The 72,089-nt window shown below is 40.9% G+C and overlaps 1 protein-coding gene and 1 pseudogene across 2 annotated transcripts; one reads left to right on the forward strand and one right to left on the reverse strand.

Moving 5' to 3' along the window:
- The first annotated feature begins 13,720 nt into the window (after window positions 1-13,720).
- On the forward strand, window positions 13,721-52,403 carry LOC130683838 (neurotrypsin-like). 2 transcript variants are annotated; one of them, XR_008997845.1, is made up of 4 exons: window positions 13,721-14,346; window positions 43,825-44,083; window positions 45,153-45,841; window positions 49,487-52,403. XR_008997845.1 is itself a non-coding variant. In XM_057502590.1 (3 exons), the coding sequence occupies exons 1-3, from the start codon at window positions 13,845-13,847 to the stop codon at window positions 45,166-45,168; spliced, it is 777 nt and encodes a 258-aa protein (XP_057358573.1). In that variant the 5' UTR covers window positions 13,721-13,844; the 3' UTR covers window positions 45,169-48,573. The 2 variants fall into 2 exon arrangements, 1 of the variants encoding a protein (XP_057358573.1); XM_057502590.1 differs by lacking the exon at window positions 49,487-52,403 and having other exon boundaries at window positions 45,153-48,573.
- Window positions 31,726-32,769, reverse strand: LOC118913824 (nuclear distribution protein nudE-like 1; annotated as a pseudogene).
- Window positions 52,404-72,089: the final 19,686 nt, after the last annotated feature.

Consider the following 72,089-nt stretch of genomic DNA (forward strand, 5'->3'; position numbering starts at 1 on the left):
GTTTAGAGAAAAGCAACAGAAATAAATGTATATAGCTTAATTTTTTTTAAATTTTATTTTGTTTTCATTAATCCTCAATTACATGAAGAACATTATGTTTACTAGGCTCTCCCCTACCCCAAGTCCCCCGACAAACCCCATTACAGTCACTGTCCATCAGCATAGTAAGATGTTGTAGAATCACTACTTGTCTTCTCTGTGTTGCAAAGCCCTCCCGTTTCCCCCACCCCCCACATTATACATGCTAATCATAATACCCCCTTTCCTCTTCCCCACCCTTATCCCTCTCTACCCTCCCATTCTCCCCAGTCTCTTTCCCTTTGGTAACTGTTAGTCCATTCTTGGGTTCTGTGATTCTGCTGCTGTTTTGTTCCTTCAGTTTTTTCTTTTGTTCTTATACTCCACAGATAAGTGAAATCATTTGGTATTTGTCTTTCTCTGCTTGGCTTATTTCACTGAGCATAATACCCTCTAGCTCCATCCATGTTGTTGCAAATGGTAGGATTTGTTTTCTTCTTATGGCTGAATAATATTCCATTGTGTATATGTACCACATCTTCTTTATCCATTCATCTACTGATGGACACTTAGGTTGCTTCCATTTCTTGGCTTTTGTAAACAGTGCTGCGATAAACATAGGGGTGCATCTGTCTTTTTCAAACTGGAGTGCTGCATCCTTAGGGTAAATTCCTAGAAGTGGAATTCCTGGGTCAAGTGGTAAGTCTATTTTGAGCATTTTGAGGAACCTCCATATTGCTTTCCACAATGGTTGAACTAATTTACATTCCCTCCAGCAGTGTAGGAGGGTTCCCCTTTCTCCACAACCTCGCCAACATTTGTTGTTTGTCTTTTGGATGGTAGCCATCCTTACTGGTGTGTATAGCTTAATTTTTTTGAACAAGAAACTGTTGCATTACAAAATGCTGGGAGTTATTTTTTTATAGGTGGTAAATACAACTTAACCAAAAAAGTTGGTAATCTTATCAAATTAAAGTTCAGCTATTTTGTTTTGTTTTGTGTTTCATTGTCTTTAGCAATATTCTTATTTGGGCAGCTTTACACGTATTGCAATTTCAGGAGGCATCTTCTTATCCTAATACCTGCTTCCATGGGACTCAGTTCAGGGAATGCCTGAAATCACATAATTCCTTTGTCTATTCCATGCATTCTTTTGTCCATGTTAAAATGTTAATAACTCCAGACTAGTTGACACATTAAGCCTTATGAGTTAGCTGGTCCACTTGGGAGTCTTCTACTAGAAGTCTGGATATCTGAATTCATGGACAAAATACTTTGTTTTCTTGCAAGCAAAGAACAAGAGTGGGTCTGCTAATAAAGTAGGAGATGCAATTTCAGGGAAATCTAGACACTTTTGTTTAGAGCTGACTGTATGTTTTATGTAAAATGATTGCTGAATTGACAGTATCCCCCAGATATTTAGTATTTGTTGATTGTATAAAAGACATGTTACATGGCTGTGTAGAAGTTAATGCAATTATAGTGTGATATTTGAAATGAGGGTGACATTTTTTCCCCACTGAAATCTGCAACGGGCCAATAATATCAGGTATTGTTTTTAATTCTATGAGGTAAACAGTTGAATGAGGATACTGCCACACTTGGGTTTATCCGGAGAAGGGTTCGAGCCTACTTGAAAATAAGAAATTGTAGGAGGAATAGTGCCATATTTAGTCTAGAAAAAGTATAAAGTCTTGATTCTAGTCTTTACATATTTAACTAATAGTCATTTGCTCATTGTCCAGCACTTAACATACTGCTTCTAATTCTTAGAGCTTTGTAAAGCTCTTGTTTTGAATTTTTACCTCCATATTTTGAACAAACTACATCTAGGAGGCTGGCAGTGATTGATGGATGACTGGGGAGCCAGGATCCCCATATCCTATCTCTACTCCTACACGTAGGGCACCTTCAGTAAGTGAGTTCCCCAGCTGACACTGATGTGTAGAGGATAGGCCCAGGCACATGCAGCTTTTACAGTTAGCTGGGGCTTTGAGCCCAAGCCCCGAAACTAGTCGTTTCCTAGTAGCTAGGCCAAACAGCTAACCAGCTTCTCTTCCTCCCCTTCAACCTCAATCCATACAAAAATCTCAGCTTTATGGTTCTTAAGATTCCAAGATCAAGTGAGGAAAAACAGTAAGCAAATGGGGATGGGGTATGAGTGGGGGGGTGGAAAAATAGGGTGCCAATTACCTTATACAGACTTATTTACATCTCATAATAATACTACTAGGGACTCTAGTTCTGCAGACTCATTACTGTTCTTGGATCTGCCTCCTCCGAATCATTGCATCTCATTCTTGAAGGTGAGTAACAAGGACTGTGGGAGAGTTTTTAGTGTCCTCCAGAGGCCAAGAAGCTGGTAATTTCTTTTCTTTTTTTTTGTCTCCTATAAACTCTTTTTTTAAAAAAATTTTTATTAAGGTATTATTGATACAAACTCTTAGGAAGATTTCACATGAAAAAACAATGTGGCTACTACATTTACCCATATTATCAAGTCCCCACCCATACCCCAATGCAGTCACTGTCCATCAGTGCAGCAAGAGGCCACAGATTCACTATGTGTCTTCTCTGTGCTACACTGTTTCCCCGTGATGCAACACACCATGTGTACTAAACATAATACCCCTCAATCCCCTTCTCTCTCCCTTCCCACATGCCGTCCCCCATCCCTCCCCTTTGGTAACCACTTGTCCCTTCTTGGAGTCTCTGAGTGTGCTGCTATTTTGTTCCTTCAGTTTTGCTTTGTTGTTATACTCCACAAATGAGGGAAATCATTTGACACTAGTCGTTCTCCGCCTGGCTTATTTCACTGAGCATAATGTCCTCCAGCTCTATCCATGTTGTTGCAAATGGTAGGATTTGTTTTCTTCTTATGGCTGAACAGTATTCCATTGTGTATATGTACCACCTCTTCTTTATCCATTCATCTACTGATGGACACTTAGGTTGCTTCCATATCTTGGCTATTGTAAGAAGTACTGTTATAAATATAGGGGTACATATGTCTTTTTGAATCTGAGAAGTTGTATTCTTTGGGTAAATTCCAAGAAGTGAGGTTCCTGGGTCAAATGGTATTTCTATTTTTAGTTTTCTGAGGAACCTCCATATTGCTTTCCACAATGGTTGAACTAGCTTACATTCCCACTAGCAGTGTAGGAGGGTTCCCCTTTCTCCACATCCTCACCAGCATTTGTTGTTCTTAGTCTTTTCGATGCTGGCCATCCTCACTGTGCTTTTAATTTGCATTTCCCTGATGATTAGTGATGTGGAATATCTTTTCATGTGTCTCTTGGCCATCTGAGCTTCTTCTTTGGAGAACTGTCTCTTCATATCCTCTGCCCATTTGTTAATTCGGGTTATTTGCTTTTTGGGTGTTGAGGCACATAATTCTTTATATATTTTGGATGTTAACTCCTTGTCAGATATGTCATTTACAAATATATTCTCCCATACTGTAGGATGCCTTTTTGTTCTTTTGATGGTGTCCTTTGCCACACCGAAAATTTTTAGTTAGATGTAGTCCTATGAGTTCATTTTTGCTTTTGTTTCTCTTGCTCAAGGAAATGTGTTCAGGAAGAAGTTGCTCATGTTTATATTCAGAAGATGTTTGCTTGTGTTGTCTTCTAAGAGTTTTGTGGTTTCATGACTTACATTCAAGTCTTTGATCCATTTTGAGTTTACTTTTGTGTATGGGGTTAAACAATAATCCAGTTTCGTTCTCTTGCATGTAGCTGTCCAGTTTGGCCAACACCAGTGGTTGAAGAGACTGTCATTTCCCTACTGTATGTCCATGGCTCCTTTATCATATATTAATTGACCATATATGGTTGGGTTTATATCAGGGCTCTCTAATCTGTTCCACTGGTCTATGGTTCTGTTCTTGTGCCAGTACCGAATTGTCTTGACAACTGTGGCTTTGTAGTAGAGCTTGATGTTGGGGAGCATAAATCCCCCCATCTTTAATCTTCCCTCTCAGGATTGCTTTGGCTATTCGAGGTCTTTTGTGGTTCCATATGAATTTTAGAATGGTTTTCTCTAGTTCATTGAAGAATGCTGTTGGTATTTTGATAGGAATTGCATTGAATCTATAGATTGCTTTAGACAGGATGGCCATTTTTACAATATTAATTCTTGCTATCCATGAGAACGGGATGTGTTTCCTTTTATTGGTATCTAGTTTAATTTCTCTCATGAGTGTCTTGTAGTTTTCAGAGTATAGGTCTTTCACTTCCTTGGTTAGGTTTATTCTGAGGTATTTTATTCTTTTTGGTGCAATTGTGAATGGAATTGTTTTCCTGATTTCTCTTTCTGTTAGTTCATTGTTAGTATTTAGGAATGCAACAGATTTCTGTGTGTTAATTTTCCATCCTGCAACTTTGCTGAATTCAGATATTAGATCTAGTAGTTTTGGAGTGGATTCTTTAGGGTTTTTTATGTACAGTATCATGTCATCTGCAAACAGGGACAGTTTGACTTCTTCCTTGCCAATCTGGATGCCTTTTATTTCTTAGTGTTGTCTGATTGCCATGGCTAGGACCTCCAGTACTATGTTGAATAGAAATGGGGAAAGTGGGCATCCTTATTTTGTTCCTAGTCTTAAAGGAAAAGCTTTCAGCTTCTCGCTGTTAAGTATGATGTTGGCTATGGGTTTGTCATATATGGCCTATATTTTGTTGAGGTACTTGCCCTCTATACCCATTTTGTTGAGAGTTTTTATCATGAATGGATGTTGAATTTTGTCAAATGCTTTTTCAGCATCTATGGAGATGATCATGTGGTTTTTGTCCTTTTTGTTGATGTGGTGGATGGTGATGATGGATTTTCGAATGTTGTACCATCCTTGCATCCCTGGAATAAAACCTACTTAATCATGATGGATGATCTTTTTGATGTATTTTTGAATTTGGTTTGCTAATATTTTGTTGAGTATTTTTGTATCTATGTTCATCAGGCATATTGGTCTGTAATTTTCCTTTTTGTGGTATGTTTGCCTAGTTTTGGTATTAGAGTGGTGCTGGCCTCATAGAATGAGTTTGGAAGTATTCCCTCTTCTTCTACTCTTTGGAAAACTTTAAGGAGGATGGGGATTAGGTCTTTACTAAGTGTTTGATAGAATTCAGCAGTGAAGCCATCTGCTCCAGGGTGTGGATAAAATGAGAGTTCCTGTGGCCAGGATTCTTACCTGGCCCTGGTTAACTTGCTCACTGCACACCTGTGGGCAATACATGGCTGTTAACTCTATGTAAAGAGCTCTGCCCAGTGCTCTGGGCACAACACACATGGTGGCACGGCTGCAAGGCTGCAGGAGAGAAGAGCAGAGGTTGGAGTGGTGACAGTGTCGAGGACAGAGGCCCAGAGGATGGCTGTGTGGGATGGCTGTGTGGACAGAGGGGCGCAGAAGCAGAGACTGGCTTGTTGTATACAGACTCACTCTGAGTGAAGGGGATTTTAGTGGCTGACCTGCCACCTGGAAATAAAGTTGGGTATGACCCTTTCACCCCGAGAACATTTTGCTTTCATTTTCTTTGGTTACATTGAATCCATAGTGAACTTGCCCAGGGCTGAAACCCATTGGCAAGACAATTGGCGAAAGTTGGCAGGTTCACTGTTGATCAAGGAAAAAGACAGGCTTCCCCTATGGGAGGGGTGCTTCAGCAGGCTGCCCCTGTGAATGGGGAGACAGTGGATCGTCTTCCAATGGGTATGTGGTCTTAGGTGGCTTGCCTCCTAGAGGACTGGGCCCCACCCCAGGACTGGAGCAAGTGAGGGTGACACCTGATGTAGTAGGGATGCCTCTTGGCATAGTAAGCAGATCCTTTGAGAAGCAGAGTGCCCAGGAGGCAGTGGAGACTGTGGATTGGCTGCTTCTCACAGTCTTAAAAAGGTCTACAGAGGAAACCCAAGAAATGGCATGAGAACGCAAACTGCAAACTTCAGTAGATTCCCTGAGGAGGGAAATGGCCTTGATGCGGAAGGAGGCAGCACGAGAGCTCCAGCAGCAAGGTGCCATTGGAGTTGAGATGGCAGCGCTGCCAGGTCTTCTGAAGGAGGAAGAGGCCATGAAGGAAAAGGACAAACTCCTGAGGGAGGCACAGGCGGAGGTGGCATGAGAACGTCAGCTGCGAAGCATTGAGCTGAAGGTAAGAGAGCTTCTGAAGACTGAGCTGGCATTGTTGCAAGGCAGTCCAACAGAGGAAGCACTTGGGGGAGTGGAGAAAAAGGTGCCATCAGCCCCAGAAATGGAGGAGCTGGGGAAAGATGAAGGGGTGGTGCTGGAGGCGCTGGCCCGTCCTGTACTGAAAGCACACCCAGTGGTTTTAAAGAAAATAAAGACCCAGCAGCTGCAAGTTCCCCAAGGAGAGGAGCAGCCCCGTCCACAGGTTGTGGAGCACTCTATGGTCCACCCCTATACACCAGAGCACCGGTGGCTGTGGGACTTGGGGGTGGATGGAATTGTTCTGTCAGGATCAGAGATGGGAAAGCTGTCTTCCCTGACAGTGCAGCCCACCTTGAGGCAGCGATTACAAAATGCGAGGTGACATGTACAGTAGCTGAAGCAATGAGAACCCGGAAAGAAATAAGACCTGTTACTCACAGGAGGAATTTGAGGGGCCCCGTGAGGGTTACAAGGACCCAGATGTGGGTTGATTTGATACAGGCAGGGTAGATGGAAGGAAATTAGACGGGAAGGCAAATAGGACCTTACTGGAGCTATGACAACAACCGAAATCAGTGCAGCAGTTCCAGCCATTAAGACTAAAGAGGCAGAGGTCAGAGACAGAGCCACGAGTCCAGCCTGCGTGTATGCAAGACTTTTTGCGGAAGAGGCTGGAGAACAATGTTCAAGCTTCCTTGCACAGGGACCATTGCAGTGGACTAAGGGTACATAGATTGAGAGGAGAGAATCCTGTAGGGGTGGAGTGTGGATAAAATGAAAGTTCCTGTGGCCAGGATTCTCACCTGACTGTGGTTGACTAGCTCACTGCACACCTGTGGGCAATACATGGCTGATAACTCTATATAAAGAGCTCCGCCTAGTGCTCTGGGCACGACACACATGGTGGCATGGCTGCAAGGCTGCAGGAGAGCAGAGCAGAGGCTGGAGTGGTGACAGCACCAAGGACAGAGGCCCAGAGGATGGCTGTGTGGGATGGCTGTGTGGACAGAGGGGCCCAGAAGCAGAGACTGGCTTGCTGCATACAGATTTACTCTGCGTGAATGGGATTTTACTGACTGAGTTGCCACCTGGAAACAAAGTTGGGTATGACCCTTTCATCCCGAGAACATTTTGCTGTCATTTTCTTTGGTCAAATTGAATCTATAGTGAACTTTCCCAGGGCTGAAACCCACTGGGAAGACACAGGGGTTTTGTTCTTAGGTAGGATTTTGATTACCAGTTCAATTTTATTGCTGGTAATTGGTCTGTTCAGATTTTCTGTTTCTTCTTGGTCAGCCTTAGAAGGTTGTATTTGTCTAGAAAGTTGTCCATTTCTTCTAGGTTGTCCAGTTTGTTAGCATATAATTTTTCGTAGTATTCTCTAGTAATTCTTTGTGATTTTTCCTTTCTCATTTCTGATTTTGTTTATGTGAGTAGACTCTCTTTTTTCTTGATAAGTCTGGCTAGGGGTTTATCTATTTTGTTTATTTTCTCGAAGAACCAGCTCTTGCTTTCATTGATTCTTTCTATTGTTTTATTCTTCTCCATTTTATTTATTTCTGCTCCAATCTTTATTATGTCCCTCCTTCTATTGCTTTGGTCTTATTTGTTCTTCTTTTTCTAGTTTCATTAATCGTGAGTTTAGACTGCTTATATGATGTTGTTTTTCTTTCCTGAGGTAGGCCTGTATTGCAATGTACTTTCCTCTTAGTACGGCCTTGGCTGCGTCCGACAGGTTTTGCGGTGTTGAATTGTTGTTGTCATTTTTCTCAAGAAGCTCGTAATTTAACACAGATTTGAACCCAGGTCTGCTGGTTTCTAAAATGATACCAAATCAGTAGTGGATAGAACCAGAATCACAGCATGAGAAGGTAGGTTTCTACCTGGTGACTTCTTGCTCAGTAAAAGCAATGATTTTCCAGCAATTTGGACTCTGTAGAGATGGAGTAGGCTGGCTCCCAAGTATGAAATTTCACCAATTGAGAGTTTTCAAGAAATAGCTGAAAATGTACTTAGGTAATTCTGGAAAAGATTCCTGCATTTGACAGAAAGTTGCTCTAAGTCATTTTCAACACTAAGATCCTGTGATTCCTAGATCACTAGCAAGCAGTTCTAGTGCTGTTTTTCTTTCAATCTGTTTACTCTTTTTATCTGTGGCCACAGCCCACTTGCAAGTGAGGAATTTGAAAAGTACTCATTATACTTAGGTGCACTCCTCAACAAAAGCTTTTTAACTCAAAATAGTATTTTATTGGCTTTCAGGGACCAAACTTGCTGGGAGGAACAGAGAGAAAGCATCATAGAGGACAGGCATTCAAGTGAGCAGAGCTAGGGCAACCTCATGATTGTCCTTGATCATGGAAGAAAATTACTCAGGTGCTACAAGAGAGAGAAACATAATGGGGAAGTACATCTGGAGAAATTTCCTGCTTTGTTGAGGTAGTTTTCATAGGGTGACTTAGTATGAAGGGTTAACAATTCAAAGGCAATTACTGAGACATTCTACCATATGGTTGGCACTGAGTGCTGTGTTCTGCAGTTTACGTGCATTATCTGGGTTACCCCTCAGAGATCTACCACATAAGTACCTTTACTGTCCCTTTTCCACAGATGTCAAGCCTTTGACTCAGAGAAGTAAGGAACTTGTCTAAGATCCCACAGTGAGTAAAGCTAGAGCCAGACTGAACATTAGAGAATGAATATATTGTCTTGCCAGTGGGTTTCAGCCCTGGGCAAGTTCACTACGGATTCAGTGTGACCAAAGAAATGACGGCAGAACATTCTTGGTGTAAAAGGGTTATACCCAAGTTTATTTCCACCATGGCAGGTCAATCACTAAAATCTCGTTCACTCAGAGCGAGTCTGCATGCAGCAAGCCGGTCGCTGCCTCTGGGCCTCTCTGCCTGCACAGTTATCCCACACAGCCATCCTCTGGGCCTCTGTCCTCAGCTCCGCCACCACTCCAGCTTCTGCTCTGCTCTCTTGCAGCCTTGCAGCCCTGCCACCGTGTCACCCAGAGCACTGGGCGGAGCTCTTTATATAGAGTCAGTAGCAATGCACGTGTGTAGTGAGCTAGCCAACCAGGGCCAGGTGAGGTTCCTGGCCACAGGAACTTTCATTTTATCCACATATATATATTCCTCATCTATTAGTATGTGTGATTTGATTAAACCTGAAAATGAATCTGTGGGATATAGTTTCCATACAGGGATTATAACAAGGTTAGATGAATTTTTAAAAATAAATAAAATATTTGAAGAGTATTTGTGTCTATTTATAAAATTCAATTTTAAACAATGAGACAAAATAGAGATCACATGACTCTTATGAGTATTATGGACACGAGTCAAGCAGAACTTCTTTTGCTCTTAAGCACCATTAGAAGGTCAACACCCCTCAAATATGGTTGTATTTTGGTTAAATGTGGGGCTTGGGCCCTACATTGCAATCTTGTGTCCTCAGATGTCTTCAGACATGGCCAAGGGACTGCAGAGAAGAGTGGGAACAATACAAAGCAGAGGTATAAACCTTACTTTCACTGCCAGAGACCTGCATACAGGACTTCTGCCTCTTAACCACTGCATCGTTCATTTAGTAATTCATCACTTACTTCCTGGATCTTTTATTTTCTTGAACTTTTAACTATTTTATATTCTTATTTCATAAAGATCATATGCAAATGCTTGATAATGTCTTAAGGGTATGAACACCCTCCCATCCCCACCCCCCAACCAACAGCAAAGGCCAGATAATATCTTATAATTTCAAATCTCTCATAGTCCCTACACAGGTCCACATATTTGATGTGAAAGAGCAGTGCTCAGTGTTCTTTTAACTCATTTTCACACTTGGAATTATACAAGTAAATACTGCTTTTATGCCATATGTTCAGAAAGCTTGCAGCTGTCCCCAGTACAGACAGTAGCCAAATTGCAAATGAAACTTTTCTAAGAGTTATCTTGTTTATTGGTTTTTGGAACTCAGTGAAAATAATAAGCATATTGATTGTATTTCCAAGTCAAACTACACTGATGCAGTGAAGTAAAATCATCCTGTAAACCATGGTAAACGCAAAAGTTCACATACGACATAGTTGCCATGAGGAAGGGCAGATATGTAGATGTATGTGTCCCCCATCCTTACCCCAACATTGTCCACCTCCCTGCTGTAATATGAGCAGAGATTCCCCTCTTCACTAGCCTAGGTTTTAGGTTTTGAAGTTGAAGGGAGTTTAGTTCTTGGGCCCTAAATCACCAACTTTGCTTGAGGGAATCAGGTGGTGGAGCTGACGTGGGGAATTATAGGGACCTCCTGGTGCTTCTAAGCATTGTGGTGTGGAAAGTCAGCAAGGTGCCTTTCTCATTTCTTTATGTTCCCTTTCCTTGCTTCTTTGTTGCTGCTGATGGCTTGGGAAGCAGGGAATCAGCGGTGAGGTTTTTATAGTTGTAACAAGACAGAGTTGCGTCCCCCTGTTCTTTGGTTCTGATACTGTGCTGAGAGGGTGATGAGACTCTGAGGTAGGAGCCGGGGCTAAGCAGTGCCTCATCAAGGCAGAGGAGAGGATTTCTCCATGAAAACGGCCATGCCAGCACGCATACTGTAATGTACAGAGGTGGGAGAAATACATGCATTTCATGCACTGGGCTGGGAATTGGAAATCGTAAACATCTGCATGTTGGCAGCAGCAAGGAGGAATGCAAGAAGAGAGGGAAGGAAAATAATTAGCAGAGGAGTGAAGTCATATGTAAGGAACAAGTCTGTTTAAGTCATATTTTGCCTGTAAGATAGAGGGCCAAACCTAAATCAAGGCCCCTAAATTCATAGTCCAATTACATAAATGCCATTTTATTTTCTAAGAAAGGTATGTTTTAAAATGTGAATGATTAAATTCAGATGTGGAACTGATGCCCGGGTTCTTGTTCATGAAATTGAAGAATGAGCTTCACAAACTCTCAAGGTAGGAGAGCAAGGTACAGGCTTTTATTTAGAGATAAAGTGAAAGGACAGAGCTCCCGGCTCACTCCAGGAGGGGACAAGAGACTCCACGGTTGTGTGTTGTCTAGGGGTTTTATAGGCAGTTGAGGATTTGGGGAACATGAAAAAAAGCTTCGGTGTCTGGACTTATTAAGTGGTCCCTGAACATTTAGAATTAACTTAACACAAGCAACTTCCTGCTCTGATGATTTCTCCCTGAGACACCAGCATGTTGGTCAGGGAGCATATCAAACAATGCCACCTGCCCAGCCTCCAAGGTGGGCTGAGGTATTGTTTGCTAAAGAGTAAGTTAAGAATTTCTAACTTTTTAACTTCTTGGGTATTAAAATGAAATCTTATCTTTAAGGTGGAATCCTTTTTGCCTTTTACTATGTTGTTTTTGTCTGGGCTTACTTGCTAAATTAGTTGCCCAGTTTGCAAAATCACCTTATCAGATCGGAAGGAGGAAAGACAGCACATAGGCCTGGGCCTTTTAGCATGTTAACGTGAATCTTTCACATGATTAGCATAATAAAAACATGTGTTACTCTTCTTTATCTGGAGAATATTAACTGATCTCACTGAAGAATGACTCTAGAGCTTAATGTTTAACAGAGAGTTTTGGTAGCAGGTTTCCTTGCATGTAGTTACATTGTTCTGACTGCAGATATCCTGCCTTGCTTTTTCCAGAGGCCCTCACCCTACTCTGACTGTACCCCTGGTCCCTGTCCAGAACTTGCTGTAGGTAACTCCACTTTGTATGTGTCAGCTTTATAATGTTAAGTTAATGTAAGTAGGCCTTGGAAACTCTTCAACTCCTCTTAGGTAGTACAGGGAGCTGGAGGAAAGGTCAGCCTGCCCCAGGGTCCCTCCTCTCTGGAGCCTAGTTCCAACAATCATCTCTTTCACTCTATCTCATTTCCTTATCTTCAAAGTACATACATGTGTGAGCATTGGGTGTGCCTACAGAACTTCCGGGAAGTGTGAAAGCAATTGGTGCAGAAGCCATGCAGGAAAGGTTGGTCAGTAGGATCTAAGCCAGCCAGCCAGAAGCCCAAGATGAGCCTTCCCTGGGCTATCAAGTGAGTGGCAGAAGGTAGAGACACAGCTGGAAAGGAAAAGGATGACTATTACTAGAATTGCCACCTATTATATCAAGAATCTGATTGGTGATCTCTGTTGACCCTACTAAAATAATGTAAATCTTCCCCAATATGTATTTTATTTTCAGTCTCTTTTACCCAATTCTCTTTTACTCACTTCATTTACTCTTTTATTCAATTCATTCCTCTTACCCAATTCTGTCTGAAATAAAAAAAAATGTTTTATTAATAGGGGTGGGGAGACAAACCCAATAAGATTATTTAGAAGGTTAAACTAAAATGGCTTATTAGAATTAGGCATAGGGAATAGTTCTTAACTGAAACTTGGGTTTTAACAATAAATATTTAAGTTACACTTAAGTTTTCTTAGGGTATATTGTGGGACAGTAGTCCTCCGCCACAGTGAAAAACGATCACCAGAAAGTAAAATATTACCACCTTTATGGCATTCCTTTTCCTTGTTTAACTTCAGTGCCATAGTCAGCAACAACTGAAAGGGGAAATCCTAAACCATCCAGCTTCAGTGAGTTTTTTAAATTCTAAGGCTACTTTCCTTCTGGAGGGGGAGTGGGGCTGTTGAAAGGGCTGTACCAAACTAAGGTAAAGGCAGCAGTGCAGCTACTAAACTGCTGGCAGGCAGAGTCCCCTTTGGAGAGACAAACGAGGAGGCTTAACTCAAGTCTCCTGACCAGCAAAAAGCAGGCAGGTGTTAGAGGGACCGCCTTTTTGGGTAGGATGGAGACCCGGACGGATGAAGCCTTCTCTGGTTAGAAAGGAAATTTGGTATTAAGAAGGCCTCACCGAATCCCAATAATAACCAAACAACTGGTGGTGTCCAGGGCACTGGGTAGAAAGTGGGAGGCAGGAAGTAGAAAGGCTCAAGCTGTTTTCCCTGGGTCAGTTCAGGAATTTAATTTCAGCAAATGTTTGTTGGAGCCTCGTAAGTGTTGGGCACGGTGTTAAGCACTGGGATAATAAAGCCGAATGAAACGTGGTCTTGTCCTTGAGGACCCCAGAGTACAGCAGAATGACTTCAACATTCCTCATGGGCTTTGATAACTTTTATCCTGGGACTTGTCAGGGAGAGTTGCAACTAAATCCATCCACACTTTTCCTCTGAAGATTTCAAAACCGACGAAAAGAGACGCGGCACAGGGTGGAGGAGAGATGGCCGCAGACCCTGAAGCCAGGCTTGGGAGCCCAGAGGCTGTGCTGGTCGTGTCTGCTCTGCCGGCAAGGGGCAGCCCAGACCGGCCCCCGCACTGGCACCCCGGCCTCGGCTCGGGCACAACAGCGAGTCTGGCAGGCGGGCGGGCCGACAGCAGGGAGCTGGGGAGCGGCCGCGCGGAGGCCGGGCTCCGCGGAGGGCCTGCGCACCCGGGGCCCGCCGCCAGGGGGCAGAGTTCCCCCTCTGGGGCCCGGCCCCGCCACTGCCGGCGGTGTGCGCGTCTCTGCGCGCGTCGTCCCCGCCCGCCGGCTCTCCGCGGAGCTCAGGATCTCACCGCCCGCGAGCGCCGCGCTCCCTCGCCTCCACCTCGGAACCGAGGAGCCGGGGATCATGGACCAAAGCCCGCCGTTCTGTCACCATGACGCTTGTCCGCCTTGTGGCGGTTCTGGTCTTAGGGGCGCTCCCCGAAGTGGTCAGTTTTGATCCGGTGCTCAGTTACCCGCCCCACCAACGCCATCGCGGCTCACCCGCTCCGAGTTCCCGGCACCCTCACTCCCTTTCCACGCCGCAGCGGCACCAGAGGACGCCTCCGCCGGCCGCCCTCCCGCGCGTCCCGCGCCCCCCGCCCGCGCTCCCCGCCCGGCGCCTGGCCGCCTTCCACGCGGGGCACCGGCCGGGGCCGCTCCCCGGCGGCTGCCCCGCCGGCGAGCCCTGGGTCGACGTGACGGACTTCGGCGCCCCTAGTCTGCGCTGGGCGGAGGTGCCACCCTTCCTCGAGCGGTCGCCCCCGACGAGCTGGGCTCAGCTGCGAGGGCAGGGCCACAACTTTTGCCGGAGCCCGGACGGCGCGGGCAGACCCTGGTGCTTCTACGGCGGCGCGCACCGCAGGGTGGACTGGGGCTACTGCGACTGCAGGCACGGTGAGTGCACCGGGCAGCGGCGGCAAGCGGGACTGGTGCGGGAGCCAGCTGGCTGGGAGAGGGCGTTAGGCGTTCCTTGAAGAGAGTAAGTGTGGGGTTTCGAGTTTGCACTGCTCAGTGTGACGGTTTGGTTGGCCGATGCTGTTACCGGCAAAGTACACTGGTACCTGTACTTGAAATTAGCTAGGCATGCTTTGTGTCTGAAGGTTGTTAGGGGAGATACTTTCTCTGCAAGGTGCTGTGCTCTGAGTTCCTGGATATGGACTCTGGCCACTACGTGTTATGTGTGTGCGCGTGTAGGTAGATGCGTGGGCCCTGAGTGGATGTGTGTTGTCTGGATCAGCTTGCCTTGAGGGTGTTACCATATTTACATAAAAGAAGCAAAGCATAGGAGGAGATAAAGTTTCCAATTAGTTGTTTTGGAGAAGGAAATATTAAATCTAATACAACAACCAATAACCTTCCTCCCTTCCCACAGACAAAAAATATGATACAGTTTTTGTCTTACTCCCACCATTGACCTCTGTTTGAGAAAGTATGGCATAATCTCCTGGCCAAAATACAACTTGTCAAAATGATGTTCACGTTCTAGGGCACAACATGATAAATACCATCAGTGAGTGAAGAAAAAAGAAAGATAAATAGTAACTATTTTAGGGAAGAAGCAACTTGATATAATCAAGTATACTTTTCAAGAATGTCATTATCTAACTATAGATGTTATTTGTGCAAAATCAGGATTAGTTGTTAACATCAAAAGATAAAATTGGTAAGATGTTTTGGTTTTCTGGTAATAAAAGCATCACATTAATGGAAATAATGTAAGTGAATAATCTGCCTTTGAATAGTGGTTAGTGGAGTTGATGTTTTTTTTTTTTTAATATTAGGGCTTTTTCCCCCCTTTTGTAGCTGGGAAGAAAAACCTTATGTCCTTCAAAATTTGAATATTCCTTCAAATAATTTTTTGGCAGTTCTCCTCTCAAACTAGAGGGCAGGGGTTTCATGATTTGGGATTCTGAAATATATTGTACTTTGTACCTTTTGGAGGTAATTTGAAGGATATTTTCACAGTACCATTCTCTTCCTACAGAAATTTTTATTTATCTGCGCCTTCAGTTGCATTAATGCTTTGAGAAGTGATAGGAAAGTGAAGATGAATTATCCTTCATACTAGAGAATGAAGTCATTGCTATACTCATGTTTCATGGACAGAATGCTAATGTGGCTATAAAATATGTAGGTAATATCAGGCCAAGAGCCATAGAATTATCTCATTTATTGTAAGAGATTTATAGTAAAATATTATGTTTAGCCAACATGTGCAATTTTTTCATTTTCTGTTTTATTTCTTATTTATTATGAAATATGTTAAGAAATATATATGCATATATATAGAAGGAAAAAAATGTAATTCAAACTTAAAACACTATAGTGATTTTATTGCTCTTTTTGACATAATTCTCTTCACTCATTTGAAATACAAATGAGTGAAAAGAGTAAAGTGTCCTTCAGTTTCTCCCAACCCCCTTGTGTTGAATAGAAATTTAAACTTAGCAGCAGCACAGACTTTTTATGATGCCCTTATGTTTGTAACTGATTTTTCAGAAAGGACTTCAAACATTGCATAATAGTTGCGTGTACTTCCTGGGGTGAAGTGATTGGACACAAGAGAAACAAAAGAAACCACCCAAGGTGGGAGATAAATGCCCTCTCCCCTGCTCCTCCCCAAGCAGGAAAGCAGTTGATGGCTGTGTAATAACGGAATTATACTTTGACAGACTCAGCCTTGATAACGGAAGCCCTCCATTCCGTCACTCACTCCTCATGCTCTGATTAGGTGTAACCCACGCCTTTGGAATGACTGGCATGTTCTGACCCTTATGGTTTCCTTGGTCCTACCTTTCACTTAGGAGAGTGAACAAAGCTATCATGGAGTGGTGAGAAAATGCGGAATTGTGCTTTAGAAAACACTGGTGTCCGGTTTGGTTCTCCCAGAGCTTTGGTTTCCTTATGCGCAGAAAAGCAGTTTTTGAATAATTTAACTCAAAGAACTTTATCAGCTCTGAGCATGTACAGAAATGGCCTGATAATAACAGCTAGGATTTGTTAAGCATTCACTCTGTAGGATGCTGGGCAAAGCAGTTTGTATATTCATTTTTTCATTTAATTCTCATAACGACTTAGAAGGTAGTGCATGTTTTCATATCACTGCTCATTTTGCTCTAGTTCTTTAATTATACAAACATGTAGAAATATCTGAGGTGTCTAATAGATCCTATTTTTGTAGCTTAAGAACTAGTGTAAAAAGAAAGGGAATTATGTTTGGGCCAGTGCTCATGATTTCCAGTCTCTTATGACTTGGAAATATCTGGAGTTTTTCTTTTTTTTCCCTTGCAAAAAACAACTAGGACAAAACGAAAGAAAATTCATAGTAATGAGATCCTTCCTTTACAAAATAAACTGGAGGCCAGTCACGTATCTAGTTGCATTGAAAGAAATGAGGAAGTTGGTGCCTCTGAGGCGGAGCTGTTTGAAGCCAGTTGAAGGGACGGTGTGGGGGGATCTCAGGTGTAGTAGGGCAGGGTGTGGACACTCCAGTGTTTCAACTGTCGTGGAGTGAAGACGATACTTGAGTCCTGGTTGTATGAAACGTTCAAATTAGTAATAAGAAATCACCCGGAGAGTTTAAGTACCCTAAATCAGCCCAGGGAGTTTGTTCTCATAGTGAGCTTTCCAATCACCAAGAGACTTGTTAAAATGCAGGTATCTATCTGGCTTGTAGCCTTCAGAAGCCCTCACCAAGTAATCTTAGATCTGCCTGAGGAGTGTGCATTTCTTATGAGCAGACAAGGTGATTTGGCTGCTGAAAACCCTTTGTTACAGTGAGGGAAAATCGTGGGCAGGCATCAGAACCCATCTAGAATGTATAGTGATGGGTGATCATGTAGATTAACTGAGTCTACCATTCTGTGACTCACCCTGCTGGGGTCAGGAACAAGCTAAATGCATTCCTGTGGTAACTTTTTGTATGGTTTTAGAAAATGGCACCACTGATTTTTATTTGGTGTAGGTATAACAGCCTACTTCACCAGGATATGATTATTAACTGAATGTGAGCTAGGTTATTTTCACATTTCTATAGGAAGAATTAAAAGGTACTTGATATCCCTAACAATACTTGCAATAATTAAGAGCTTCTTGACCAGGAAGGGAAATCACTTTTCCAGTTTCTGGTTGGCATGGCAGATGGGACAACTTGCTCCACGCTCTGTTTGGAACTCCTCTTTGTTACAAAGAGTCAAGTGGAACTCAACTCTAGGTGACTGATGACTGATGGGTAAAACAGGTACAATAAGTGATAATGCTTTGATAATTGAGATTTTGCCAGAAAGAATGATGCATAGATCTGGCTTTTTGTCAAGTCACACTAATCTGTTCATATACTGTACCAACCCAAATGTCCCGATTCAGGCAGAGGGAACAGACTTGTGGGACAAGTACTGTTGTTTACAGGCTGTTCTCTTTGAAGTCCTTCTGGTGTTTGAAGTGAATGTTAATTAAAAAGTTGTCTGAAAGCTGTCCCCCTTTTAAAAAATGCTGTATCTTGATTTTATATAGCAGGTGCTGAAAAACATTTATTTTCAGATTTGATAAATGTTCTGGCTGGATTTTAAATATTGAGCTCAATCTGCTTCTGAGGCTGAGGCAGAAATACAATACTTTGATTGGGGGTATTATCTGACTCTACTAGTGTGTGGATTTTTTTTTTTAAGAAGAAAATAAGACATCCACTTATTATTACCTTTTATGAGTGATTATCCGGGATTGTATATCATATGTAGTCACTGTTTTTGAGTGTGTGTATTAAAGTAATCTTTATAAGTAATTTGGTTTATAACTGTGAAGGCAAACCTTAATTTTTAGCAATAAGCTACTACTCAGATGTCCTTTCATTTGATGGATACTATGCAGCTATTAAAGTGATAATTATAAAGATTATATATAACAATAGGAAAAATGCTTTGGATAATGTCAAGGGTAAGAGATAGATCACAACATTTATATACAGTGTTACTGTAAATAAACATGCTTGTGGGAAATTTGGAACAAATTATGATTATGAACTTGGGTATGAACGTGGCTTAGCTCATTTAGGCTGGTTGTGATGGTGAGGAATGGTCCGCCCAATTCAAAGTAAGTGAGGCCATAAGGACATTTGTTGTTCACATTACAAGAAGTTGGGTTCCAACATGGTACATATTGTTTCTCTGCTACTCTCTTGTTCCTCTATTCTCTAAGTGTGGCTTTTATCCTGAGGCTAGGGGTCATTTCATGCTTCACATTGAGATACAAATAACTTGCCAAAGAGGACTGCCCTTCTTGCCTGTCTCTTTGAAAGAGCAAGGAAACCTCCCCAGACTTCCCCCACAGACTTCCTCTCTCCTTTCACTGGCCCAGATTGGATCTCCATGTGCCTTCAGTGCTCTCTGGGAAGGAAAATAGAGTACCCTGTATGGTATTAATCAGGATTAACCTCTGAACACGTGAGGGCTCTCCTAAGAGGAGGAAGTGAGGTAGTCCTTGGGGAGAACTAGCAGGGTATGCTAGGAAGTATGGTTGAGGTTTGTCTTTACATTTGGGAGACTCAACGCAATTAAAAAATGGTAATAATTAAAGAATGGTGCTGTGAAGTGCTACATCTATTTTTTAGCCACATCTAGATGAATAGCATTTTGACCTTGATTTGACTGAAAATGCATGTTCTCTTGTTTTAAGAAGATATTTGCTGATGTAACAAATTTATGGCCAAAATGAATAATTCCATAATTATTAAGAATATGGAAATTAGTTCAGTCATTAGGTAAACGTTCTAATTTTAAGCTTTCCCCCCTTGAACTAACTTGTAAAGAAAGCAGTTCTTTGAAATCTCTTCCTTTAGTCTACATGGTAAACAGGGATTGGGTTGTTTGTACACTACACGAACAATTGATTTAGAGTGCCTTCTACATGGTTGACATGCTCTTGTTAGAAAATCAGGAAATGTTTAGTTTTGCTTTTTTACCATCTTGCTTTTCCAGAGCTGTCCCTTCACCCCTCTTCCTCCTTCCTGCAAATCAGCACAATATTAATAAAAAATTTATTGTATGCAAAGTACTAAAGTAATGAGATTATTTTCCCCTACAAGATACATAAGCACATCCAGCCTCAATGCTTTTTTATTAGGATCACCAAAAGGTTACAAAGAGTAGAAGATGCTGATTCTTGTAGCAAGGCAAAGATAGATTTCATTAAACATTTACTGAGTTCACACTAGGAGCAGCAATTACAGAAATGAACAAGGGATTACCTGTGTCCTCTGGTTGATGACACCCAGTATCTGGTTGCGATATAAAAAGAATTCTAAGCATTTTCATCACCTTTCCTGTAATTTCTACTCTGGAAACAGATAAGAGGATTACTATTATATGTAGCTTAATTTCATCTCTCAATGCTGTGCAATAAAATAGTAATATCCACACCATTTGCTTATGTGTGAATAGGTCAAAGACACAATTAGTGAAATTTTCTGCTACAGTTATATACATATATTGTTAGTAGACCATAACTTAACTGTGGATAGAGTCTTTTGCATGATATCGTACCATGTTTTAAACTGAAGACTAATAAGATTTAGAAATTTCTAGTAAGCCCAATATCAATGGGTAGAACTGTTTATTCAGATTGAACTAGATCAGTGCACATTTTTTACTCTGCACTAATTATATGAATAATAAATAAACAAGTAATATGAATTATAGTTGGGAACTAATGGAGGCAGGTATAGTTCTGTTGGATCTCAGTTCAGGGGAATACTCTGTATGTTAAAAGATCATTTAATTTCATTTTGACATGGCATGATTTGAATAAAATCTATTTCACAATGCTAAAACTGCTTTCCATTATGGGTAATATATATCATACACACAAAAAAGATTAGTACTACTAGATAGCATGTAGAGAAAATAACATCAAAATTAAACTAGCCTACTCTAATGTCTTGAAAACTCCAACTAACAGCCCCCAATTCAGTTATTTTTAGGCAATGTAATTTTTTTGTATATTTCATAAGAATCGCTCATTTATTATATTTTCCCAGTGTTGTATATATGTAATTCATTTATCAAATATGTGTACTAAATTGTCCAATATGTTATGGCCTTTTTTCTGGTTTTTTGAGTAGTTCATAAACTGAAATTTCTCTCTCACTTTCAGCTTTAAGTATCCTTTTTGTCAATCTGAACAATGGCTTAATGTCACCAGCATGCGTTCTTTTTGATTCCATCAGAACAGTAGAAATTACTAAAATTAATTATTTTGTGCCTTTGTGAAGTTCAGTAATGGGTGAAAAAGAAATTGTGTGATAACATTAATTTTCTTTTACTCATTTATCAGATTGTGATTTTAAAAGATTTAAAAATATTTATTTAAAAAGATTTAAAAACACTGCTGGGATAAGTCTTTGTTTTGCTGCTTTTTTCTTTCTCGTCAAACAAGTGAATGCTATTTTACAAGCACATTTAGTTAGTTAGCTAAATAGGCATATCTTTTCATTTGGTTTGTTGTACAATAAATGAACTGGTGTAACTGGGGGAAAATGTGATCCCAGCCTGGGGCAAATAAACCACAAATTATTGAAACAAAAATCAGTTGAAGGAAAAACTAGAAGGGGAGAAGGCCTTTTATTGCTTACAAGAACCCTGGCTCTGTTCGTCTGCTACCCCTTGCCTTCGTGTCTCCCCTGTCCTGGCTGGGAAGAGCCCCAGAAAACCTCTTCCTACCTGCATGAGCTCACCTCTTCCCCCACCCCTTCTAAGCACTTACTGATATGGAGGTGGACTACTTCTCTCCACCCCTTGGAAACACCTATTGATATGGAGATGGATCAAGGCCAGTGGGAGATTCTGGAAATATTACAATATTACCCTCAGCCACCCCTCCAGAAATCTCATTTCACAATCTGCTCGCTCCCCATCTTCCATAATGTCCCCTGTGAAGAAAACTGGAGCATTGTAACCAAACTAATAACATACAATAACAACAGCAATAAAATCATGATAATCGTTACAATGGAAGATGTAGGTAGCTTCGAAGTCCTATTCAGATCAAGCGCATAGCTCGCCCATCCATAGGCGGCCAGCAGCTGAACTGGTGGGGAATTCTGTGCACACTCAGCAGGGGGCAGCTGCAGCCAAGGGGCAGGTCCAAGCCACAGGGACTGTAGACACAAGTGGGATGCATGCAGAGAGTGGTCCTGTGACAGGACAGTATGGGTGGGATTCGTGCAGAGAGTGGTCCTGTGACAGAACATCATGGGTGGGGTGCGTGCAGAGAGGGTCCCTGTGATGGGTCGGCGTGGGTGGGGCGTGTGCAGAGAGGGTCCCCATGATGGGATGATGCAGGGGCACATGCAGAGAGAGGGGCCCTGTGATGGTATGATGTGGGTGGGACACGTGCAGAGAGGGTCCTGTGATGGGACACTGGCAGGATCAGGGTGGATGTGGCGCTACTGGAAGCATGTGCACTGGCCACAATCAGACAAACTCCCAGCAAAGTACTTTCACCTCCCAGTCTTGGGTGTACTTCCCTGACCTCTGGGGGCCACTCTACAGTTAGTTACTCCAGGAACACACAGGAAGCCAACTTCCGGGCCTTGTCCCCAAGGCGCCAGAAGGTCCATGTGTTAGATGTCTGGGGCCATGTAGTCTCCAGGTCACCATGGGACTCACTCACATGTGTTCCTGCCAGGCAGATGCAGTCTTATGACAGCCCACAGCCCACAATGTCCTCTACCCTGGACCAAGTCATCTGCTCCATCCTTCCCTGGGGATGCCAAGGTAAATGGCCTGTAAGCTGCTGCTGGAGGCCCCAGTCACATGGACATTTAGTTGGTCCATTTTGCAATGGTGGAGGTAACTGCACATGTCTTATCCCAGCCCCACCTGATGCCCTTGCTGCCAAGGGGCACAAGGGCATCAGAATTTGTGCCAAGTGCAGGATAAATACACTCCAGTAGCCTACAAGACCCAAAAGCTCTTGCAATAATGCCACAATTATCTGTAAGAGAATCAGAGGTGAGCATAACATCATATACAAATTTAGACTTCCCTATTCCCAAGGGGGTTCAGTGGGTTATTCCACTCTGACAGCCCCACCCCTGTATAGGAGTGGGTTTCCCAGGACATCACCCAGGGTCACAGTAAACCAAGAAGCATCCAGTTCCTGTGTCCACCAAAGCCAGGACACACCACACATTCACTGGGGACTGATCATTCACCCAACATGGGGCCTTTGTTGCAAGAGGCCCCAGCCAGCCCCTCAAGGCAGGTGCCTTGGCCCTCTCCTCCTCAAACCATAATGCCCAACTATATTCTGGCAAGGGTCCAGGCACGTTCTGCATGTCCTCCCTCAGGAGGTCCAGCAGGGATACAGGCCGGACATGGGGCTTTGCCTCTGGTGTCCGTGTCCTGGACCTCAGTGGCTGGAAGTGCTGCCCTGGCTTTAATGGGTGCCACAGCTGTAACAAGATTTTATCCCTGCAGGAGACAGCTTCCTGGCATTGTTTGGGTGAACCTGTGGTCAGGGAGGAGTTCCTCCATAGTGTAATACCAAGGCTGAGAGTGGAAGAGATAACCTGCTGTGGCGTTTGAGGACCTGGGCGCTAGTATCTCTGCTTTGTTACTTGTTACATCTCTCTGTGCTTTAGTTTCTTGGTCTGTGTAATGGGGAATATATTATGACATAGTCTGAGCATAGGATGAGGTTATCCATGTAAAGTGCTTTACACAGTGCTGGGGAAGTGATAGGCACTCAGAAAAGGTTAGCTTAAGATAGCAGTAAAATTTGCTGGAAAATGAGAAACTTAGCTATACATACACTTGATTGGTAACAAAGGCAAGGGAATTCTTAGCCCACTGCCTATTTCTGAATATCCCACAATATCCCATGAGAAAAGATCTGAATGGTCTTTTGGTGGCTATGGGTGAGAGAGGTTTCTTTCTGCTTTGGATAGCCCGGATGTCATTAAGCCTCGCTTCCAAGAAAATAAAGCACCAGTCAGTAGGTAATTATGATATGATGAAAGAAACTACATAAGACAGAATATATAAATCAGACTTGGTCCTAGCCCTCAATAAACCAAGGAAGGGACAAGCTAGGCATGGATGCTATAAACAGAGGTGTGCACAGGCATTACACAAATGTACTATTGGGGCTGAGGTCTGGGATTCTGGGTAGTGACTCAAAGGAAATACTGGAGGACAGTGTTGTGGATGATGATGATGAAATAGTTGTTATGTGCAACAGATGGGGACGATCTCTTGTGGGTCCAAAAAGCTGTTCTGTGCACCTAGGATATTTATGGCATAATATCTGGAATAGGAGTTGCAATGCAAGAAAAACAATTATCTTTTTTTTTTTAACACAAATGTAGGTTGGCTAAAATATAGAATGAGATGAGAGTGGTTGGATGTAGTAGAAGCATAGGGTAAAGGTTGCTAAAGCATATGGTATGGAACCCCATATCCTTGCTATTCACAATACAGACTGTCTACCAGCAGCACTAGCTAGCATGATCTGGCAGCTTGTTAGAACTGTAGATGCTGGGAATCCACTGCTTTCTTACTAAATCAAAATCTGAGTTTAATAAGAATTCCAGGTATTCATGCAAGCTTGAAAGACACTGCTCTAAATCAGTGGTTCTCAAAGGGTGGTTCCAGACCAGCAGCATTAGCATCACCAGGGAACTTGTTGAAATTACAGATTCTCAGGCCTCATCCTACACCTGCTGAATCAGAAACGGGTTGGAACCTAGTAATCTGTGTTTTAGAGTCATCCCAATGATTCTAACCCATGTTAAAGCTTGAGAACCATTGCCATACATGATTCTTCTCATTGGGGAAGATGGAAACACATGCTTGAGTCCCACATGGGCTGTCAGATGGGGAGTCTCAGCTTTGTACATTAGCATCACTTTTTAAAAATACTCATGGCAAACCACAGGACACACCAATTTAATCAAAATCTCTAGGGTGTGGATTTAAAATGGTCCAATTATAATATACAGCTCGGGTTAAAAGATGACTGTTTTAAGTCATCAGCAAATCTACTAGCCTGTGCTACCAGAAAGTAGGATTCTAGCATCCATTTGCTTTGTTCTGACACACTGGCCTGATGTGTTCTGAGTACTTGTTGGGCAATATGTCTCATGAGTCTCTCACGCTTCTCCCAACTCGCTGGGTGTACCACAAATGCAAAGCCATGACTTCTTTTGACCTGGACCATTCTTAGGGCTTTTATTTTCAGGGAACAGCCTTGAGGAATGAAGAATGTTCTCTCTGAGGAATGAAGCCAAAGGACAGGCTTGGTTACCTCTTGCTATAAAATGGTGGGTTCTGCAACATCAGTGTTTTTCCCCGGTAACACCACCTCCTGTGTATGTGAGCACTCATCGGACCCCTCCTGCACATCACCATATTAGGACTTGCAAAGCAAGGGAAGCAGATGCTCCTGCTGCTTCCTGGGCTGAATAAAAATGTCCTTTATTCCTGACTCAGGAGTCCCATATCTTCTACCATTATTTATGAAGGTTCAGGTGACCTTCCTAACTGGTAATCGGGTAAAATCTCAGACCTGTAGTATTGCATACCAATCTATTCCCAATACGCTGGTCTCTTCTGTTATACCTTGCTCTTTAGACAAGAGTTGGGTATTATAGAGACCTGGATTTGATACTCATAGATGATACTCATAGATTTCATTCTTGCCTATGTCTGTGATTCTTCCTATGAAACAATGAGTTGTAAGAAATATATATTTTTTCTTATGACCAAATATATATTTTCCAGGTATATTTGGTCTGCATCCACAGTTCCTGAAAACTCTGAAGAGTCTTAAAGGCGAAACAGGTGGTTTGTTGTGTTAATGAGAGACTTTTAGACCGCCACCCTAGGGCCGGGGCTGGAATCTGAATCAGCCAATGGCCAATAATTCAGTCAATCATGACTATGCAGTGAAGCCCTCACAGAACCCATGAGAGGAGCTCTCTCACTCTCTGTGCTCTGCTCGGTTGGATCCTGCTGGTTGGTCCCTGAGAGCTTGTGTCCTTGAGGAACCAGAACACCTCCACATGCCACTGAGTCAGACCCCAAACTCCACGAGGATAGAAGCTCCTTTATTTGGGACCTTGCCTTATGTCTCTCTTCATCTGGCTGTTAACTGGTATCTTTTATGATATCCTCTATTAAACTGGTAAATGTGTTTTCATGAATTTTGTGAGTTACTCTAGCAAATTAATGGAACCTAAGGGGCGGGTTGTGGGAAACTCGTCTGTAGCCAGTAGGTCAGAAGCACAGGGAACTGCCTGGTGCTTGTGACCAGTGTCTGGAGTGGGGGGTGGAGGGCAGTCTTGTAGGAAGGGCCTTTAAACTTTGAATCTGGTGCTGTCTTCTGGGCAGATAGCATCAGAATTGAGTTAACTTACCCAACACCCTGCTGGTGTTCAAGAATTGCTTGATGTAAATATATATGGTAAGACCCCCTCCCACATACTTACACACATTGGAATCGTCTGGGTACCCAAATGAAGTTACACTGCTGTTGCTGTTGTGTATAATATTTTTAATGTTATACATGTGTTTAGGGAAAAATTACACCATGACATTTGGTGTCAGAGATGTTACACTCCCTTTTGTAACTATTAACTTCAGTCCACTCAGGAATGGGCTCTCATAATGACAACCTTGCTCCTGAGACTTTCTGGTTATTGGTATCTGCCTGTGGTATCTGCCAGTATCACTATCTGAAGATGCTATCATATTCCCCAGGGATACAAATGACAACAGTATCTGCCTATGAACCAGACCAACCTAGGCCCAAAAGAGGAGTAAAATTTATTGTGTTAAAAGCACATAAATCTTCTTGGTAGTAATGATAATAATAATACATATTTGTATAACATGTTACAGCTATGAATGTACTTTCATAAAAATCACTTTACATATTTTTATTCCATATTTAATAACCTTGCATGTAATAAACTCACTATTTATTGCTGTGAACAAATGAATCAATATATTCAAGAACTTAGAAATAGATGAGATAGGAAAAAGAAAATTCTGTTTGTGGACATAGATATGTAACTTAACTCTCTGATAAAAAGTACTTTAATTATATTAATCATGTGTGCATAAAATTGTAATATTTCCAGAATCTCTCACCTGGCCTTAGTCCATCTCTGTATCAATAGGTGTTTACATGGGGAGCTAGGGCATATCTGGACCAGAAAGATGGGGTGGGGTCCCTTTTAGCAGTGGGTCGTGGGAGACACCAGGAAGCAGAAGTGGACAATGCTTGTAAGCACTAAATGTGTTTCTTCTTCTAATTTATTTATCCCTTTGACTGATTTTGGTTTCAAAGGTAATTTGCCCTGGGCTGGCAAAATATTCTCCCAAAAGAGTTAGACCCCATCCTTTATCATCACCATAATTTGTATTGAGTGAATTCACATAGTATTTTGTTAGAGTGGTTTATTTTCTTCCCCATAAAGTGCTCCACACTAAAACAGCAAAAGTATGTTATCAAGTCAGTCAACAGCCTTTATTATATATGTTAATTCACGTATGGCTTGTTTTATCCTTCTTTAGTGCCTTCCCATCCTGTCTCTTTGAATTTGGACAGTTCATCCTTCCAATCACTTACTGAGAACACACATCCAGAAGGAATGAGGAGTGATTTGCAGTCTGAGGGCGGAATGTCTGCTCTCTGTTCCTCCTTCCTCTCAGGGAGACACTGCTGGGCTTGCTTACTGTAACTTTTGGCCACTCCGCTAAATCACATCTGGGGTGGTTTCTTGATGCTTGGGGCTAAAGTAGGGAAATGAAAGGAGATTTGAGGAAATACGAATCTTCAGTCAGCCTTCTCTGTCATACAGCAATAAGAGGGTTTGAAGAGAATGGACAAGGTAAAGAGCACCTGACTTTAAACAGTATCTCTCTGATTCATTCCCTGCTTCTGCCCTTGGGTGAATTTGGGTATTGTAAAGGGGTACTTCAATTACAGGATTACTGTTAAACAAAAATACAGAGAGTAGAGCAGTTAAAAATTTTGGTTAATAAACAGTCTTAAGTCTCCCTTTATCGTCAGTACTAGAATTTTGCTTCTCACGAATAACTGGAGTGAATACGCCAGGTCTGCCCTCTGTTTTTTTCAGAGCCAGGAGAAAAGCAGTGGGCACTGAATGGGCTCACAGGGAGTCCAGCTGGGAACCCTGCCATCAGCTGCCCAGTGTAGGAGATTTGCTTCTACTCAGGAAACAAAAGACTGGCCCAGCATTCTCTATCCACAAACACCTCACAGGTTTTAAAGTAAAAATGACAAAATCTTTAGCTATTTTCAGGCAACATGCTTTGCTGTTTTGTTGTTACATATAGAAAACAGCAAGAATTTATAGCACATACAGGGTGGGAAGCTCATTAAATTCTGCGCAACTAAAAACAAACCTCAAGAGCTACAGAAATTGCTTATGGAGAACTAAGCAGACCAAGATGGCTCAAACCCCTGCACATTCCCAAGAAAGGCTCTTCAACTATTGGGAGATACCTCTGAAACTTGCAATATTTTATCTAATAATAGTGGTCTTGTATACTTGAATTCTTGGACCACATTGTATCAGTTTGATCAGGTGATTCATACTAACAATATGACTTATGGTGAGTGCCTGTTTGTATGTCTGAAGTCATGAGCCATGCTGTATCTGGGGACTGGAGACTGACTACCTAAAGTCAGTTATGCAGGAGCTTCATGCTTACTTGACTCATTTACCAAAAAATTCCCTGGACATCAAGGCTCAGGCGAGTTCTCTGGTTGACAATATTTCAAAAATTTCATCACACATCATTGCTTGAAAAATTAAGCATCACACTGTGTGATTACACTGGGTGGGGACATCTGGAAGCTTGGAACTGGTTTCTCCAGGCCTTCACCCATGTACCTTTTCCCTTTGTTGAATTTAATATTCATCTTTTTATTTTAGAGACTGGGAAGTCCAAGATAAAGATTCTGGCCTGTGGAGGTCCTGGTGATAGAAGCCTTCTCACTGTGTCCTCACAAGGCCTATCATTGGGGCATGCACATAGAGAGAGAGAGAAAAAGCAAGATATCTCACTCTTTTTTTAAGGCCACCAACATTGTTAGATGAGAGCTCATCCTTATGAGCCCATTTAACCTTAATTAACTTCTAAAATACTTATCATCAAATAAAATCCTATTGGGAGTTAAAGCTTCAACATAGGAATTTTGGGAAACACAATTCACTTCATAGCACTCCACCCTGCCCAATTCAAGTCCTTGTCACATGCAAAATATATTTATTCTACTTCAACAACCCAAAAGGTTTAACTCATTTCAGCATCATCAATAAAGCCTAACATCCAAAGTCTCACCAAAATATCCAAAGTCAGACATGGGTGACACTTGAGGTAAAACTCATCCCAAGGCAAAATTCCTCTCGAGTTGTGGACCTATGAAAGTATACAAGTATATGTGTTTCAAAAACACAACTGTGGGACACACCTTCACATTTAAAAGAGAGAAGTAAGAAATAAGGAAGGGTTGAAGTTACAGAGTAATGCAGAACCTAGCAAGACAAATTCCATTAGAGCTTGAGAACTGAGAATAATCCTCTGTCAAATACTCCTCAGTGTGATTTTCTTTTGTTGTAGTTTGTTCAACATAATGTAAAAAGCAAAACACAACTTTGAAATCCTTAGGTGCTGATTCTAAATAAGGTGATAATATTTATCTTTCCACTATTAATACTAAACTATACTAATACCAGTACTACTACTAACTTTATGTTAACCTAATATAAAGTGAGGTTTAGATATTTTGTTTATTTGACAAATATAATTAATATACTAAAAACTAGCAAGAAACTTTGTGGCATAGGCAAAAAATGTTTAGGTCCTGATGTATCTAGTTCCAGTGTCAGACAGAAGTGGATTAAAATCCACCCCTCCCACCTGGTGTCATGTGATGCTATAGGTACAGTTGTTACCATTTGAGACCAATCTAGAATCGAAATATCTCTGCCAATGGCTTAGGTCAGTACTGCACAAGGGGTGAAGGGCATAGCACTTGCAGACCAGAGATGTCATACGTACCTACCTCAAAGGCTGGTAGTGAGGAATGAAAAAATAACTCATGTGCAATGTTTTGTATATTAATAATGTTACCACAAGCAAGCTTCCTACACTGATTAAATTAGGTTAAAAATGATGGAAGCTCACATTGTATATTGCAGACCTGCTGTCTTCCCTTCTAGATCTAAATGCTAAGAAGTCCTTCTAAAAATCTTGTTTTCAACATAGCCATACGGTGGCAGACTTTAACCAAAAAGGCACAATGTTTCTCGAAAACATCTGTAACACCAGGTTAACAATTTTTTTTTATTCCACTCTATCTGTGCTACTCCGACTCCAGATTCAGAGAGCAATGGGGAGCAGCAGTGAAGGACCAAAAATGTCCTCTTGAGTAGCAGAATTGTAATCAGAGGTGAGAGATGTCCACACCTGCCTTTTTCTTGGAGATCTTTCGAGACTGCATGTTAAGGTCCTCCAGCTGCAGCTCTCTGTGAGGGTGCTCTCTTCCAGTGCTCAATTACTACTCCCCACCCCACTATGGCACCTAACGTTCTTGCTCTCTGCTGAGGTCACCTTCCCCCTGTCAGGAATAATTCCTAGGAATGCATCTTATTCTAGCGTGATTGCTTTCACCAGATGCCCACTTGGGACTCATGGAGAGTGTGTCTCTGGCTCTCTGTTGGTGGAAGTACAGCTAACCCCAGAGCTCTTCCAAAACACTCACTCTAGAAACAACCTTATCACATGTAAAATATATTAATACAGAACACCCATGCCTCACCCCTCTGTGCCTGGGCCCAGCCTGGGCCCCTCTGTCTGCCACACCAGGGTTGGCAGAGTGCAGGCTGCATGCAGTGGTGGCTGCTGGGCCATGCCCAGCCCCAGAACTCTGCACGGTATCAATACTGGCTGTTTTCTCTTCTCACTGTAGCACCGCTGATTTCACATGGTCGCACTTCTGTGGGTCACAAAGTGATACAAATGTGTATTACTTGGTCATTGGATGCAGAGGTTCCCTTCATCACACCTGCCTCCTCACCCCACCCTGCTGTACTGAGAGGATTTAGTTGTGTTTAGGACATTGCATATCTTCTAGAAGTTCACCCCCAAATCAGGTTGACATATGCCCTCCTCCCAAGCAACCCCCAGGCATCTTCAATGGTCATGATTGTGTGTCCTCCAACTCCACCCCCCACAGTGTGGGCCTGTTGCTGGCAAAGAGTCAGGAAGGTCACTGAATTAGGGAGCATTTTCTGCACCTTCTGATTTTGCTTTAACAGTTATCATTCCATAGACTTGCCTCCAGAGCACCAAAGTGCCCATCTGAGCCCCAGATGCAGGAGCCTCTGGGGCCTGGGCACACACAGGGCTATGCCTCTGTGCTGTCTCCTCCTCCTCACGTGCCTCAGACTCTGGGTAGGGGGCGGTGGCTACCCCTCACCAGCTTTCTGGTACCTCAGCTAAATGACATCTTGGGGAGAGTTTTTGTTTTGTCTCCTGAGGGCCTATCCAGTTGGGTTAGGAAGAGTTGGGTGGCCTGACTCCAGGGGCTGGCTGGTACCAGCTCCTGTGAGCTAGCCTGACTGTAAGTGGTTGTCCCTGTGCATCCTCTGATTACTCTCATGCTCCATTTACTGTTTACATTTGTTTTATTGTAGATAGGTTTGTAAACATTATTGCCTAAGACATTTGTATATAACTTGGGCTTTGTAGCTTTTATTTATTCAGAATTCATATGGCATGTTAATGACTTATGATGGTATCCTACTCTGGGCAGGTATATAGAACACCATATGGTTAAAAAAAAACACAAAAGAAAGAAAATACTTCCCATCAAAAAAATCTTTTAATGTGGAAACAAATTTCACAGAAAAAAAAGGTAAATAACAGAATATATGAGATCATAGAAGAGAAAATGAGTAGTAAGTGCTGAATACATATTTTAGGCATTGGGAAAGGGGCTTTTCAGTTGTCTTGGCCTAGGTCCTTTAGAAAGTAGACCCTGAGTTTTAGATAAAGAGTTTAGATAAAGCACCTTTATTTGGGTGATATAAGCCCAGACAGGTGAAGATGATGGAAAAGAAAAAAGTAGACCAGGCACAGAAAGATAAAATGCTATATGGTGTGATAAGCAGCTTTACAGAACTGACCCCTTCTGTATGGATTGTTGGGATGGCAGGAGCACCCACCTGGAACTGGGTGCTCACGCACTGAGAGGCAGCACACCCGGGGCCGACAGCGGGTGCAAGGGGCCCAGTCCAGGAGGAGGAGGAGGAGGAACTGGGTCAAAGACGTTCACTGCCCCTTTAGCAAAGAAAGACGTATGCCCTGATCAAGAGAGCTTTGTGCCATTGCCGTTTATCACCCCAGTTAACATTCCCTGAAATACAGGATTTCCGTGATGCTTGGTCCTCTGCAAAGTTCCTGCAAGCTGCTAATTTCGATTCTAAAGCCCCTACTTTCTGTAAAACATCTACCATGTTTAGTGCTGATATCCTGGCAGAAGGAGTTAGTGGACTGATACCAAAACTGTTTGGTATAGCTTTTGGTGAAGGAAAACTGTCTTCCATTCCTTTGCCCACAGGAATGGCTGGCAAAGAAAGTGACACTTGGACAGCAGAATCCGTCTTTTCATAGTCTAGAGTTGACTTTCTTGTTGCTTACTGTTGTCTTTCCCAAGCTGCTAGTTGTTGTCTTAAATCTCTTGCTTCATCCTTTAACCTCTGCACAGAGACCAACAAAGAATCCTTTTCATCAAGTTCACTTTCTAAAAATGCATTTCTTTCAATGGCCTGATTTAGCCTTTGTTCAAACTCTTCCAGTGAAGTTTCTGTTGCCCTTTGTGCACACTCCAGGTCATCATTGGCTTGCTCCAGCTCTCTCATGTACTTATGCAACTGTTTCTTAACAGCCCAAGTCTGATTTAAATCATCTTCTAGTACTGTGACCTGCTTGTAGCTCTGTACGTACTGATGTTCTAGCTTCTCCTATAATGTGTCTCCATATTTCAGTCTTTTGTTATCAGCTTGCAAGTCTCTCTTACTTTGTTCAGCCAGAACTAACTGTGCCTCCAATTCTGCTTCTAATTCTTTGCTTCTTTCCTGGAATTCAACAAACTCATCCAGAGTTTCCTGGAAGCTTTGCTTATACTTGAAGGAAAATTCCTTCCAGTAAGCAGTTTCCTCCTCTAAACCAGAAAAATATGGTATGTCTTCACCATCCATGATCAAGAAAGCCTCCAGTGTGTCAAAAGTGCATGTTCACCAACACTTGGCAGACATCTCTGCTCCATTGGCCCACCCAGGGCCGCCCAGCCACTCAGCAATCGCCCCCTTCAGCAGTCCCAAGCTCTGAGCTCCACTCTGGCACCTCAGGGTCTGGCTCCTCCCCAAGCATCAGGGGTTGCCCGGGTAACGTTCTATGACACAGGGGGTCTGGGTTCTGAGCATGCACAGGAAGTACAGGGGTGGCCAGGGCAGGGCTGTGGTGAGGAGGGCTTGCAGGGGGCCGGTGCAGGCCCGGCGCCCTAAAGTCAGGCTGGCAGTGGCCTAGTGCGCAGGCGCTGCCAAGCACCGCAATGGGCGGGTTTGGGCCTCCAAAGTTTTCCTGCACACTTTGCCATTTGGGAAAGTTGCACCACCATGGATAAAAGTAGGCTTTCCGGTTTTTCCGGTTCCTTCAAGCGTCAGTGTTTCAGTGTTCTTGTTCACATAAGATGAATCTCGTGTCAGATCTCACCTCTGAGCCCATCCCCAACCTCTGCATAGAGTATAAGGGGTGTTCAAGTGCCCCATCACTCTCTCACAAAGACCTGTGTGGTTTATGGCACGTTCACTAGCTGAACTTCTTTTTCTTCTGCATGTTATTTATTTATAATTTTTTTAAATTAAGGTATTATTGATATACAGTCTTATGAAGGTTTCACATGAAAAATAATGTGGTTACTTCATTCACCCATATTATCCAGTCTCCCTCATACTCCACTGCATTCACTGTCCATCAGTTTAGTAAGATGCCACAGTCACTACTTGTCTTCACTGTGCTACACTGTCTTCCCATGATCACCCCCACACCATGTGTACTAATCATAGTACCTCTCAATACCCTTCTCCCTCCCTCCCCACATGCCATTCCCACCGCTCCCCTTTGGTAACCACTAGTCTCCTCTTGGAGTTTGTGAGTCTACTGCTGTTTTGTTCCTTCAGTTTTGCTTTGTTGTTATACACCACAAATGAGGGAAGTCATTTGGTACTTGTCTTTCTCTGCCTGGCTTATTTCACTGAGCATAATACCCTGGAGCTCCATTCATGTTGTTGCAAATGGTAGGATCTGTTTCTTTCTTATGGCTGAATAGTATCCCATTGTGTATATGTACCACCTCTTCTTTATCCATTCATCTACTGATGGACACTTACGTTGCTTCCATATCTTGGCTATTGTAAATAGTGCTACATTAAACATAGGAGTGCTACATTTTAAACTTAAAATTAAACATTTTAATTCTGAGAACTTGTATTGGAATGGAATTCCTGGGTCAAATGGTATTTCTATTTTTAGTTTATGAGGAACCTCCACATTGCTTTCCATAATGGTTGGACTAGTTCACATTCTTACCAGCAGTATAGGATGGTTTCCCTGTCTCTGCGTCCTCACCAGCATTTGTTGTTCTTAGTCTTTTCGATGCTGGCTATCCTAACTGGTGTGAGGTGATACCTCACTGTGGTTTTAATTTGCATTTCTCTGCTAATTAGTGATGTAGAGCATCTTTTCATGTGCCTGTTGGCCATCTAAATTTGTTTTTTGGAGAAGTGTCTGTCATTTCCTCCACCCATTCTTTAATCGGGTTATTTGCTTTTTGGTTGTTGAGGCATGTGAATTCTTTATACATTTTGAATGTTAACCCCTTGTTGCATATGTTGTTCACAAATATATTCTCCCATACTGTAGGAAGCCTTTTTCTGCTGATGGTGTCCTTTGTTGTACAGAAGTTTTTTAGTTTGATGTAGTCCCATTTGTTCATTTTTGCTTTTGTTTCCCTTGCGCGAGAATATGCATTCAGGAAAAAGTTGCTCGTGTTTATATTCATGAGATTTTTGCCTATGTTGTCTTCTAAGAGTTTTATGGTTTCATGACTTAAATTCAGATCTTTGGTCTATTTCGAGTTTACTTTTCTGTACGGGGTTAGACAATAATTCAGTCTCATTCTCTTGCAAGTAGCTGTCCAGTTTTACCAACACCAGTTGTTGAAGAGGCTGCCATTTCCCCATTGTATATCCATGGCTCTTTATCATATACTAATTGACTATATATGCTTGGGCTTATATCTGGACTCTCTAGTCTGTTCCATTGGTCTATGGGTCTGTTCTTGTGCCAGTACCAAATTGTCTTGATTACTGTGGCTTTGTAGTGGGTGAGCATAATCCCCTCAGCTTTATTCTTCCTTCTCAGGATTGCTTGACTACTCGAGGTCTTCTGTGGTTCCATATGAATTTTAGAACTATTTGCTCTAGTTCATTGAAGAATGCTGTTGGTATTTTGATAGAGATTGCATTGAATCTGTATATTGCTTTAGGTAGGATGGCCATTTTGACAATAGTAATTCTTCCTATCCATGAGCATGGGATGTGTTTCCATTTATTGGTATCTTCTTCAATTCTCTCATGCATGTCTTTTAGTTTTCAGAGTATAGGTCTTTCACTTCTTTGGTTAGGTTTATTCCTAGGTATTTTATTCTTTTTGATGCAAGTGTGAATGGAATTGTTTTCCTGATTTCTCTTTCTGCTAGTTCATCATTAGTGTATAGGGATGCAGAATATTTCTTTGTATTAATTTTGTATGCTGCAACTTTGCTGAATTCAGATATTAGTTCTACTAGTTTTGGAGTGGAGTCTTTAGGGTTTTTATGTACAATATTATGTCATCTGGAAACAGAGGCACTTTAACTTCTTTCTTGCCAATCTGGGTGCCTTTTATTTCTTTGTTTTATCTGATTGGTGTGGCTAGGACCTCCAGTACTATGTTGAATAAAAGTGTGGAGAGTGGGCATCCTTTTCTTGTTCCTGATCTTAAAGGAAAAGCTTTCAGCTTCTTGGTGTTAAGTATGATGTTGTCTGTGGGTTTGTCATATATGGCTTTTATTATGTTGAGGTACTTGCCCTGTATTTTGTTGAGTTTTTATCATGAATGGATGTTGAATTATGTTGAATGTTTTTTCAGCATCTATGGAGATGATCGTGTGTTTTTTGTCATTCTTTTGTTGATGTGGTGGATGATGTTGATGGATTTTTTTAATGTTATACCATCCTTGCATCCCTGGAATAAATCCTACTTGATCATGATGGATGATCTTTTTGATGTATTTTTGAATTAGGTCTGCTAATATTTTGTTGAGTATTTTTGCATCTGTGTTCATCAGTGATATTGGTGTGTAGTTTTCTTTTTTTGTGGTGTCTTTGCCTGGTTTTGGTATTAGAGTGATGCTGGCCTCATAGAATGAGTTTGGGAGTATCCCCTCCTGTTTTACTTTTTGGAAAACTTTAAGGAGAATGGGTATTAGGTCTTCACTAAATGTTTGATAAAATTCAGTGATGAAACTATCTGGTCTATGGATTCTGTTCTTAGTAGTTTATTGATTACCAGCTCAATGTGGATGCTGTTATTGGTCTGTTCAGATTTTCTGTTTCTTCCTGGATCAGCCTTGCAAGGTTGTATTTTTCTGGGGAGTTGTCCATTTCTTCTGTTATCCAGTTTGTTAGCATATAATTTTTCATAGTATTATCTCATAATTCTTTTATATTTTTGTGGTGTCCGTAGTGATTTTTCCTTTCTCATTTCTGATTCTGTTTATGTGTGTAGACTCTCTTGTTTTCTTGATCAGTCTGGCTAGGTGTTTATCTATTTTGCTTATTTTCTTGAAGAACCAGCTCTTGCTTTCATTGGTTCTTTCTGTTGTTTTATTCCTCTCAATTTTGTTTATTACTGCTCTAATCTTTATTATGTCCCTCCCACTACTGACATAGGGCCTTATTTGTTCTTTTTCTAGTTTCACTAATTGTGAGTTTTGACTGTTCATTTGGGATTGTTCTTCTTTCCTGAGGTAGGCCTGTATTGCAATACAGTGCTCTCTTAGCACAGCTTTTGCTGCCTCCCATAGATTTTACATTGTTGTATTTACCAGTTTACTTTTATAGGAAAACTTATCAATAGTAATATTTATATCATTGGCCCCTATGTTGGTAACAATTTTTGCAAAATATTCTTTTTATCATTGAAATTGAGCATGTTGAGAAGAGTAGTCTGTCCTTAAAACCTGTAGGATAATGTTGCAAATATATGAGTTTGTTATGAGCAGTGAATAGTGACTTTAACCCTATTAGATTTAAATTTATCTAGTGTCTTTTCTCTAAAGAATCCAGAAATGGATTTTCCTTTGGGTTTCTTAGTTATGTGTTCCTACAATTAAGTTCAGTATTTACTGCTTAAATTGCCATGATGTCAAGAAGTGAAATGTAGAAAAATCTTGGTGTTCCACCAATATTTAGCCTTTTTCCCTGATCCATTCAAAAACATTAACTTAGCACTGCCTTTTGTCAGTAGACAAAGATAGGAAAGTAGTAGTTTTTTTTTGTTTTTTTTTTTTTTAATAATTATTTTTTATTGAAGGGTAGTTGACACACAGTATTACATTACATGAGTTTCAAGTGTACAACACAGTGGTAGAACATTTATATACATAATTCTAGGTTCCAGCTATCACCCTACCAGGCTGTTACAATATCTTGACTATATTCCTTATGCTATACATTACATCCCGGTTACTAATTTATTTTACCATTGGAAGTCTGTCCTTTTTTTTTTTTTTTTTTGTGAGGGCATCTCTCATATTTATTGATCAAATGGTTGTTAACGACAATAAAATTCTGTATAGGGGAGTCAATGCTCAATGCACAATCATTATTCCACCCCAAGCCTAATTTTTGTCAGTCTCCAATCTTCTGAGGCATAACAAACAAGTTTTTACATGTAGAACAAATTCTTACATAATGAATAAGTTACATAGTGAACAGTACAAGGGCAGTCATCACAGAAACTTTCGGTTTTGCTCATGCATTATGAACTATAAACAGTCAGTTCAAATATGAATACTCATTTGGTTTTTATACTTGATTTATATGTGGATACCACATTTCTCTCTTTATTATTATTATTTTTAATAAAATGCTGAAGTGGTAGGTAGATACAAGATAAAGGTAGAAAACATAGTTTAGTGTTGTAAGAGAGCAAATGTAGATGATCAGGTGTGTGCCTGTAGACTATGTGTTAATCCAAGCTAGACCAGGGCAATAAAACATCCACGTATGCAGAAGATTTCTCTCAGAACGGGGGGGTGAGGTTCTAAGCCTCACCTCTGTTGATCCCCAATTTCTCACCTGATGGCCCCCCTGCGACTGTGCCTGTCTTAGGTTGTTCCTCCCTTGAGGAATCTTACCCGTCTCTGGCTAACCAGTCATCTTCCGGGGCCATACAGGGAAATGTGAAGTTGGTAAGTGAGAGAGAAGCCTTATTGTTTGAAAAAGTTAGCTTTTTACTTCTTTGCATATTTATGCCCTGTGGCTTCTATGCCCAGCATTTGTCTTGAGGTATCTTTACCACTTGGAAGAATTATGATACTCGGTAAATTTGATATGAGGCACGAATTCTATTTAAGGGTTGTAATTAGGAGGGAAGAAGAAAAGCTATAGAAGTAGCAGGCGGAAGAAAACATGGGAAGATTGATTATTTCTTTGATATATCTTCTTGTAGAGTAACTTCAGCATGTATAGGTTTTAAGCTACTACTTAAATTGCACACACACATTAACATAATAGGAGTATAGTTACATAACCAAAGCATATCTGTAATTACCAGCCATCTGCAGTGAAACCAAGAAAACCAGTTAGGCACCTTAGGCATTTGTGAAAACTTATCTATGATATGGTGGATATTGTCCAAATGAACTTGAACAGTCTGAGAGAAATCAGACAAATTAAAACAACCCATTCCTGGGGACTGTTCACATGCCATATGTTCTTTTAACAATAAATAGTTTGTAGTTGTAAGACTTTGGAGCGCTACAATTTGCACTTCTCCAAATTCTTGGTTGAGTTCCAACAGTATAGATCCAGTCCAATTTTGTTGTTTTACTGTATGCACAGGCCAGCTTAGATATCTCCGTCCTCATTCCCATGGCAGGTCCAGGAACTGGTGGGATGAGTGCATCTACAGCTGTAGCAGTGCGTGGATCTTTGTTGGGGTTTTGTGATGATCATCTTCTGGCATGAGTCTTCCAGAGGGTGCAGATGTTGGAAGTTCTTTTTCATATCGTATCTTAGTTAATTTCGGGGTAGCCCAATTAGGCTTTGATCCTCTGTATAAACACAAACAGACCCTTTGCCTACACTTTTATATGCCCTTTATACCCTTGTGTAGAACTCGTTGGAGGTTACCACACAGGAACTGCCCTTTTTTTTTTTTTTTTTTTGCTATCACTAATCTACACTTACATGACGAATATTATGTTTACTAGGCTCTCCCCTATACCAGGTCTCCCCTATAAACCCCTTTACAGTCACTGTCCATCAGCATAGCAAAATGTTGTAGAATCACTACTTGCCTTCTCTGTGTTGTACAGCCCTCCCTTTTCTCCTACCCCCCCATGCATGTTAATCTTAATACCCCCCTACTTCTCCCCCCCTTATCCCTCCCTACCCACCCATCCTCCACAGTCCCTTTCCCTTTGGTACCTGTTAGTCCATTCTTGAGTTCTGTGATTCCGCTGCTGTTTTGTTCCTTCAGTTTTTCCTTTGTTCTTATATTCCACAGATAAGTGAAATCATTTGGTATTTCTCTTTCTCCGCTTGGCTTGTTTCACTGAGCATAATACCCTCCAGCTCCATCCATGTTGCTGCAAATGATTGGATTTGCCCTTTTCTTATAGCTGAGTAGTATTCCATTGTGTATATGTACCACATCTTCTTTATCCATTCATCTATTGATGGACATTTAGGTTGCTTCCAATTCTTGGCTATTGTGAATAGTGCTGCAATAAACATAGGGGTGCATCTGTCTTTCTCAAACTTGATTGCTGCATTCTTAGGGTAAATTCCTAGGAGTGGAATTCCTGGGTCAAATGGTAAGTCTGTTTTGAGCATTTTGATGTACCTCCATACTGCTTTCCACAATGGTTGAACTAACTTACATTCCCACCAGCAGTGTAGGAGGGTTCCCCTTTCTCCACAGCCTCGCCAACATTTGTTGTTGTTTGTCTTTTGGATGGCAGCCATCCTTACTGGTGTGAGGTGATACCTCATTGTAGTTTTAATTTGCATTTCTCTGATAATTAGCGATGTGGAGCATCTTTTCATGTGTCTGTTGGCCATCTGTATTTCTTTTTTGGAGAACTGTCTGTTCAGTTCCTCTGCCCATTTTTTAATTGGGTTATTTGTTTTTTGTTTGTTGAGGCGTGAGAGCTCCTTATATATTCTGGACGTCAAGCCTTTATCGGATGTGTCATTTTCAAATATATTCTCCCATACTGTAGGGATCCTTCTTGTTCTATTGATGGTGTCTTTTGCTGTACAGAAGCTTTTCAGCTTAATATAGTCCCACTTACTCATTTTTGCTGTTGTTTTCCTTGCCCGGGGAGATATGTTCAAGAAGAGGTCACTCATGTTTATGTCTAAGAGGTTTTCGCCTATGTTTTCTTCCAGGAGTTTAATGGTTTCATGGCTTACATTCAGGTCTTTGATCCATTTTGAGTTTACTTTTGTATATGGGGTTAGACAATGGTCCAGTTTCATTCTCCTACATGTAGCTGTCCAGTTTTGCCAGCACCACCTGTTGAAGAGACTGTCATTTCGCCATTGTATGTCCATGGCTCCTTTATCAAATATTAATTGACCATATATGTCTGGGTTAATGTCTGGATTCTCTAGTCTGTTCCATTGGTCTGTGGCTCTGTTCTTGTGCCAGTACCAAATTGTCTTGATTACTATGGCTTTATAGTAGAGCTTGAAGTTGGGGAGTGAGATCCCCCCTACTTTATTCTTCTTTCTCAGGATTGCTTTGGCTATTCGGGGTCTTTGGTGTTTCCATATGAATTTTTGAATTATTTGTTCCAGTTCATTGAAGAATGTTGCTGGTAGTTTCATAGGGATTGCATCAAATCTGTATATTGCTTTGGGCAGGATGGCCATTTTAACGATATTAATTCTTCCTAGCCACGAGCATGGGATGAGTTTCCATCTGTTAGTGTCCCCTTTAATTTCTCTTAAGAGTGACTTGTAGTTTTCAGAGTATAAGTCTTTCACTTCTTTGGTTAGGTTTATTCCTAGGTATTTTATTTTTTTTGATGCAATTGTGAATGGAGTTGTTTTCCTGATTTCTCTCTCTGTTGGTTCATTGTTAGTATATAGGAAAGCCACAGATTTCTGTGTGTTGATTTTGTATCCTGCAACTTTGCTGTATTCCGATATCAGTTCTAGTAGTTTTGGGGTGGAGTCTTTAGGGTTTTTTATGTACAGTATCATGTCATCTGCAAATAGTGACAGTTTAACTTCTTCTTTACCAATCTGGATTCCTTGTATTTCTTTATTTTGTCTGATTGCCGTGGCTAGGACCTCCAGTACTATGTTAAATAACAGTGGAGAGAGTGGGCATCCCTGTCTAGTTCCCGATCTCAGAGGAAATGCTTTCAGCTTCTCGCTGTTCAATATAATGTTGGCTGTGGGTTTATCATAGATGGCCTTTATTATGTTGAGGTACTTGCCCTCTATTCCCATTTTGCTGAGAGTTTTTAACGTGAATGGATGTTGAACTTTGTCAAATGCTTTTTCAGCATCTATGGAGATGATCATGTGGTTTTTGTCTTTCTTTTTGTTGATGTGGTGGATGATGTTGATGGACTTTCGAATGTTGTACCATCCTTGCATCCCTGGAATGAATCCCACTTGGTCATGGTGTATGATCCTTTTGATGTATTTTTGAATTCGGTTTGCTAATATTTTGTTGAGTATTTTTGCATCTACGTTCATCAGGGATATTGGTCTGTAGTTTTCTTTTTTGGTGGGGTCTTTGCCTGGTTTTGGTATTAGGGTGATGTTAGCTTCATAGAATGAGTTTGGGAGTATCCCCTCCTCCTCTATTTTTTGGAAGACTTTAAGGAGAATGGGTATTATGTCTTCCCTGTATGTCTGATAAAATTCCGAGGTAAATCCATCTGGCCCGGGGGTTTTGTTCTTTGGTAGTTTTTTGATTACCTCTTCAATTTCATTGCTGGTAATTCGTCTGTTTAGATTTTCTGTTTCTTCCTGGGTCAATCTTGGAAGGTTATATTTTTCTAGGAAGTTGTCCATTTCTCCTAGGTTTCCCAGCTTGTTAGCATATAGGTTTTCATAGTATTCTCCAATAATTCTTTGCATTTCCGTGGGGTCCGTCGTGATTTTGGAAAGTAGTAGTTTTAAGCTCAAGTGTTTGCTGGATTTATTTCCCATGTGTAACGAGCTCCTAGAGGAAAGAGCTGGACTACACATGCCAAATTCTTGTTTAAATGACTTTTCACTGAATATTAATACATAAGTATGTGTATGACATTTTAAGATTATTTGACTTCAGCAATCTTGCTAGAATAAGAGCAGTTATATAATCAGCCAACACCAGAAATTCTTGACCTTTAATGGATAAGAAAGATGTTAAATAAAATTTAACTTAGCTGTCTTATTTCTTTCTTATGAAACGAATAATGCTTGTTTTTAAGATTTCTCACAGGCATTTTTTTAAAAATTTAATCCCCCTACTATGTGAGTTCTGTGTTTTGTTTATAGCAAAGAAACTGAGGCTCATCACTGAAACTGAGTTGCATGAACACATCCAGCCAAGTATATAGCTGAGCAGAAGCTGAAATCAGGGCCACTGAAGCCACTTGAGGGTTGTTTCTATCCTACTACATCTGGCACTAATTATAAATACTATTTGATTTTATAGTCTGCAGGTCAAAGTGTTACCGTCACTCAAAGAAGAAAATCTACAGGGAGTTTGCACATGGTGTAAAAGGGGAAAGATAGCAAATCTCTAGCAGTGAACAAAGCAAAGCTCATTATAATTCTTATAATATGTAATAGGGAGTGTCTGTATTTCCTAGTGATTTTCTCAAGAATGAGTTGTAATTCACAAATTACTGTAAGTTTCTTCTCCAGGGAAGGCTGGAATTAGCCCTACATAAGTGTCTGACTTTGTGATTGTTGAGTTTTTCAGGAGCCAAGTATAGATGTACAGTTTTAGGGTAGAATCAAGGAGGGCACACTAGTAGAATGAAGGATTTCCTAGAAAGGTCAGTGAACACTAGTTTCTTATCACTTAGCAATAAGTCAAACCCATTTTTCTTTTGACTTTTATTTTGAATTTTACATCTGTGGTGGTAGAGTCAAATAATATATTGTAAGTTCTTAAGTCTTCTTATCCCTCAATTTCCATCTAGAACTTCATTCTGCTTTGGGGAGAGGGTTTCTCCCACTATCAGGTTTCCCTGTTTTGAGTAATTCAGGGCTGACAGGAGAAGAGGGGAAGTTGGCCAAGAGTTTTTTTTTTTTTTCATCTAAGCAGCTATGGAACCTTCCTTTATCCTCCCCTAATTTATATGGCATATAGGGCTGAGGATATAAAAGGCTGAGGAAATGTTCCAGATTGAAGAAGGCATGACAACTACATACAATGATATATGATCTTAGATTGGATCCTATACTAGAGTGGGCAAAAGTACTTTAAAGAATATTTTGGGGTCATTTGAGAAAATTGGAAGGCACATGGCAGATAACAGTATTGTATAATTACTAAATGTACCAAGTTAATAATTATACAGAGGCTATGTAGTCTTAGGAAATAAACATTTAAGTACTTAGGGTAAAAAAGGTCATGACATCTGCAAATTACTTTCAAATCGTTCAGAAAATGTTATGTGTATTAGTTGTAAGTAGAGCAAATGGGTAAAATGTTTGAAACAGATAATTCTAAGTAAAAGATACATGAAGACTGTATTTTTTCTTGAAAGTTTTCTGTAAGTTTGAAAATTTTCAAGTAAAAGCCTTAAAAAAAATTTCACTATTTATGTACTATGTATCCATACTTAAGTAGATGTATTTGTATGTGTTTAACATACTGCTATGTGAAATTAGATACTTGTGCTTTTTTTAATGATCTTTTTAAAACTTATAAATGGAATTAGATGAAGTTGTTAAATTTTTCCTAACTCTTTTGTTTGTTTGTTTAGGTAATGTGAATGGCATGAAGAGGAAAGAATGGGAAAACAAATCAGTGGGAATAGAAGTGGAGAGAAAAACTCAGCACCTTAGTCTTCAAGTACCATTACGCTCTCATAGCTCCTCCTCTTCCTCAGAAGAGAACAGTAGCTCTAGTGCTGTGCAGCCTTTATTGGCTGGTGAGAAGGAGAGTCCCTCTTCTGTTGCTGATGACCACCCGGTCCAGAAGGAATTCTTGCATGCTACAAAAAGAGATGATGGCCATGTAAGGTCAGTATTCATTTTTGATTTAGAAACTTGATCATAAGAGGATTCTAATTGTTTTAAATTATGGCAAGAAAAACTTCTTCGTCTCAACCCACCCACTGTAGAAGATTTTTTCTTGTCCTGAACATATTTTTAAATGAGTAGTTCTTGTCATTCCACCACTCAGAGTGAACTGTGGTTAACATTTGGAGATTATCCTTTCAGTCTGGTGAATATTGTTTTAGTCCTTGGTCCCTTAATAGACAGTTACTTGCATCTTGAAAAAAACTGTTCTCTTGATAGTGTATTTCAGATTTTCCTCCTAACTCCTTTTCTGTTCCTTCTCAGTTTCTATTTCCATATCCTCTGTTTTCCCCTCTTTCGTCTTTCTCTTCCTTTTCCAGCCTGCCGTTTGTGAAATGTTGTTACCCCTCAGGACTCCATTCTGTACCCTTTTCCTCACTCACTCTGTACTGTTTCCCTGGACAGTCTCAATAACTGTTTGGCTTCAGTGGTCTGTAGCTAACATTTTAAAAATCTAAACCTCCAGCCAAAACTTTTGTCCCTATAAGCCCAGCTACCTGCCTGATATTTCTACTTGTATATTCCATACACTGCAAACACAGCATATAAAAAATAATCACGTGCCTGTCATGCTCAAATTGCTCTGCCTCATTAAATGGCAGGACTACATCAGTTGCTGAGGTCAGAAATTTTGAGGTTATCTGTGACCTCTTCTCCTTTAATCCCTCTCATTTAATCAAAGGTGCTGGTATATTTCATTGGACAAGCTTGTAAAGGGTGTGAAAAAAGTTTATAAATGCATTAGTTGTGTCCATGGATTATGGATTGAAAATTATACTCTGCATTTCTTGAAGTTTTCATTGTGTTTTAAGCTGGTGAACACATATTTTGCTGTTTTACCACTTTGTATGGATGTATTGTAAAATTTTAGATTTTCCTTTATTTGTAAATTAAATGATAAAATGACTCAAAGGATTTTATAAGTATACTTCTATTTATATTTAGAGTAAATTGCATGGTGTACAGTAAATGATTAATAGCTTTGCTTTCTGCTTTATTATTCCTACAGAAATTTCAGGAAATAGCCCTGTGTCTCCTAATACTCAGGATAAGTCAGTAGGTCAATCTCCTCTGAGATCTCCCTTGAAACGACAAGCCTCTGTATGTTCCACTCGACTTGGAAGTACCAAGAGCCTTACTGCTGCTTTGTACGGGGACAAGCAGCCTGTTACAGTTTGAGTCCAGTTCAGTAGTGATGTCTCTTGAACTGATGAGAACGTACTAGATTCACCAAAGCAGAGAAGAAGTTTTGGTTCATCCCCATACACACCATCAGCAGACTCTAATTCCTTTCATCAATATCGATCAATGGATTCCAGCATGTCAATGGCTGATAGCAAAGCCTACTTTTCTGCAGCTGAAGAATTTGAACCCATAAGCAGTGATGAAGGCCCTGGAACTTACCCAGGTAGAAAAAAGAAGAAGAAACAAACCCAGCAGGTTGACTACAGTAGGGGTTCCATATATCGCAGTGTTGAAGGACCACTTACTGGCCACGGAGAAAGCATTCAGGATCCCCGAACTCTGCCGTTCAAAACACATCCTTCCCAGGCTTCATTTGTTTCTGCGTTAGGTGGAGAAGATAAAGTTACAGAGCAGTTGTATATTATAGAAGTTGAGAAGACAGTAGAGAGTGAACCCATTACTTCTCAACAACCTGTGATGAATTGTTTTCAGACTTACCTTACTCAGTTCCAGGTAATTAATTGGTTAGTGAAGCACCCAGCCAACAAAAGAACCTCCAAGTCCTCATTGCACTGTCCCCTTGATCTGGACACACCAACCAGTGAAGAAAATTCGTCATCATTTGAACAGCTTTCTGTTCCAACATTTAACGTATAAACTAAATTATTAGTTTCCACTAATATTTCTTTAGAAAAATAGATTTTTAAGATACTTCAAAATTACTTTCTCAGTCATTTTAGCTATCTTTCTGACAGAGAATTTCTGAAGTCATGGCTTCATGTAGGACAGTAAGTCACAGGATTATTGATGAATATTATAAGTTTAGGCATATCAAATTGAGAAATGGTTTCAGACTGATTGTCACATGTTAATGTATAGCCTGTGAATATTATACTATAAGATTAGGATCAAGTTTTGATCTACAATGTTTTTTTACATTATTAATCTGATTATTAGCTATTCTCTTCATGTTTCAGAAAGTCAATGTAAGACTAGTTCAATGAGTCAAATAATCATGATTTCTAAATTTAGTACTTTTGGAATTAATGAAATGATATTGCACAGCTGAATGTGATAACTAGAGAGGTTTATTGCAGGGCTGTTCTCATCAGCACTGTAGCCATTAGCTACATATGGCTATTTACATTTAAAATGATTTAAATGAAATACAATTAAAAATCCAGTTTTACAGCTGCAGTGGCACCTGCATTGAACAGCAAAAATACAGAACATTTATATCATCACAGAAAGTTCTAGCAGACAGCACTGTGCTAGAGACAGGGATAATTTATGTGAGTCCATTATATTCATAGATGACTTCCAAAGCTCTTTTGCTGGCATTTGTTTTTCATACCCTTCTCAAAGTGTTCTAATAACCTGGCTGACTTGAGTTTGCAGTCTTGCCTTCCCCTTGCTTTGGCTCTAGGAATGGCACCAACCATGGGGGAAAATTGCCTAAAGAAAACTAGAAGGAGAGCAAAAGCAAGAAGCATGATAATGCACAAATTGCACAGTTGGCTTTCAGCGGTTTAAGGAAGTTTTCTGTAAAACATACACCACAGATGAGACATTTAGTCTTACAGCTTTGGGTGAATAAAAATTTCCTGAAAGGAGGCATGACAGAACTACAGATTACTATGTGACTCATTGTGTGGGTGATTAGCCTAAAATCAAATATACAAATAGTAAAAGAAATCAGAAACAGTAACTATAAAAGGATATAGGTAAATTCCAAACCATTCAGTAGCAATGTCATCCAGCAGCTGAAGGGGCTGCAATGTTTCCCTTTCTGTAAGCTGCTTCCCCACTTACAGAAGTGGGGTTCCTGGTGCTTTCCTCCTTTCTGCAATCAGCCCTTCCAGGGGTCTCTTGCTGTCCAGGTTTCAAAGCACAACCACCAGCTCTTCTCTAGATAGCAGCCTCCTGCTTTGGACTTTTCCATCTGGGATTCCTTCCTCAAGCCTCATCTGACACAGTGACTGAGTGCACCACATGGGTCTCCAAGACAATGACTTAGTATCAGCTATTTAAATATTCCAGAAAAGTTCCTCTTTCCATTACAAACACATTCATTCCTAGCCTCTTGCTGACCCAGTTATGTAGGTCCTGGTAAGTAGATCTCTGATGATTACCATCTTCTCTTTTTCAAGTTGCATTTTTATCTGACTCATTTTCAAACACAATGTAAGAAATCATAGATTTGCAAAACTCACAAAGCCAAGCAGTGTTTAATCTTTGTCTTTTCAAAACACATTCTAGTTTTGGGAGGCATACTTTAGGAAACAGAAAAAGGAAACAATTTCTCACATGCTTCTAAATCTAGTTGAGACATTTTAAATAAAATATTTAGCCATTTAACCAAAAGTCTGACTTTTCATCACCAAGCTATTACTACTTACTATGAATTGTTCATCACTGTGTTGTGTAAGATGCATCAATTTCATCTTGAGTAGAATTAATGGAGAATATTTATAGGAGTATATCAGAAAGTCTTTGATCATTTTGGTGCCTTAGATTGAACCTAGCAAAAAATAAATATTAGAAAGTATAATTTCTAATGGTACCTTCTTAGGCTACTATGTCCAGTCACCTGATGGTCATCCACCTGGCATAAGACATGGGCAAGCCATGCTGGGCATGCTCCAAAGAAGAGCGTTAAGCCTCCAGGAGTTAATTTCTGGTGCATTTTTCTTTAATAGAAGGAGAGCCACAGTATTCTCTAGAGTTAAGACTTTCTGTTTGGTGGTGCAACCAAATGTGCTGGAGTGGGTTTATGCTGCTGCGTCAGGAGACTGGGTTGTGAGCATCTCTTCCTCATTCCGTGATGTCAGCCTGATAGCTTGGAATCACAATGTTAATTACATATAAATGACCTTGCTGGAATTATATAGTCTTATGTAGGTTAAAAGGAGAATTAAAAAATTATAATGAAAACTTAGGGGTAAGTACTAATACTAATGTACTTACACCACATTAGTTAGCAAACATTACAAAGCAGGACTCCTTTTTCTTAAAACCCTGGGAGACAGTTCTTCAACATTTACCAGCTCACCTCTGGTCCTAACCAGGTCTCTGAAATTTTTCTCCCTCTCATGTTCCCAAGGCAAATAAATCATTGGCTCTCTCTGTTAATCCCATTTATTTAATAATCTTTGTTTTAAAAGAGAATTTGAGATAATAGTGGCATTGTTAAACTGCAAATGTCAAGCATATAATATGTGCTCAATAAATATTTGTTGACTGTTGACTGTTGACTTTTAGATTGAAAGTGGGTCCTAAAACATGTAAGAATATGTATCTCAATTGCTATTGATATGTCTTGTCATCTGTCTTTCCATGTCACATATTTTGAATATAGCACTTATGTCATATTAGAGTTATTTGCTTACATACAAATGCCAAAAGTCCAGTGATTGAGACCAGCAGTAAAGTCCCTGAGTTCCATTATTTCCAATTCGCTTTCATGAAAATATGTTTAGAGGAGAAACTGAAAACTTACTTAATTTCTTTTCTCAATGATATATCACTTAAAATCGTTCTAGTGTTGACATCCATTTAAGGAAAAAATAGGGACTTAAACATTTTGAGCAAGCCTCTTTCCAATCATGCTATGATACTCAGCAAAGTCACCCTTTTCTAGTCCATAATTGAAACAAACAAAAAAATGAGCTCAGTAATAATCAATCCTCAGTCATTTAAGGATTAATGAAATAGTTTATGGAGCTGTTTATTATCTCCATTGTTACTTTTCTTTATTCTCTTTTTGCCTTCCTGCCATTGAATCTTTCCATTATTCATTACAACCCACCCTAGTGCATGATTGGGGAAATAAAGGGCTCTGAAATGCAAATCTTTTTTTACTGTTTGTTAGCAGTTCTCCAAAAAGTGCTGCAGCAGGAAGAGGTCAAAACAATTAACTGAAATGAAATCGGTTTGTATTTATAGGTTTCAAATATCCACTTAACATAAAGGTGGATCTACTTAACTTTGTACATGGCCAAGGGGCTAGAAACACTACTTTAAGTTGTTTAAAATGTTTAAAAATCTTGTATTTTCTCCACTCCTACAAAGAATATAAAACATCTTTTGGTTGGATAATAACCCCTCTTTTTACGACAAAGCCTTCATTTCTCACAATTTTGAAATGTATTTCCACAGAGGTACTATGTCACAATGAGCACATTTGAGCATGTTCCTTGGAACATAACCAGTGGAAGATAAACGAATGTTGGGCTTCAGCTGGAGCAGAGCCTTCCAAAGAAATAAAGTGACTAGTTACTCCTGAGAGGACTGGAATTTGCTGGACTGTTGGCCAAATGAATGTTGAGGAGATTGCCTCTGTGTGTCTGTGTACACGCTCAAATCTTGACTCTAGTTCTGATGAAAGAAGAAGGAAGATGAATGTAGGACCACCAACCTCAATACAGCAGGCACCAAGGATTGAAGAGAAGACATCGCTATTCGTGAATTCCTGCGTGGGTGTATGTGTGTGGTGGCAGGTGAGGGTGAGGCAAAGAGGAGGACAGCTAACTGCTGACACCACGGTCCCCGTTGACGCTAAGGTGATGAGGGGCCAAAGCCTCTCACAGACTTTTCCTGATTATTCCCACGCTGCCATGATGAAAACTTATGTCCTGGATGAGGTTTCAGGCAGTCTCACTCTAAGATCCCAGTCTTGTTCCCAATCTCAGAGGAAAAGCTCTCAGCTTCTCACTGTTCAGTATGATGTTGGCTGTGGGTTTATCATATATGGCCTTTATTATGTTGAGCTATTTGCCCTCTATACCCATTTTGCTGACAGTTTTTATCATGAATGGATGTTGAATTTTGTCAAATGCTGTTTCAGAATCTATGGAGATGATCATGTGGTTTTTGTCCTTATTGTTGATGCGGTGGATGATGTTGATGGATTTTCAAATGTTGTACCATCCTTGCACCCCTGGGATGAATCTCACTTGGTCATGGTGAGTGATCCTCTTGATGTAGTTTTGAAATCGGTTTGCTAATATTTTGTTGAGTATTTTTGCATCTACGTTCATCAGGGATATTGGTCTGTAGTTTTCTTTTTTGGTGGGGTCTTTGCCTGGTTTTGGTTTTAGGGTGATGTTGGCTTCATAGAATGAGTTTGGGAGTATTCCCTCCTCTTCTATGTTTTGGGAAACTTTAAGGAGAATGGGTGTTATGTCTTCTCTGTATGTTTGATAAAATTCTGAGGTAAATCCATCTGGCCTGGGGGTTTTGTTCTTGTGAAGTTTTTTGTTACCTATTCAATTTCATTGCTGGTAATTCATCTGTTTAGATTTTCTGTTTCTTTATGGGTCAGTCTTGGAAGGTTGTATTTTTCTAAGAAGTTGTCCATTTCTCCTAGGTTTTCCAGCTTGTTAGCATATAGGTTTTCATAGTATTCTCTAATAATTCTTTGTATTTCTGTGGGGTCCGTCGTGATTTTTCCTTTCTCGTTTCTAATTCTGTTGATGTGTGTTGACCCTCTTTTTCTCTTAATAAGTCTGGCTAGAGGCTTATCTATTTTGTTTATTTTCTCAAAGAAACCAGCTCTTGGTTTCATTGATTTTTTGCTATTGTTTTATTCTTCTCAATTTTATTTATTTCTTCTCTGATCTTTATTATGTCCCTCCGTCTGTTGACCTTAGGCCTCATTTGTTCTTCTTTTTCCAATTTCGATAATTGTGACATTACACTATTCATTTGGGATTGTTCTTCCTTCTTTAATATGCTTGGATTGCTATATACTATCCTCTTAAGACTGCTTTCGCTGTGTCCCACAGAAGTTGGGGCTTTGTGTTATTATTCTCATTTGTTTCCATATATTGCTGGATCTCCATTTTAATTTGGTGATTGATCCATTGATTATTTAGGAGCATGTTGTTAAGCCTCCAAGTGTTTGTGAGCCTTTTTGCTTTCTTTGTACAATTTATTTCTAGTTTTATACCTTTGTGGTCTGAAAAGTTGGTTGGTAGGATTTCAATCTTTTGGAATTTACTGAGGTTCTTTTTGTGGCCTAGTATGTGGTCTATTCTGGAGAAAGTTCCATGTGCACTTGAGAAGAATGTGTATCCTGTTGCTTTTGGATGTATAGTTCAATAGATGTCTATTAGGTCCATCTGTTCTAGCATGTTGTTCAGTGCCTCTGTGTCCTTACTTATTTTCTGTCTGGTGGATCTGTCCTTTGGGGTAAGTGGTGTGTTAAAGTCTCCCAAAATGAATGCATTGCATTCTATTTCCTCCTTTAATTCTGTTAGTATTTGTTTCACATATATTGGTGCTCCTGTATTGGGTGCATATATGTTTATAATGGTTATATCCTCTTGCTGGACTGAGCCCTTTATCATTATGTAATGTCCTTCTTTATCTCTTGTTACTTTCTTTATTTTGAGGTCTATTTTGTCTGATACTAGTATTGCAACACGTGCTTTTTTCTCTCTGTTGTTTGCATGAAACATCTTTCTCCAACCCTTGACTTTTAATCTGTGCATGTCTTTGGGTTTGAGGTGAGTCTCTTGTAAGCAGCATATAGATGGGTCTTGCTTTTTTATCCATTCTGTTACTCTGTGTCTTTTAATTGGTGCATTCAGTCCATTTACATTTAGGGTGATAATTGAAAGATATGTACTTATTGCCATTGCAGGCTTTAGATTTGTGGTTACCAAAGGTTCAAGGTTAGCTTGTTTACTACCTTACTGTCAGACCTCACTCACTTATTGAGCTGTTATAAACACAGTCTGATGATTATTTCTTTCCCTTCTTTTTCCTCCTCCTCCATTCTTCATATGTTGGGTGTTTTGTTCTGTGCTCTTTTTAGGAGTGCTCCCATCTAGAGCAGTCCCTCTAAGATACCCTGTAGAGGTGGTTTCTGGGAGGCAAATTCCCTCAACTTTTGCTTGTCTGGGAATTGTTTAGTCCCTCCTTCATATTTAAATGATAATCGTGCTGGATACAGTATCCTTGGTTCAAGGCCCTTCTGTTTCATTGCATTAAATATATCATGCCATTCTCTTCTGGCCTGTAATGTTTCTGTTGAGAAGTCTGATGATAGCCTGATGGGTTTTCCTTTGTAGGTGACCTTTTTACTCTCTCTGGCTGCCTTTAATACTCTGTCCCTGTCCTTGATCTTTGCCATTTTAATTATTATGTGTCTTGGTGTTGACGTCTTTGGATCCCATCTCTCGGGAGTTCTGTGTGCCTCCGTAGTCTGAGCAACTATTTACTCCCCCAGTTTGGGGAAGTTCTCAGCAATTATTTCTTCAAAGACACTTTCTATCCCTTTTTCTCTCTCTTCTTCCTCTGGTAACCCTATAATGTGGATATTGTTCCTTTTGGATTGGTCACACAGTCCTCTTAATATTGTTTCATTCCTGGAGATCCTTTTATCTCTCTCTGCATCAGCTTCTATGCATTCCTGTTCTCTGGTTTCTTTTCCGTCAATGGCCTCTTGCATCTTATCCAGTCTGCTTATAAATCCTTCCAGAGTTTGTTTCACTTCTGCAATCTCCCTCCAGACATCTGTGACCTCCCTCCGGATGTCTGTAATCTCCCTCCAGACTTCATCCCTTAGCTCTTGCATATTTCTCTGCAGCTCTGTCAGCATGTTTATGATTTTTATTTTGAATTCTTTTTCAGGGTGACTGGTTAGGTCTTTGCCTCTGCAGATCCTTTCTCAGGTGTAACTATCTTGGTCTGAACCAGATTTTTTTGCCTTTTCATGGTGATTGCAGTGGCTGTAGGCAGGTTGTGGGTGTGTCGTCTGGGAGAAGTAAGTCCTTTCCTGCTTGCTGGATGCCTTGTCCTTCTCCGCTGCCTGTGATGGCTACCTGCACTCCTGGAGCAGCCACCGTGTTAATCTCCTAAACTGCTGTGGGTGGGATGTCCGTCAGAGCATGCGGAGCCCTGCGGGGAGTGGCAGGCACGCCAGGTGCGCTCCTCTGTGCTAGCGGTGACCCTGCCGGGCAGCTGTGTCATAGCAGTGTCCTTTGGGTCTGCCCTGGGCGGCTGTGCGTTGGGCTGGGATTCTGGTCCGCTCCTGGGAGCACGCCTGCTCCCTCTGGCTCTGATGCTGGTGCGCACGGGGCTTTTCTGCTCAGGCTTCTACCGGGCTCTGGCTTCACTGCCGCTGGTGCACGTGAGCCACGCCCTGGCTGTTCGGTTGCGCCGCTGCAGGCTAGCCCTGTGGCGCACAGATCTGCTCTCGGTTCCTTCTAGTGCTGCTGCCCCTGGTGCGCGCTCCCACTCTCCTGCTACTGGGCCCATATGTCATGGTCCGCGCCAGTTGGAGGAACGACTGGCATGCTGCCGAGTCCTGTGAGGGGCTTCAGAGCTGCACTGCCTCCGTTTAGGGTGCCTAAGTTTCCCCGGTATTCCCAGCTGCCGGGACAACTTCATCCAGCTATGGGGTCCCTGTCTCTTTAAGACTTGCAGAAAGCTCTTGCTTTTCTTTTGTCTCAGGGGCACCGGGTGCGGGGACCTGCCCACAGGTTTTGCTTTTCCATTTCTCTAATATCCAGCACCCTGTGCACCTTGTGTCTGCGTTCCAGGTGCGGATTTCCAGAGCTGGTTGTTTAGCAGTCCTTGGCTTTCACTCCCTCCCTGGTCTGACTCCTTTCTTCCTGCAGGATTTTGGGGTGGGGGAGCATTCAGGTCCCGCCTGGCTGCGGCTTGTATCTTACCCCCTTCGTGTGATGTTGAGTTCTCGCAGATGTAGATGTATCCCGGCTGTTGTACTGCATCCACTGGTGTCTCTTTTAGGAATAGTTGTATTTATTGTATTTTCATAAATATATATGTTTTGGGGAGGAGATTTCGTCTGAACTACTCATGCTGCCATCTTCCCGTGATAGATGGTTAGTTGCGGGTATTTTAACTTTATTTTACGAATCCATATGCTTCTCTCTGAATAAGCTGTTATTTCAATTATTTAGTTTAAGACCCACAGTGGTGACAAACTGCAGTCAAGTACAACTTTTGATTTTTTACGTCCTTAGTATTCTTGAAATTCCCCTTGAAACTGTAGCATATTTCTGTTTTTTTAGCATGCTTTTTAGTTTCTTTTATTACCACTAGTTAAAAGAGGTTGATTTTTTGCATCAGACAAATTCACTTTGAATCCTTACAGGTAAGTATTTTGAAAACTTACCTTTGAGCTGTTCTTCTACCATAGTATTTTTCTTGCATCAGCCAACATTCTCTAATGCAAAGTTATTTCCGTTAACTTGAGAAGACACAGAAATGTCTCAGGACATTTTTCAGAGTGATTCATGTATTACAACTTGAAACTGACCTGATAAGTTCCTATATGTATAATTAAAATCAGTACTCAGAACCATGTTAATGGCTTTGCTGGAATTATATAGTCTTATGTGAGTGAAAAGGAGAATAAAAAAATTTTAATGAGTCACAGTAATATTTTTTTACTTCCTAATAGTGCCATGATAAGACTATTAAACGAGTCACTCCAAATTGCAACAAATCTGAAATAGCTCATGCTCAAGTAACAAGTAATTTTCACTATCATACATCAGTCAAAGTTCTAGGCCCAGTGTTTTTAGAAAACACTCTTCTTATTTACCAGGATAAAGGATTTAAACTTTATCCTCTTCAAAATGACATATAAGTAATGTTATTTGGAATTTAGTAGATAATCATTCTAATTACTTATAAATGTTAATTACAGAACCTGATTTCTTAAACTTTAGTTGGGCTAATATTTCAAGTCAATGTGGGGAAATCAGCAATTACCTGGATAATAATGCATTCTGGGTAAGAAAATAAATCTCCATGTACAACTGAATGTTAATAACTACTACCATAACCAGGTATGCATTTAAAACTAAAAACACTTGATCTATTTTGTTTTCTGTCCTTCCTAAAATACACCTTTAAGTGAAGTCCACCCCTGTACCTCGGTATCAGCTGACCCATGAGGTCGTGCACAGGTCATGCATGGACCTAAATTCCTCACCCAGCAGTACCCCGACTTCCCATGTATCCCATCCCCCTCCAGTCGTCCCTTGGATACGCCTTTCACGGTCAGCCCTGCTCAGGGCTGTGGTTCTGTTATTCATACTTGGTTTCCCCGACTATGACTCTGTACTTCTTAAGAACAATAGGTCATACCCTCCACTTCCTTTCTGGGCTTTCTGTCCTTATGGAATTTCTAACCTAGCTTACATGTATCAGACTTTAGTCCCCAAATGATGTGTGGCCAGTGCCTCAGTTGAACTCATTCAAGCTCTAATGCAGTTATATATCTAAGAGTGAACAAAATAACAGTGATAGTAGTCTTGCCATAGCATATGCATTTTTATGTTTAATTGAAAAACTACTTTTCTGACATTTGTTCAAAACCTATACTTATTTTCTGGTAAAATGCTCTACTTCCTTATCAATGAAATGCTAAAGTTATTTGGAATATGAATTAGCTTTTTTCTGCATTTTGACCAATCCAAAGGATTTATTCAAGTTTATAATTATTTGTGATTAAACAATAAATGATAATGTTTGTAAAAGCATTTTAAATAGTGTAGTGTTCTATAGACGCTTATGGTTATCATTATACACAGCTGGTTGTCTCAAGCAGAATCAATAAAACATTAAGCCTCAAAATCTCCAGGTGAGTCAGATTTATTCAGGAAGTAGCTTCTTGACTATATGATGTTTCATATATTAATATCTCATTTAGGAAATAATTGTATAAAGGTTCTACAAGGAATAGTATCAAATTGAATTAAAAGAATGAAAACTGCTTTCAAATATGCTCACCTTGTTTTTCAGTTATGCTAGTGTGCTAAAAAGATCTGATTAAATACTTAAGATTGGAATGAAGATTTCTGTACATTTAGAACACCTTTCCCTATACCTCGTATAAAAATAATTTCTTTCTGCATAGTATTGTATCTTGGTGAGAACACAAGGTTAGTCAGCTAAAGCTGTCACATGACAGTTGTATTGAAGAATAATATCTAGCTTAGCAAAAGGAACCTCATTTGCATACACCTTAAAATACAGAAAAATTATGTGAATTAGGGTTTATGTGTGATTCATATTATTCCATGGGGAGAAATTTGATGGCTCTTCAAAATATGGATCAACTGAGCTCACTAAAATATTTTGAAAATTATGAGACTTCCTCACTTGCTTAGTATGTCAGGATCATGTCACTACCTACACATTTAATTATAACCCATATGGGAATATGTTCGGTAAGTTTAGTCTTTGTTCTAAATAGCATGTGCTTAAATGAAATTCACTCTCACTGGAAAAAAATTGTTTATAGTTATGTATTTTCTAAATGTGAGTAGACAAACATGCTGAAATCAAAGTGACATCAGAAATACTGACCCAAAGTAATTTGCTGGAGGGAAGTTCATGCATACTCAGAACTCATGGAATCCTACTTTGGCTGAAGGTTTGTAAATAAATCTTGTACAGCATAGTGGGCTGGAGGTTAGAGGCTATTTAGTATAAATAAGCAAAAACAGGGCTTGTATTTGACATACCCTGTTACGGAAGACTTTCCCCCTAGCTTTTCAAGTATTAGAATTCATAATAGAAAGGCAAATATGTCCTTGGAAGTCTAATGGGTTTCATCAATTGTAGGACATTTTAAAACATGTTTACTAGGACAATTAGAAAAATCCATATGCTCATTCTGGGGATATGCCTGAAATATTAATGTCCAAATTTGGGTCATCCTTGAGTTTCCATTAAAGGAAAAGATAACTGCTGACTCTGTGTCAAGCATAATATATAGTTTTTCGTTCATAACTTTCAGTTTCTTATAACAACCAACAAGGTAGGCATTCTACCTGTAATTTACAGAAGAAGACTCTGAGATTCACACTGTAAGAGCCAACTTTGTGGAGAGTTTTCAAACTGCAGTCATGCATGTATTTATTTATCTTATATAACTCATGTTTCATTCATGGAGAATGATATATTTATTTATTACAGATTGAAAAGGAAATGGTGTGATTCCCATGTCTGCAGACACTCCAGAGATGACTGAGCATGTAATGGGTCATTGATCCAGGAGGTTCCTTTCAAGAATGGGATGATGGAGCAGGAGTTTAGAATCTGAAAGGATCAGGGAAAGAATAAAACATAGACTTACACACGTGGAAGAAGATACAGACGTATGTTTCACACAAGGTGCTAAAGGACACTATTTTCCTCATATATTCTGTATTCTTTGTTCTTCTCCCTTTCCCAGCAGTCACACTTAGGAGCCAGCCCAGTAACCAGCTACCGGGTCCTGTTTTTCATGGGCCCACAAGACATGAAACAGCTCAAGTAAACAGAAGAAATACTAGCAACTTCTCATTACCCAGTGTCTTGACCCTCAGATTCCCATGGAGGAGAACTCAGGAGGTTTCAAGTAAAAAGCATTATCTTTCTCAAAAGGGACCCTCTGATATGCCTCTCTGATTGTCCCTTTCTCCCTTCTTCACGGTTAACTTGAAAAAACAGGACCCATTGCTTCCTCCTTTGGAAACTCTCCCCCCCGACCCCTGTTTGGGGTGAAGATGAGGTGAGTGGTGCTTATATTAAATCCCTTATTTCAGTTTGTTTTAAGGGTTGGCTTATTTGAAGCACTGACTCTGCTTTTGACTCCCTAGCCTAAGCAATCCATCAGCAAGGTATGACCCAGTTATAAAAAAGGTGACAGAGCCGGGGCTGGTCAAGGGCACTATGAAGACAGTAGTGACTTTCATCACCACTGACAGTCTAATGTGAGTCATATCTGTGTCCAGTGTGATTCAACATTTTATTACCAATAGGAAACCTAAAGAGTATGGCAACAAGTTTAAAAGTTAGGTGCACCCCAGCCTCTTTTAGTGACATATAGTCATAGGAGTTAAGAACTAGAATGGACTTCTGTTTCTCCATTTGGTCCAAGCCCCTCTGTTATCTGAGAGAGAAGAAAATAGGAACAGTAACTTCTGACGCATGCCAAATAAAGTATTAGATAAAGCTCTATATGTAAGATTCTCCTTGTATATATTCATATTCTCTCAAATTCTTCTAACTATTAGTGTAGAAATCATGATACTCAATTTATACTTGAAGACCTTCACCTTCAGAGGATCCAGGAATATTTTAAAATTTTTAAAAGAGGGAAAGCAAATATTTAAAAAAACTACTCTGATTGTACCACAGAAAAAAAATTGCAGGTACAAAAGTGGATTTGAGGAAATCAGTGGGGCCTTTTGCATTAGTCTCTGCAAGTCATGATGTCATCTGCACTGGGGCCCACAGGGATGCAGAGAAGGTGAGAGCGGTATCAGTAGAAATTTGTAGAACCCATGGGCCATCGTGATAGATTTGCTCTGGGAGGTGAGAGGAAAGAGAAAGAAGAGCCAAAATTGGCAACTAACTTTTGGCTAAAGGAACAGCCTGAATGGCAGAGACACTTGCAAAGATGAAAAGCTCTGATGAGAAGATTTGGGAAGTGGGCTGAGACAGGGAGCAAGCAGATCAGGAAGCCTGGACAGGATACAGGCGACTTCATGTGGTTTTTAGGGTTGGGATCTGAGAATACATTTCCTACCAAATGCCCTCTTACCTTTCCCTCCTCTTATCCACGTGGCAGTCAAAATGGCGCTTGGGCCTTGGGTTTGAAAATGCAGGTGTTACCAGCATTTTCTCGGTGACTATAGAGGTTGGCATTTAGCAACTCACTTGATCTAAGACCTTGAGATTCCCTTAGACTTAGCGAGAGTTTAGGTAACTTGGAAGAAATGGTATTGTCGTAGAAGAATTACTAGCATATGAGGAATCTCATCTCAACCTAAACTGGGATTGGAATTTTGGTGTGTGTTTGACAGAAATGTGCAGCTCAAAGAGGCTATTTGGATGAAGTAGTTTACATAATAGGAAATGTCTCCAAAGCGGAGGTTGTCTGGAGACAGAGATGGCAAGGGATATGAGTGGATAAGATGCGGTCTTTTTTTATTAACCATGGAGTTAGTCTAAATGCTGATGGAGACAGTGTCTTCAGGAAAATCTTAGGGATCTGTTTTCAGACCCATCATGGGTCTCGGGGGCCAAGGTGATAAAACAGGATACAGGATAGGGGAAAGCAATCATTTTCTCTCAACACATTAAATATTCTGCTCCACTCTCCTCTTGTTTGGTTGGTTTCTGAGAAGTTGGATATAATCCTTATCTTTGTTCCTCTTCAGGTAAAGTGTTTTTTCCCTCTGGCTTCTTTCAGGATTTTTTCCTTTATTTCTGATTTTCCATAATTTGAAAAGGATATTGCCAAAATATAGATTCCTTGCCATGTGTCATGCTGGGCACCCTCTGAGCTTCCTGGATCTGTGGTTTGGCACCTGACATGAATTTAGGGGCATTCTCAGTTACTGTTGTTTCAAATATTTTTTCTGTTTCCATCTCTGTTCTCCTCCTGGGTTTTCCATTGCATGCATGTTACACCTTCTGTACTTGTTCCACAGTCATTGGATAGTCTGTTTGGTTTCATTGAGAGCTTGTCCTCTTTGTTTTTCAGGCTTTGAGGATTCTGTTGATACAACCTCAGCCTCACAGATTCTTTCCTCAGATTGTCCGCCCCACCAACAAGCCATCAGAGGCATTCTTCATTCCTGTTATAGTGTTTTTTATCTCCAGCATCTTTTTTTTTTCTTTCTTCGAGTTTCCATCTCCTTGCTTTTATTGTCCATCTGTTCTTGCATGCTTTCTACTTTGTGCATTAAAGTCTTTATCGTAGTAATCAGAGTTGTTTTAAATTCCCTGTCCCATATCCCTGCCATGTCTGCTTCTAATGGTTGCTCTATCTCTTCAAATTGTGTTTTCTTCTTTATGGTATGCTTGCAATTTTTTCTGATAGCCAGAAATTATGTACCTTGTAAGAGGAATTGCTATAAATAAACTTTAGTAAAGTGGTTGTGAGGTGTGGAGGGAAGGAAAAGCATTCTACAGATCCACAATTAGGGGCAGCCTGTTAGTGAGCCTGTGCTTCCGGGCTCTGAAGGAGCATCATTTTCACCACGTCCAGCATAACATAGCCTGGGACTGAGTTGGCAAAGGCTGTCTGACCTTGAGGGGTTCCTTCTGGGAGAAACAGGAAAGGGGGCAGCACTCTAAGCAGGGAGCCAGTGTTAAGTGCCACACTCACGTGGCTCTGCTAGCCAGGACCTCAATGAGGGGAGGAGTGTTGTCTAACCCTGTGCTATGCATTTGGGCCCTATAATCATACATGAATGAGACCCTGTAATTATCCATGGAGGACCCTGAGATTTGGGCTGTTGCTGTTACTGTGGTTTTGTAAACACAGAGTGGTGAGGTCTGGGGAAATGTGGATTACACTAGAGAAATAGCTCTGCAGCTGGAGTATGCTTCAGAATAACTGGTGGAACCGTCAAAAATGATCCATGCCCATGGCCCACTAGTACAGTTCCTGATTTAGAAGGTCTAGGGTGGCATTTGGCAATTGTGTTATGAAAAAGCTCCATGAGTATGAAGCTTATGCCTGTGGTTAAGAACCACAGAGAAAAACTTAGATTTTTGGAGGTATTTCCCTTTCTGGATTTATTATGCTATATCCTCATGCTCTTCTCCCCAGCTTTCCACATTCCCATTAAAATAGCTTCCTTTCCCTGTAATTGGTTTCTGTAGTTCCTCACTGAAGGCTTTTCTGAAGAATTATTACTGGGACATCCAGACAGCCTTAGACCCTTAGGTACTTCATACTTGCACTTGGATGAAAAGAAAAATTAAGAATGTAAACATCCTTTTTTCTTCCTTAGGAGAAAATGGCTCCCAATCTTGTTTTCTTTGATCAGTCCAATGTTAAAACAACTGTGTGAATATTTTTCTTCAAACACCCTCTCTCCTCCACTACCGTTTCCACAGCTCACTCTACTGGTATTTTTGCTTAAAAGTTACCAATGGAATTTAGACGTCAAAGTGTCTTCAGCTTCTTTCTTCACTCTGGCTCCACAGGCTACAACAACTTTCCAGAGCTGAAAGCCACACGAACAATCCCGCACCATGCATGCTTTCATTCATTCCTGTGGAAACTAGGGGAGAATGTCTCTCTTTCGTAGAGGGAATAGCACTGAACATTAACTAGGTTAGTAAACTAATTCCTTTATATCCCAATGGTACCTATGATATTCAATCCAACGGAATTCTTTTCTTCTTGAAATAAAACTAAAATAGCTGCGTAGCAGTTTCTTTCTCACTACAAAAATTTCAAATGTCCATTCTATTAACTGAGAAAATGGAGGTCAAATTTACATCAGGAATTTACTGTAATTTTCCATTGTCTCTCCAAGAATTGAAGAGAAAATAGACAACACTCTCGTTTGAGCAACGCATAATTCTTCAGTCTTTCTTTATTACTTCTACATCCGTGCACTGAAACACTTTAAACACTTGTTTTAATCAGATTTTCCTTTTCAGGGAATTTACACGTTTCCTGAAACATGTCTGCTTCAAGGCCTTTGTGGAATCACCCTGTCATCTTCCATCCAGTCTTCATTAGTCCCTAATAGAGGTACACGCTCTTCCCCACATCTGTACATCCTTTTGCCATACTCATTTCCCATTTGTTTATTCCCTTTTGAGCAACTACATACATACCCCATTCCCAGTTCTTGTATTTCCTTCCCTCTTTTAACATCAGGCCCCAGTCTCTTGCCTCCTCCTCTGATTACATTCCGTTGTCAGCAGTCTTTCTTTCCTGTGGCCATATCTCCAGGGCCTCTGCTTGCAGTGTGGGAGATAATAGGGCTTGGACCACGGGCTCTAAAATCTAGTGTCCAGCCTATCTTCTGTGTGTCCTGGGGCACATACATACCCTGCTGATGCTCTTGGTGTGTACCTGTGTGTGTGTGAAGTGCGGATGATAATAATCGCAGCTATGCCAACCCCTAAATTTGTGTTGAAGGATGTGAGGACCAGGGCAGTAGGTAGCATGATAAAGTCTTTCAATCTAGAATAAAATTGCCTGTTATCTACTATAGCGCTAGGGGAGGTACTGGATACTCAATGAATGCTAACATTCAACTCAATGCGCCACTGAAAACAACATTGGCCCAGCTCAGTGGCTTTCACCTGACCTGGGGCATTTGGGTGAAAGTGTGCATACTGGCCAGAGGAGGAGTGTTTGCGCTTAAGCACTTGACATGCAAGTCAAATCCATGGGACACAGTTTTGAGTTGTATGATTGAGTCATCTTAGCTGAAGGAGACTTGGACATACTGCAGAATTTAAGGAAGGAGATGAAAAGCGAATATGAGGATGAGGTGGACTCTCAGAGATTCATATACGCGAAGTCCATTTTGATAGACCTGAGCAGACGTTTGTGGGAATTCCTGAAACAAGTGCTGTGGACAAGGGTACCTTTTCCTGTGGTATTTGCCTCATAACTCTGCAGTCCCTAAGTCTGATTTGATTCTTTGATGTAATATTCACAAAGCCTCTCAGCCAGAGCCAGGGACTAACAATCTCTCCATTTGGGAATGGATTTGGAGGAGAAGTCTTGGGCTCCCGAGCTCTCCTTCCTCAGGAGGGCTACGCAAGACTGCAGTGAGACCTACCAGAATGGGGTTGGGCAGCTCATCATTGTCACACACGTCCGTGAGAGAAGTGCCAAAGTGCTCTCCTGGCATTGTAGTTGGTGGAGCCTGGCTGGGTTTTTCCTGTCAACTGCCAGAGCCCGTCCAACAGGCCACGTGTGCGACAACACCCTTTTTAAATCTCTTCCACCAGGAATCTAAGGAAGAAGTGGGATGATCATTACTAGTAGTTTAATTCACTTCACCTTATTTCCACAAGTGCCACTGCACATCACACTTGTTCCAATGGTGAGAAGAAAAGGAAACCGAGTCAGTGGCCTTTTGGAATTTAACACATTATGAAATTGGCCAATTGCATCCTTGTGTTGCTAATGTGTTGTTCTTCCCCATATCATAGTTGAACTCAGGGTCAGTTCTTTTAGAGGCATCTACTACCTGCTTCCCTGCCCCATGAAACAACCTGTAGCTGTACAAATTTCTAGGTATTAGCCATGTGCAGTGGATTTCAGCATCAGAGCCCATTTTGAAAGCTAAGAAAATTTGGTATTCAAATCAGGCAGAGTGTGGGCATCATCTACCTTCATTCGAAGTCTCCTGTGACTCTGAGATTTCCTGTTGGGCTTTCCAAGTGACCGACTGTGGTCACCTTTCTCCTGTCAAAAGGATCTGCCCTTCCTGACACCACCTGCTTGACCCCACTCTTCAGCCGGCCTCCAGCCCTATGCTCTGGGGGGCCACAACCCTCAGGCAGCTCCATGGATGACTTTCTGTTGTCAGGGTCCTTAGCAAATAGTCATTATGTGTGGCTATATTACAGGATTCCAGGTGGTCAATTTTCCTGATACCCCTCCAAGCTGCCTAGGCATGATTACTAATTACCCAACAGATCAGGGCACTACTGACAAAGAGCTTTACAAAGAAAAGGCAGTTGTTTCAACGTTCCCACTGCACAGCTATGAATGTTTTTGTAATAAGACACCTGAATGTTTGCTTAAACCACCAGCTTGCAAAACTAAATGCTTTAAAGACGTCAACAGTGGAGTCGAGTTGTAGAAAGATGAACATATAGTCGAGTAACATTTCACCAAATATCCCCAAATGCCCATCCACTTGGCTTTTCGCGGACGTAGTGAGTGAGTGCACTGCCACGTGCACCCATAGGGAGCAGTGCTTGTGACGCTGGGTCAGCGAGACCAGGATCAAGTAGCCAAAAGGCTCCTGGTTTCCCACTTAGTTGGGTAAGCTACTCAAGAGTCTTTGAGCTTCAGTTTGCTCACCTTTAACATAAATGAAGCCATGTGTCTTACCGGTGGACTAAATAATGTTACGTACAGCTCGGCACCAGTCGGGGCTCACTCGGCCTCGATAAAAGTAACTTCCTTCACTCTGAGGGCCTAAGGCAGCCTTGACACCCACATCAGACCCCACCCCCATTCTCCACTTGCTCTTTCGGCTTCCAGAAGCTATGTGGTTGTGAAGGAATAATGCTCCCACTCTGCCTAATTAGGGTCTTTCTTCCTGCCCTGAGATGCACACCCCGACCATTTTAAACGGAGAGAAGGAAGAACACAAATACGTTCTTCAATCCAGCAGGAGGATCCTGTTTGTCAGGACATACACATGGTTACACTACATGTGCATATGTAGGTTGAGTTGCATGTAACCTGGTTTTGTTATTTCTAGAACTGTCCGATGTACCGTTAGAAAGCTTCAGTGACATAAGAACAATTGTCGGCCTCCTCCCTGTCTCTGACCCGCAGGTTAAGGAGGCGACGTGATGACATACTGAAGACCTGAACGGACCAGCCAGGGGACTCAAGGCGTAACAGCTCAAGAGCAATGCCAAGAAGGCACTCCTCATATTTACTGAGTGTATGAACATCTGAAGAAATCTGAGGAGGGGGTTCAGCACATAACCATGATCTATCCTTGAGTCCAGCCCAAGGGTGGGACACTCCTCAAGGATACCGAAACCATGTGAGGGCGGTCACGAGCTGAAGGAACTTTTTATGGCTTTAATCCTTCTGTCCTTGGCCAAACATCAGAGCTCATAGGAGAGACACTCAAGTCACATATCTTCATACATTTGATTTCTATATTACTTGATTTACATATTAAGCCCATTAATTCCACATTTCCCCCTTATTTTTTAATTAAAGAACACCAAAACTGTAGGTGCAATATAAGCGAGAAGTCCATTTTTAGATCTTGATATAAACTTAGCTAGGCAAAAGCAGTAGAGAATGCCTCACATAAATGGGGGGACGAGGTTCTAAGCCTCACCTCAGTTGGCCCCCTTGCCCTCACCTGTTGGCCCCCTGCAACTGTGCCTGTCTTAGGTTGTTCCTCCCATGAGGAATCATACCCATCTCTGGCTAACCAGCCAACCTCCGGGGCCATACAGGGAGATAGTATATGGGAAAAGGGGGCATTTGAAGTAGATTGATGCTCTTCTCATATTCCTGTGTCTAGCTACAATCATAAAAATCATAAAGTACAAAAATTTGTTGCACGGACTCATGAACAATCATTCTTTAGGCATTATTTCTTGAAAAATAGCATAAGCATGAATAGGCTTCAATAGACTGGTAATGAAATGACGTGCCCACATTATAAGAACAGGAAGACAAATGCATAATAGAAGTAAACCTATAAGTATTGGCCATATCCAATGAAACCAAGAAAACCAGTGTGATAATCCAGGCATTTGTGAAAACTTATCAGTAACATGATGAATGTCATCCAACTGACTTTGAATAGTTTGAGAAAAATCAGACAAATTGAAACAACACATCCCATATGTTCTTTTAACAATAGGTAATCTATGGTAGAATGATTTTGAAGTACTGCAATTCGTACTTCTCCCCAGTTCTTGGTTCAGTTCAGATAATATAGAAGCAGTCACATTTGTAGTTCCACTGTATGCACAGGCCAGTTTAGAAATTTCATTTTGCATTACTGCAGCAAGTCCAGGAACTGGCAAAAGAAATGCAACAGCAGTAGGATTCAACAGCTTCACGTTGTCGTCACAGCTAGACAGCAAAGCTCGAGGAAACCTTCTGTGTGTATATCCAGGATGATCTATGAGGGCAGGAAGAATACATCCCACATCACAAACACCTTGGTATTGTGAAGAAATGGCTTCATATGTTTTGTTATCACATAAAAACACCCAGCCATTTGGGAGTCTATATCCATATGGCCATTTTACATGAATAGTAGAGTTACAATAAGAAGGTATTTGAGTACAATTAATACATATAAAATCAGTGATTATGGTAGTCCTAAAAGGTAAATTTAATTGAGTATCACGCACAAGAATGTCAGGAGAACGGGTAGTATTTATACCTGATATATTAGTAAACACCATGGGAGGAAGTCCTATTCCTATTAAATTCTTTGTTAACTAATGGAAGAATCTCCTGCTATACAAAAGGATGACTTATTCAATCCTTGGCCTGCTAGTTGCAGCCATAGGTTAGGTGAGGATAACTTACATTCTGGAACAAGTGATATATTTAAATACACATGACTACTCTCATATGATATGTCAGGAGATCCTCTTTGGAATTTTTCACAGGTATAAATTCCAATACCTCGAGTCAAAACTGTTTTATAAGTCTCATATTGATTATTCTCTCTACAAGTTTGATCTGTAGCATTATGCCACCCAAATCTTCCTCCACTTCTTTGCCTATACACATCCTCACCATTCTTTTTCCATACTACTGGACCTGCTGGAGCAGAGCAGGTGGATACACAATGAAGGACTACTCCTCGACCTAGATATGGAGGATTGCTTACACTAGCTGTGATTGTGCAAGCTTGTGCGGTGTGTGTATGTGCAAATGTTATTGTCAGGAATAAAAACAAAATCTCACAGGAGTGAGCTCCAGTCTCCGTGGGCTGCATACAAACTGTTGATGAGATCTGCTGATGATCATCTCTCGGAGTAGACTTCTCTGAAGGTGTTGATATTGGGAGTTCTTCTTCATATCGTATCTTAATTCTCTTCCTGGGTAGCCCAAAACACAAACAAACCCTTTGCTCCATACTTTAATATGACCTCTATACCACTGTGAAGGACCTATTGGAGACCACCATACAGGAACTGCTGTTGTTTTAGAAAAAGAAATAGTGTCAGAAAAATGTACTTCTATAGCTGATCGTCCGTCACCTTGTAAAAGATCAAAATTAAGAATATGTAAAGCATGCATTAATCGTTGATTTGCAGTTAATTTAATCATGTCAGGGAGCAATCCCCCTTTTTGTTTTAATAAATAATGTTTAAGAGTAAGATGATGACATTCAGTTAGAGCTTGACCTGTACAATTGTAAGGAATGCCTGTTTTATGGGTAATATTGTATAGCTGAAAAAATTTCTTTAGCATAGAGGAGAGGTAAACTGGAGGGTTGTCAGTTTTTATGGTAGCAGGAACGCCCAATACTGCAATTGCTTGTAAGAGATGAGTAATGACATGATGAGATCGTTCTCCTGTTAAAGCAGTGGCCCAAGAAGCAGAAGAATATGTATCAATAGAAACATGAACATGTTTAAAAGTTCCATATTCAGGAACAATGGTAATGCCCATTTGCCATAGGGCATTAGGACGTGTTTCTCTGGGAATGGTTCCAGCCTGTAAATGGGGAGAATTGATTTGAGAACAGGTTGAGCAGGACTTCAAGATATTTTGAGCTTCAGAAGCTGAAAGGGAAAAACGCTTTTGCAAAGTAAAGGAAGGAGCATAAGTTAGGTCGTGATAATGTTGAGCCGGTGAGTAATTAACTGGAAAAACAAGTTTGTCTACTTTATCATTATAGTAGGATAAAGGACCTGGTAAATTAGAATGTGATCGTATGTGAGTGATAAAGAAAGGGTGCAGACGCTGACAGATACACACCTGCAATTGAGAAAATAAAGTGTTAATAGGAGACTGTACGGTGCCCAACGTCACAGTTTCTAATAAAGGAACAGAAAAGGCAGTATAAGCAGAGTCAGTAACAATATTGAGAGGACTTGGGAAGTCTTGCAGAGCTTGCAATATAGCGTATAACTCATTTTGTCATGCAGAAGTAAAAGATACTTGAAAGGTTTTTGCTAGACCAGAACAAGTTGTATAGGCTGCTTTAAAAGATTTTGCACCATCTGTAAAACAAGTCACAGCATTTATTAGTGGATTGGGGGAAGTCTTGTGAGGAAGAATCCACTGATGACGCTGAAAAAAGGAAAATAACTTATTTTTAGGGTAATGGCAGTCAATATTTCCTAAAAAATTAGCGCAATTTGCCGTTGAGTATTCTCTTGAAATACTTGTATGATATTTTGTTTAGACAATGGAAGAACAATGGAATGAGGATCGTCACCGATCATCTGCCTTAGTCTCTGTCATCCTTTGAGGATGACAGAGGCTACTTTGTCAATGTAAGGTTGTAACGAGGGTTTAGATTGATATTGTAAAAATATCCATTCTAACCAACCGTTACATTGACAGAGCAATCCTGTGGGAGAATGGGGAGTAAAATAAACTAATACAAGTAAGGGTTTGTGTAAATCAACCCTTGATAATTGAGCCCTTTGAATGTGTTGTTCTATCTTCCTCAGCTTTTGAGGTTAAATTTCTTGGGCTATTAAGATCTGGGGGTCCTTTTAAGATATTAAAAAGATGTAATTTATAAGTAGGAATACCTAATAATGGTCGAATCCAATTAATATCTCCTAAAAGCTTTTGAAAATCATTTAAAGTTCTAAGATGATCTTTCCTAATCTGAACTTTCTGAGGAATTATTGAATTTTCTTGGATTTTATTTCCTAAATAATCCATTGGGTATTGTATTTGTATTTTATTAGGAGCTATCTGTAAGCCCCATTGTTTTAACTCAATCTCAGTCTCATTGAGAATAGTTGTGAGGGACAAATGCTTGGGCAGGGCTCTGAGAATATCATCCATATAATGAATGATATAAGCAGAAGGCCATTTTTCACGTACAGGCTGAACAGCTCTATGCACATAATTTTGACAAATTGTAGGGCTGTTCAACATTCCTTGAGGAAGGACTATCCATGGAAATCTTTCTGAAGGAGCCTGCAAATTCAAGGACGGGACAGTGAAAGCAAACTTTTCTCTGTCTGCCACGGCCAAAGGAATTGTAAAAAAAACAATCTTTAAGATCAATGATAGCCATATTCCAGTCTTTTGGAATCATAGCTGGAGAAGGGAGACCTCGTTGTAAAGGTCCCATAGGTTTAAGAACTGCATTAATTTGTCTTAAATCATGTAAGAGTCTCCAATCTCCTGACTTCTTCTTTATAACAAATACAGGGAAATTCCACGGGCTTGTGGAAAATTCTAACCTACCTACCTGAAGTTGGGTTTGAACTAATGTGTGTAAGGCTGCCAGTTTTTCTTTATTGAGGGGCCACTGATCCACCCAAACAGGCGTCTGAGTGGTCCACGGTAATGGTATAGGAGCTGGCAGCCGTGTATCAATGACCCCTAAGAAAAAGATTGAACTGAGGAAAGAACTGTCAAAAGACAGTGTAGTATGCCATTGTTGCATCAAGTCTCGTCCCCAGAGATTAATTGCTACATCAACAATTAAAGGTCTTAGTAAAGCTAATTGTTTTTCAGGGCCTAAACAATGTAATGTAGCCGAACTTTGCCATACCTGAGAACCTGTACCAATACCTGACACTTGAATATGCTTCTCTTGTTTGGGCCAATTTTTTGGCCAATGTTTAATAGCAATTACAGACACATCAGCTCCTGTGTCTAACAACCCTGTAAAAGACTTGCCTTGAATGCTGATTTTGCATTGAGGTCTGTCAGATGTGATTTTTGTATTAAGCCATATTTGTTTATTTGTACTTCCAAATCCACCTTGTCCCCTTTCATAAGGTGTTGTTGAAGGTGGGAGATAGAGAAGTAAAAGTAACTGGGCAACTCTTTCTCCCTGAGGTATATATAATGCTTTATCAGATGATACTATTATTTTGACCTCACCAATATAATCTTGATCAATAAGTCCTGGTCTTACTATTAATCCTTTTAGTGTCCAGCTACTGTGGCCTAAAAGTAATCCTACAGAATTAGCTGGTAAAGGATGAAAATTTCCCGTATTAAGCAATTGGACTCCTTGTGATGGATATAAATATACAGATTGAGAAGAGGCAAGATCTACAGCGGCACTTTTTCTAGTTGCTGCTTGTAAATCATGCCATATTCTTTTAACTGGGGAAGATGCCTCTGTATTGTTTTCTAGGGCCTCAGAGGCTGGCCTGATTGAAGGTTTAAAGTCTGAGACTCATTGATAGGATTACCGTCTTTATCAAATCTTGAATGGCATTCATCAGGCCAATGTCTCCCTCTCTTATATTTTGGGCAAACAGACAACGGTTTATTTTTAAAATCTGGCTCTTTCGCCCTCTTTGGTGATTGGCAGTCTCTCTTCATATGCCCTTGGCTTGCCACAACCAAAACATGTCAGACTTTTAAATCTTCCTCTTGACTTTCCTCTCATAGCAGCTGCTAGCAGATTAGCTTGGTATGTAGGAGAACCCACATCTGCACAGGCCTTGATATAATCTTCCATTCTAGCTCCTGCAGCTTTCAAAGGTATAAGAACTCTCTGACATTCTGACATTCTGTATTTGCATTATCATAGGCTAACATTTGCAACAACAAATCCCTCAAATCTGGATGTGCTACTGTTCGTCTCAAGTTATCTTGCAACCTTGCAACAAAATCAACATATGGTTCATTGAATCCCTGTTTAAGCTTACTGAATGGTAAAGCGGGCTGTCCAGCCGCTTGAATCTTTTCCCAAGCTTTCAGGCAACACAGACGCACCTGTGTCACCGCAGTGTCCTCATACCTGGCTTGCCTTTCTAGCTGCAGCCAATCTCCTTGTCCTGCTAGCTGTTCAGCACTTATAAGAATCAGAGGATTGGCATGCTGATATCTCAGAGCTTGTGCCTTTGCTTCCTCGTGCCACCATGTTTTGAATTGTAGAAACTCAGAAGAGTCTAAACAGGTATGAGCCAATAAGTCCCAGTGATGAGGAATCATCCTTTCTTGTTCTGCTAATCCTCCCTCTCAGAAGACCCACTACATATGGTGAATTAGTGCCCTAAGTAGAGATGGCTTGCTTGACATCTTTCAATGTTTTATAGGGAATAGATGTATAAAGTGCTCTGACTCCACCTTGTGGAAAATCAGGATCCTCACCTGGCCCAAAAGGAGTCAAGTTAACTGGTGCCACTAAGGGTGCCAGATAAGCATCTATGTCACCTTCCCTCTGGGCTTTGCAGGAGCTGAGGTTTTTTTACAATGACAGAGACTAACAGGGCTCTCATCCTCACTCTCTGAAGAGGAAGAGGAGGAGGATGAAGAGGAGTCAGACGAATGTGGGGGTGAGGAACGTCTACTTGATTTTACCACATCATCTGGCAATTCTCTCTCTTGCTCATGTGTGTCTGATTTAGCGTCAGAAAGCGGGGGAGATTGTAGAGGCTGTAAGGCGAGAGTGATCAGATTACATGAAGACCAGACAGGCACAGGGATAACATCCCCGTCTGTGTGCCTTCTTGAAATCTCTTAACACATTATTCCAATCAGCCTGTTTAAGAGTTCCTTGTGGGGGCAACCAATGACAATGTTTCCTAATATATTTATGAAGTTGAGCAAAATCCCTTTTAGATGTTTTCACTCCTGATGTTTTTAGGAGGGCACGGAGTAATTCTAAATGATCCTCCAGTTTAGCTGCTTTAGTTTCATGATGGCCCATTATAGTGTCCCTGACTTCTCGACCCTGTCCCTACTACGTACGCTTTTCGGGGGAGCCTTACCGGGTCGACGATCTTCGGAGCTTCCCCGCTCTGAGTTTCAAGGGTCGCCCAGAGGGGAGGTTCCCTGCTCTGAGTTTTGACCATCCTTCAGGTCCCTGTTCAGGCGCCACTTGTCGACCTCCTCCCTGTCTCCGACCCTCAGATTAAGGAGGCAACGTGATGAGATATCGACGACCTGAACGGACCAGCCAGGGGACTCAAGGCGTAACAGCTCAAGAGCAATGCCAAGAAGGCACTCCTCATATTTACTGAGTATATGAACATCTGAAGAAATCTGAGGAGGGGGTTCAGCACATATCCATGATCTATCCTTGAGTCCAGCCCAAGGACGGGACACTCCTCAAGGATACCGAAACCATGT

This window comes from Manis pentadactyla, chromosome 5 (genome assembly GCF_030020395.1).
Source record: "Manis pentadactyla isolate mManPen7 chromosome 5, mManPen7.hap1, whole genome shotgun sequence".
Taxonomy (NCBI): Eukaryota; Metazoa; Chordata; class Mammalia; order Pholidota; family Manidae; genus Manis; species Manis pentadactyla.

Excerpts from the sequence above, each read along its gene's own strand:
- LOC130683838 (XM_057502590.1), top strand. The coding sequence starts at position 13,845 with ATGACGCTTGTCCGCCTTGTGGCGGTTCTGGTCTTAGGGGCGCTCCCC. Across the intron at positions 14,347-43,824 it reads CTACTGCGACTGCAGGCACG|GTAATGTGAATGGCATGAAG; the intron begins GTGAGTGCACCG and ends TTGTTTGTTTAG.